We start from the raw sequence: 72089 nt of genomic DNA, 5'->3' as shown, positions 1-72089 counted from the left end.
CATGAGAAAAGGGAAAATTTATTCCATACTATATACAAATTAGGTGACAGAAGTTGCTTGTTGATCATAGATACATGATCGTGCACCAATGTTGCATCTACTAAGTTGGTTGACACAATTAATCTTTCTACTAGGGACCATCCTACTCCTTACAAGATTAATTGGTTACATGATGGAGATGGACTACAAGTTAAAAGGCAAACTTTGGTGAACTTTTCCATGGGTTCATATTCTGATAGTGTGTGGTGTGATATTTTTTACCTATTACTGCTTGTTCTATACTTTTGGGTCGTCATTGGAAATAAGATCGAGGGGTGTTATTTAATGGTGTTACTAATGTTTATTCAATGAAGGTTGGGGACAAGAGAGTCCAATTACATCCTTTACCCCCTAAGGCATCACCTATTCAAGCTCCTGCTAGAGAGTTGTTGATTATGCCTAAACTTAACAAAAAGGAAAGAAGGGCTAATATGCTGTCATTTAGAAACCAAAATCCTTTTGAGATTGGTGACTATGTTTTCTTATCCTTGAATGCTAAAAAAATCTTTAATAATTCTAGAGGTAAGAATGAACCATTAGAGGAAGGACCCTTCAAGATTGTGCATAGGGAGAATTATGATAATTTTCAAGTACTTCTTGAAGCGGGAATTTGAGCTACTATGAGGGGCTAGTGACTTGGTGCCTTGTCTTCCGAACGAAACTTGAGGGCAAGTTTTTTTTAAAAGGGAGGAAATGATGTGAATCGAGTCCCCTTTCTTATAACTATCTTTATTGCTTTACTTAGGCACTCTCTTGGTTTTACCTTACTCTTAAAGTGGGGTTTTACAAGTGAGTTTTTAATAATATTTTTATTATTTTCTCAGTAGTAATTATGGGGTCTTGAGATTTTAAAGTTGTGTTAATTAGTTAGTGGGCTATCTTGGTTCATTAATTAATTATTAGGATAGATTTATTTTTCCTATATATACTAGTTGTATGTCAATTATTTTGGTAGGATATTTTTTAATAAAAAGTTGAGTTTATTGAGCTTTTGCTTGAATAGAACTTTGTTAAGGTTCAAACTAGCTGTTAACTAGGGTTTTGGGATCGTTGCTCCTAAGATCAAACTTAGAAGTCGTTGCCTTCTAAGACTATCCTTCAAATTTTCACCATTAAAATCACTCAATTCCTTCCATCAAATAAAACCATCAATAATACGCATCAATGGCTATGGAATTTTATAGGGATATTTTTCAATAAAATATTATCCATAGGGGTGGCTCTGGATCATTCACGCCAAATAATAGGCTAACACATGTTCAGTTTAACAACTTATCTCTTTATAAACCTAGTTTAGAGGAAGTAAAGTCCTGTTTATTTAGCATGGAGCCCTTGAAATGTCCTGGTCCAGATGGTTTGCAACCTAGATTTTTCTAAGCATTTTGGGACACATTTGGTTCCATTTCACATAGTTTTTGTGAGGACAGTTTTGCTAACAACTTCTTTAATCTTGAGGTAAATAAATCTTACATCTCTTTGATCCTAAAGTTAGATAATCTGGTGAATTTGTCTCAATTTAGACCAATAGGTTTGTGCAATATAATGTATAAATTAATTAATTACTAAGCTCATTTCAACTAAGCTTAATCCTTTTTTGAATCAATTAATAAGTCCCTTACAATTTAGCTTTATACGAGGTATAGAAGATAATATTATCATTGTTAAAGAGATGGCTCAAATTTTTAATAAAGCTAAGAAAGGAAAAAAATATCATGGCAATGACGTTAGATTTATCTAAAGAATATGATAGCTTAGAATGGAATTTTATTGAGGAAACTTTAATTGGTTTTCATTTTCCTTCAAATTTTGTTAACCTGATCATGTATTGTATTACTTCTCCACAAAAGGTGAATGAAAAGCATTAGAAACCAATAAAGGTATCACATTCAATTCATCTCTCCCATATTTTTTATGCTGATGATGTTTTTATGTTTTTATGTTTGAACAGGCTTCTAAATTCAATATAAAAGTCATTATGGATGTTTTAAATGAATTTAGGAATATTTCAGGGTTGAGAGTTAATCAAAATAAATCTACTGTTATTTTCCCAAAGAAAATGTGTCATAATATTAGAAAGGATCTTATTCAGGAATTTAGTTTTTCATCTACTATTTCCTGTAGGAAATATCTTGGTGTTGAAATTAATCCAACAAATTAAAAAAGAGTGATTATTTTGGTTTGTTGGATAAAACTTTTGATAGAATAAGGGGTTAGCAATCTAAATTACTTAATCTGGCTGGAAGATGCACACTTGTAAAATCAGTTTTATCTTCTTTTCCAGTGTACTTAATGCAAAATAGCCTATTACCAAATTCAATTTGTGAAGACATAGAAAAAAAATGTAGGAAGTTCTTTGGAACAAGGTTGGCAGGCTGAAATACACTTCAAGAATTGGATGGAATCATGTTACAAAACCTATGGAGATTGGAGGATTAGGAATTAGAAGACTTAAGTTGTGGAATGTGGAATTTATGGCTAAGTTAGGTTGGACTATGCTCACTAATCCTAAAAGCTTTGGGTTATTAGAATTTTGAATGAAAATTATTTAAGGCATAATGCTCTCTTTGATTGCAATGCTAATGCTTCACAATCTCAAATTTGGAAGGATATTTTGAAAGGAAGACAACTTTTGGCCACGTTTTTAAGGGTTGTTATTGGTAATGGAAGAGCAACATCTCTTTGGTATCATCATTGGGTTGGTAAGGCTCCCTTGTATACTATTATGAATGCTGAGGTCCCTAACTCTAAGGGACATTGGAGTGTTGCTAACATAATCAGAAATGGGTGTTGGTACTTGAGGGATGTTGAACATCTATTACCTTCATATATTCTCACTATGATTAAAGCTACTCCTTTATCTAAAATTTATGACATTGAGGATTTTATTACATGGAATCTGAGCAAATCTGGAATTTTCACAATTAAATCAGCATATCATTTTCTATTAGAGGATTCTTGTATTCCATCAAATAATTTTCATTCATGGAAATCATTGTGGAAAATTCCAGCTCTGTTTAAATATAGGATGTTAGCTTGGAATTGTACTCATTGTATCTTACCTGTGGCAGAAAATATTTCATCTTACATGCCTCTCATATCTTCTGTTTGTTCTAGATGTAATTTATACAATGAATCAAATATTCATTTGTTAGGGACTGTTTTATATCTTCTATTTTGTGGAATGACATTTTTGCCAGAGTTTACACACCAAACAAGTTTGAGTTTCATATTTTTAAAAATGCTGAATGGAAGGTTTGATTGAACTATAACTTGAGTTTGGATAAAAAAAATGGAAGCTGATTTTTCGTACAGCTTTATGGCACATTTGGTTACAAAGAAATGAAATGGTTTTTTTTAGAATAAGACAGTAAACTCTTTCTCTTTTTTCACCAAATATTTATTGGGTTACCCAATTATGCCATTTTGCAGGTGGATGAGAGGAAAAATAAGGGCAAGGAGAAAATAGGAAGCTCATCAGCATGTTTTGGGAGGATCCCAAGGCAGGTCACATTAAAATCAATACTGATGGTGCATGGATGAACTCTAATGTTTCTTCTCGTGGGGGGTGTTCTGAGAAGGCCTGATGGAACTTGGTATGTGAGTTTTTTGTGTAATTATACTGCTGTCTCCCCTTTAGGTGCTGAACTTTATGCACGGAATGATGGATTGTTTATTGCAGATGATCTCAAGATAAAGAAAGTGGAGATTGAGACTGATGCAGAGTCCTTAAGAACTATGCTTCTTACTTCTGGTCCAAACCCTCAACATGAGCTAGCTGCTGTTGTCTGTGATGTGGCGGCTGTGCTTAACCATTTTAAAGAAGCTATCATCTCTCATGTTCCTACGGAGAAGAATATTTTAGCACACAAGTTGGCTGCCTATGGGAAGCAGATGGTAGTGGGTTATAAGACATATTACTTAGTCCCGGAATGTGTTCGCTCAATCTATGAAGCAGATCTGATTCAGGTGAATGTTGCTGATGCAGTTTCTTCTGCTTATAATGAGGTATCTGCTGCTATGTCAATGTGATTTGGTTATTGATTTTGCTATGGATGGAGTTATCTTTTGGGGAAGATCAATGTAAGGTTACTGGTTTTATTAGTGATTATGTACAGCGGCAGAATAGTTTTAGCCTTAGTTATGGGCTGTATTTTGGTTAGCATCAATTTTGCATGTACAAATTATGTGATGCTCTTTGTAATTGCAACTATGGCTTTAGCCTGATTATATAATATTTTTAGTTTATGTTAGGAAAAAAAAGTCATGCAAATTGAATTTCACATGTCAAACCAAATAGACTATCAACATAACTAGACCTAACAAGCAAAATTTGCTTTTAAAGAAAATTAAGGGGGTGGCCAAGGCCAAGGCCAATGCCAGCACCCCACCTCCCCCCTTGATCCGCCCCTAGTAATATTTTAATATCAAATCAAGCTTTTTTATTTAACCTGCATCAATCTCATTCATCTTTGATGAAAAAAACTATGGTTTTAATACTACTTGATTTTGTGATGATCCCATACGCTTGGTGTAATCCCCCATATTTTTAATATTTTTATTTATTATTTATACATATATTTTTTTATTTTATTTTTATAATATGAATTATTTGATATAAAAATAATAAGATTTTATTACTAGTAAGCTAACCCATTAAGTTTTAGTCTAATTTACAACTCCCTTTTTAAGTTTTGGCCCAAAGTTAATTTCTATTCAAGCCCAAACTCTACTCCTAACAAAACTAGGAGAAAACACCAAACCCTCACTTCTCTCCTCTTCTTTCTCGTGAAAAAAAAAAAACCATCATCACACTCTCTTCTCCTCCTTCACGCACAAAAAAAAAAAAGTTTATGCTTGCTTGCTGCCACCAACCCAACGCCCTCCCTGCTGCCGCCTGCCACCTGTCGCGCCTCCCTGCTGCTGCTCGTTCGCCCCTCTCCTTCCTCTCTTCCTTTTTTTTCTTTTTATTGTTTTATTATCTTAATTAAATTGTTTAAAGTTTAAGCCTTTAATTAAAATTTTGTTCTAAATTATATTATTATGGTTTGATAGTATGTTCAGATTATAAAAGATTATAAATTTATGAGTTTTGACATGTTTAATTTATTATATAAATTTTTCAGATTTGTGTATGTATAAAATTTAGGGTTTAAACATTGAAATTTTGTGTTTTAGGGCTTAAAAACGTACTAACTAAGTTATCTAATTATACTATGTTTAAATTACATCAAAGAGTAATTATTTTGACAATATATAAATTTTCAAATTATTAAAGTTTGGATTTTTATGAGCAACTCATGCTAATTTCATGTTTTTTATGCTTCTAGGCCTATAAATAATTATTGTGGGTATTTTATGATTTAAAAAGCTTTGATCTTTAAAGTCTAATATCAAGAATAAATTTTCAGATTTTAAAGTTATTATTTTGAAGCCTCTAATTACATTGAATTGATGTATTCTTGGGTTTTTAACACACTAACTTGCTATATAATGATAATTTCAAGTAAGTATACTTATGGGGTTATTTTATATACTTAAACTAAAATTTCAGATTTATTTACTTACTTTAAAGTTGCTGGAATTTCATGTTATACACTATATTTTTTTTATAATTTTAACATATAAACTTATAGTTGGGATGTTATATTATTATTATTGACTAATGGGAACAATTTAAAAGCTTTATTTTGATTATTAAAGAGGTTTTAAAGTAGTTTAGTATTGCTGTAAATTTATTTGCTTGGGTATTGATTTATTTCTCGTTGTTTGGTTTAGGAGGACTTTGTAGAAGACGACTTCTAGTTCTAAAGTGGCCAACCGAATTGTTTACACAAGGTATGTATGAGTTACGAAACCTTGCTTTTAGGTGCATGTTTAAGGACGGATCGAGAACTTAGTATCATGTATAGGGATGACTAGGTTAAATTGTTTGGTTATACATTGTGAATTTCGTATGACGTGCACTATTCTATATTGCAAGTATTATTTATGCTCTAATTATGCAAGGTGCGCTTAGAGGTAAAGGTATGCGATTGGTGAAATGATTAATTTATTACTCATTCAAGATTATGGAAACAGGATGAGTAAAGGAAGAATTTAAGTCTTATATGGCGAGGTTATGTTTGAAGGGTGCCTTATGCACTCAAGGTGTTTATACACCGAGGTAGTTAAAGGATTAAATAATGAATGTTGTTTGTCACTAATAAATCAAGAATTGAAAATGAAAACTTTCTTTGCTTGATTGAATTGATATTGGATTTATTGTATTGTTATGCATATGAGTCATCACCAAGTCTAAACTTGTAAAACACGTAAAGTGCAAGATGGATGAGCAATAAAACTCTGGATTTGTGCACATCTGGAGTAATGACAATCAGGGGTTGGGGTACACGGGGTATTAGCCGTGTACTTTTTTTGAGGCTGTCTGATCTACAAGTCTCTTATTTCAAATACTTTTCAAAACTAGGAGTTTGATGAGATCTCATACTAGCTACGGTCACGGAGTCGCGCCCGTGGTCGTTGGATGTTTTATTAATGTTTCCTAATGGAGGCATGGGGTTTTCTTTTATTGATGTTTGTAGGGAATATTTCAAGCATTACCCCTAGCTTGAACCCCACTGTGATCATACACTAAAGTATGGTGGCGTCCAAAGGGAAAGAAGATAGAGCAAAAAAGTCGCCAACAAGTTTTAGAAACTTGCAAACCGTTCACAGGGTGTAGGTTACACCCCTTAACGATCTAGGAGATCGTCAACTCCAATAGGTCTTGAACCATGACTAGTAGTTCGGGGATGAAGGTACAAATCCAACCTAAAAGAGATTGAACCTTCCCTAATAATAGGCCTCTACTTTATTCTGATCGTGTTCATGTGCGCTTTCTGACTAACATGCAATCAATAGGATTAACCCTAAACCTGTTTAATCTATGTTGGTTGAATATTAAGGCACAAATAAATCTATTATTGGTGATCACTTGAATTATAATCAAATTAACCCTAAACAAGATTATTAATTGTCTTATTAAGCGTGATTACAAGTACCAATTCCCTTTAAACATGCATAAAAGATGTGATCAAGCAATAACAATAAAAAATCAAGCAACATAATAATAACCATATTAATAATCATCATAATTATAACAATTATAATCATAATTAAAATAATCATGTTAAAGCATAATAATAGCAAGATCCTAGGCATGATACTAAAAAGATTAATAACAAACCCTAGCATGTTACTAAACATCAAAGATCAAATATTTAGCCCTAACATGATACTAACATGCTATTAGGAAAGAATAAGAAGCATCGCATGAATCACAATTGTCATATTTGATATTAGAAATTATAGTTATTACCCTAAACATGATGCTAGGAAGATCAAAACGCCCTAACATGACACTAGGAATCATAACAACAATATAGACATGACTTCTAAATCATAATAACAATGCAAACAATTAAAGCACTTACTTGGATGCCTCGTATCTCTTTCTAATAACAAAATACACGTGTTAGTAACTTCAAGGAAAATAATAAACAACAATTAAATTAAATAATTGAAATAAAGATTTGGGACCAAACCCTTAGAAATATCAAACATTTCACGTCTAGGGCGAAGGCAACTTCGAATTATGCTAGGTGTATCTAGGTCTTGTGAATGCGGAATTTTGTAAAAAGGGTGGTTTAGAAAAAAGAGAGAGAAAGCTTTAGCTTTGAGAGAGAAAAGAATTAGAGACTTAAGGAATTGATGATTCTAGATGAGAATTGATAATTGATGAGAATTCGTGATTGAAAACGGAGTTTTTAGGAGGGTATTTATAGAGAAAATCAGCCAAAAAGATAGAAAATCGAACCAGAGTTCTGACGTGAAAAAACGGAGTTAGCGTCAGCGCTGACATTAGCGCCAGACGCTAATGCTAGCGCTAGGCGCCAAGCTTAGAGCCAGTCGCTAATGCTGGTGTTAGGCGCTAATCAGGATTTTGATGCGTTTTCTAAAATCAGATAGAATTTAACCGTACAGGAGGATAAAATCGTATTTTCCTCAAAAACACTCTTTTATTCTGATTAAAACTCTATAAAGTCAACAAAAGTCAATTTATCAATGCTAATTGAATTAAGAATGAAAAGAACCCTCTAGAAGAATCTAGAAGACTAAAACCATTCCTAATTGCATTAGGAATGATAAATCCATATTAGGCCCTCCCCTAGATCATTGGGCCGCATATAAGGTTCAAACCGAGCCCAGTTTAGTAATTTGGCCATAACTTCCTCAATATTCATCGGAATTGGGCTTATAATATATCGTTGGAAAGCTCTTTTCAAACCCTATCCAACTAAACTACTATTGGTCCCATATCGTAGACCAACCAAACTGGATTTGATGTTTTCTTAAAATAGGTTTTCAAAAACAGAGAGAAAAGAAAAGAATTTAAAACTATCCGTAACACTAGACTTTCCACACTTTCACTTCATTCGATTATGATTCGACGTGAAAGGTACTCATCATCGGGTTTGGTTTTGGGGAGACACAAATGGGTGTCTACAATATTCCAAATGGAGCATGGGTTGGACAACCTTGTCTATTGCTTAATCCAATGAATAAAATGATGAGTTAACTACTTTTAATTAGTGGAGTCTTAGTAAAGTGATAGTTGAGTCATGTGTTGAGTCTACAAACTAATGATGTGTGATGCTTGATTATTAGTAGCATGTTAGGGATTTTGTTTATGTTTCGCAGCTTGTATGTACTCAGCTTTACTGATTGCGCGCTTTGTGTGTATTTTGGTCATGGCCTTCACCTTTCAATGACCCTGTGACGATCCAATTTTTACACTTGTAATATTGGGGAGCAGATTAACCACAGGATCTTACACATGCAGCATCCGTATCTAGGTGGTGGGATCTTGAATGGAGTGTTGGTTGCTTTTCTTTTTTATTGTTATTTAATTTTGAAGTTATTAAACTCAATTTTACTTTCATACTACTTCTATTGGTTTGAGTTTTGAATAAGGGCCTTAATAATTCCAAGTTGTGAGATTTAGTCTGGTTTTGGTTATTGGTTTTGAAACTTATGTATAATTGATTTAGTTTTTTAGCTGCTAATATTTGATAAAGCCTTAACATTTGAACACGTGGCGGTAGCACGCCACTAATTCTCTTGAATATTGTCCAGAGTCCTCACAGGTTTAAAGAGAGAATTATTGAGGTGTTACACTTGGTTTTGTGATGTAAAAACTTTAAGGTTATACAATAGGCTTAGGATAAGTGTAATACTCGTATATTTTGTATCTTATATTATATTAAAATTAGATTTTATTTCATATCTTTTATATTACAAAATATTTATATGATACTGTAGGGAATAATTTCAAGCCTTAAATCCCACTAGCTCGAACCCCACTGTGATCATACACTAAAGTACGGTGGCGTCCAAAAGGGAAAAAGATAGAGCAAAAGAGTCGCCAACAAGTTTTTAAGGAACTTGTAAACCGCTCATAGGATGAAGGTTACACCCCTTAACGATCCAAGAGATCGTCAACTCCATAAGGTCATGAACCAAATAAGGGTCCGGGGATGAAGGTACAAATCCAACCTAAAAGAGATTGAACCTGCTCTAATAATAGGCCCCTACTTTATTCTGATCGTATTCATGTGCGCTTTTTAATTAACATGCAATCAATAGGATTAACCCTAAACCTGTTTATTTATGTTGGTTGAATATAATGCACAAATAAACTATTATTGGCGATCACTTGAATTTATAATCATATTAACCCTAAAAAAGATTATTAATTATCTTATTAAGCATGATTACAAGTACCAATTCCCTTTAAACATGCACCAAAGGTGTGATCAAGCAATAAAGAATAAATAACGTATCAAGCAACATAATTAATAATAATCATGAAGAATAATAATAATCATATCATATTAATAATAATAATAATCATAAATAAAATAATCATCATCAAAATAATAATAAATTATAACAATTATAATCATAATCATGTTCATGTTAATATTAAAGCATAATAAAGATAGCAAGATCCTAGGCATGATACTAACAAGATTAATAATAAACCCTAGCATGTCATTAAGCAATAAAAATAGAATATTTAACCCTAACATGATACTAGCAATCATAAATATTAGGAAGAGCATAGGAAGCATCACAACAATCATATTTAATATTCAATTTACCCTAGACATGATACTAGGAATATCATAATAACAATATAAACATGATTTCTACATCATAATATCAATTAAAACCATTAAACCACTTACTTTGATGCCTCGTACCTCTTTCTAATAAAAAAATACACACGTTAGTAACTTCAAGGAAAATAATAATCAAAACAATTAAATTAAATAATTGAAATAGAGATTTGGGACCAAACCCTCATAAATTAAAACCTTTCACGCCTAGGGCGAAGGCAACTTCGAATATGGCTAGGTGTATCTAGATCTTGCGAATGCGGAATTTTGTATTTAAGAAAAGGCTAGTTTAGAAAAATAGAGAGAGAGAGAATAATCAAGAAAATCTTGATGAGAGTTGGTGAATTGAAATAAGAATTGATGAAATCTTGTTCTCAAAAACGGAGTTTTAATACGTTATTTATAGAGAAAATCAGCCAAAAAGATAAAATTAACAAAACAGATTCTGGCGCACGCAAAACGAGGTTGGCGCCAGGCATTGGACATTGGCGCTAGGCGCCAATGGCTAGCACCAGGCGCCAATGGCTGGCGCCAGGCCTGGTTCCAGGCGCCAATGCCTGGAGTCAGGCGCCAAGCCCATTTTTAATGCGCTTTTGTTTTTATCATATCTTTTGATCCAAAAGTCCAAATAAAGCATATAATATGTCGCTGGAAAGCTCTTTAAGTCTACTTTCCAACCCAATTAAAATCAGATTAAATATTTTGTAGTTAAAAAGATATGGCCAAAATAGTGGAAGGGTGTCAGATTTTAATAAAGTTTCATGTCTCAGTCATATCTTTTTCGTTATAACTCGAATTTAATATTATAATATATCATTGGAAAGATAATTTAAAGATCTATCCAACCATATAAAATTTTGATAAATATTGTGAGGCACGAAAATAAAATCTGAAAATATTCCACTTCGTACAAAACAAGGATTCTTAAAAGGAGTAGTTTTATTCAATTTCAAACTCTTTAAAACATAATTATCAATCCTAACTCCATTAGGATTTAAAAGAACCTTCTAGAGTATTCTAGAAGACTATAATCAATCCTAATAGCTTTAGGAATGATAATTAATAATAGGCCCTCCTCTAGATCATTGGGCCGCATATTAGGCTCAAACCGGGCCCAGTTTGGTAAATTGGCCATAACTTCCTCAATATTCATCGGAATTGGGCTTATAATATATCGTTGGAAAGGTGTTTGCAACCCCCATCCAAATACACTAGTATTGGACCCATATCATGGACCAAACAAACTAGATTGGCTGTTTTCTTAAAATAAGTTTTCAAAAACAGAGAGAAGAGAAAAGAAATTAAAACTATCCGCAATGCTAGACTTTCTACACTTTCACTTCATTCGATTATGATTCGACGCGAAAGGTACTCATCACTGGGTTTGGTTTTGGGGAGACACAAATGGGTGTCTACAGAAGCCCCCACTTTGACTGAGTTTGGAGAAACGCAAGTTTCGATAACAAAAGTCAAAGTATCGATAGGGACGAAGAATGATTCAGAACGTTCTGCGATCCTAAATCACTCTTTTAACGCCGATACCTGCAAACTAGAGTTAGTTAAACAGATAAAAGAGTTAAGAAACGCGTATCTTGCACCGTCGAGCACACGTGTTAATTATTTACTTGAAATTTTTCTCCAATTCTCAAAATTATTCAACAAAGACTTGAACTAAATACTTCTTTCGTTCTTTTTAATTTAATTGTCTTGTTTTATTTATCATGCTTACTAATGCGTAGTTGTAACTATCATATCTTTGATTCTCAACTACTAAAAGACATATAAGAAAACATAAATATAATGAATTGAAGTTATTATAACAAAATCTTAACCGATTGTTTTGACGACCTCCTGCAAGCTAGAGAATGTCATCCCGCTTGAAAACCGCTACGCTCGTAAGTGCTTCCAATTTGGAAGATTGCTTCGCCTGAAACGATCCTCCTCCGCTTTGATAATATTCCACATCCAAGGGAACACCGTCGAAGATTGCTTCTCTTGAAACAATCCTCAGTTGTTTGTGACAACTCTCCACAATCTAGGGAATGCCACCTTGCTGTTTCGATGTTCACTCGTCTCTGAACAAGAGCTTCTTTTTGATATGTTCACGCGTCTCTGAACAAAGAGCTTCTTCTTTTTTGGGATATGTTCACGCGTCTCTGAACGAAGAGTTTAATAATAGGATGCCCACGCGTCTCTGAACAAAAGAGCTTGAAAATAGGAAATGTCCACGCGTCTCTGAACAAAAGAGCTTGAAAATAGGAAATGTCCACGCGTCTTTGAACAAAAGAGCTTGAAAATAGGAAATGTCCACGCGTCTCTGAACAAAAGAGCTTGAATGAAATTTCCACGCGTCTCTGAACAAAAGAGCTTTGATGATATGCCCACGCGTCTCTGGAGCAAAAGAGCTTCTGATGGAAATGTTCACGCGTCTCTGAACAATAGAGCTTCGGTGCTTGAATGTTTGTTGCGATAATGTTCTGAAGAAAAATTTCCGAAGACCAACGTTTGTTGATCTCTAAAGCTCGCCTGAACTTTGCTTTCGCTAAAACCAGTATGTCGGTGTTTCCATAATGAGCCATATCTTAGGCGCTTTAAGCTAAGCGAGACGATCTTTCATCAGGTCGACCACTTATTGTGAATGTAATCAAACTGACTACTTAATCATGTCAAATTTCTTATAGGGGCTAACTGGCGCACCAAGGAACCCAAAATTGTTGTATGAAGTCGAAATCACCTTTCTGGCTTCGAGCTCTGTTGTTGTTGAGATATTTGTGGCGCCAAGAATTGATTCTGTCGCCGAACGCTGTGATAGGGTCTTTCCTGTTCTGCTACACCTGTATTTATTTTTGACTATAGAACTTTGGCAATTTCTTTAATAATCTTAGGGTTGACCTAAGGCTTAATGTAGCTTGACTCATCGACTTGACACGACTCAAGGTATAAACTTGACTCGATATGTTTGACTGACTCGAGGTTGACTCGACTCGAAGTAACATGACACATGTGACTCGTGATCCGTGTGTGCATTGTAATGTGATCGTGCGACTCGAAAATGCAAAAGCAAAAATTTTCCGTCATTTTTGTGGAGGGTACCGACTTTCTCCCGGAAAAAAAAGGAAGCGAATTTGAAGATGCATGTTGAATGAGCTTAGTCAAATGTCATTTGATACCATCTCTCAAGGTGCAAGGATTAATCCATCCTAGGCTATCTCAATGGTTGACTCAATGATGAAAGTATTTGGGTATCTTAGGCACGGAGGCTAAGCACTTCATATTTCGTGATGCAATGACAATTATGGGTGATGTTGATATGATAAGGTATGCTTCAACGTTGTGTTAAGATTTCAGACAAAGGGTTCCTAAAAGGAAGTATATTTGGTCATGTATCTGTGCAGTGTGTGATAGTGACACTAAAGCTAGGCCACAAGAGCTAAGTGTGTGGAAAAACATATTGTTAGAAGAGCCAAATAATGGTGACTCTTAGGCTAGGTAAGCTAATGATGTAAGGACCAAGCCCCCAAGTCTAGCTCTAAGTGAAAAGGGATGAGCATTGGAGATTCCTTGATATGATCATGGTGCAAGTGTGTGAATGTGAATATGAATGCATGTTTATTACGGCCGCACCTCGATGTGAGGTTTCCTACGTATCCGTTAGGAATCAGGCCGAACGTAGCTCTAGCCGAACCTCGCACAAGTGTGTGTACCTCAAAAAGGTCTTTTAAGGGTTGTAACGCGGTTAGGCTAAAGGTTATAGAAGAAGGGGATAAAGGCTCAAGACCCTAGACAAGCCCCCAAGGTGTGCAACCTTGCTTCTGAATCTTTGTATTTTCATGCTTGAGTTTCTACTGTTTTTTTTAGCTATCTTTGCTTTAGCATTTATTTTTATTTTTATAAGTGTGAGCAATCTCGATCATGCGGTCTATCACTCACTTGGAATTCATGTTTCTCAGGCACGGTACCGAGCACTTGATAAGAGACGCAATCTGAGACGTGTTCTTATCGAAGATATTTTCATATCAAAGACATTGGAACACTTGTCCTTTTGTACACTTTTATTAATTTTTTTTTGCTTATTTTAATTTTCTGAATTCACTCATGCTTTTTAGAATTGCATAAGTTGCACACCATCCCATCCCAAGGTTAGGTAAATGTAGGTTGAAAAAAGAAAGGTATATCGTTAGACAAGGCTCAAAGTGGTTTATGAAGAAAGGATTTGTAAATTAGAAAGGCGAAAGGAGATATGATGTGGCTACAAGAGTTGCCTTAAATCATTGGTATACCTTATGTTTAATTCGACATTGTTTTTTTTTAATGCAATATAATGAAATGATCATAGGTAAGGAAATAAATGCTCATTTTATTAAAAAAGGAAAAGAAAAGAAAAACTACAAAAATAATCTAAAGGAAAAGAAAAGATGCCTATGCTAGACTTATTGGGGAAAGGAAAAAATGAAAAAGAAATAGAAAAAGAGGTCATGAAATCTTGTTATTGAAGCCCGCCTCTTGTCTTGTGTTGTTTCCTTTATCAACACTCGTTCTTCTTGTTAACTGGAGGTATGGGAAGCTTGTTATTATCAATCAAATGTTGGATAGCCTCCTTTAGCTTCCAACAGCTCTCAGTAGTATGACCCCTACCTTGGTGGTACTTGCAGTGTTCGTCTGGATTCCAACTAGGCAATCTTTTCTTAAGTGGGGGATCTTTAATATGTCCTATGGGAGTAATGATTCCCTTGGCATGGAGTCGATCGAAAGCATCATCGTAGCTAATTTCGATAGGGGTAAATTCCCTTTTCGGTTGCTTTCGATTACTCATGGCTAGGATCTCACTAAGGTCGAAAGTACCAACACTATTACTGGAGTAGGTGTTTTCGGAAGAAGAAGGATAGCCGTTCTTCTTCCATTTACAGCCACTGATACTATTGTTACTAATCTTCACCTTTTTGTCGCGTGGAGAAACATGAAGGAGATTTGAATCAATGAGATCTTGAACACGATCTTTCAGGGCGAGACATACTTCGGTGGTGTGACCACGACCTCTATGGTATCGACAATCCCAATTGGAAAACCGTTTTTCAGGTGGAGGGTCTTGACTGGGACCAATGGGGTGGATAAGACCTTTATCGTGAAGGTAGTCGAAAGCTTCATTGTAAGTCATTCTTATTGGCGTGTATTCTTCAAAGGTCCGTTTTGCTTGTGGCTTAGGGGCATTGAGTTCTTCATTAAACTCTTGGCGAGAATTTTGTTCAATGGCCATCACCCGATTTACTAATCCTTCTACCACATTCAAAAGCATGGCAATGACGTCTTGCAGTTTTCGAATTTCCTCTTTTAGACTTGACGAGTCTTCCTTGGTATTATCTAAGAAAAGACTTTCATCCTCCTCAATTATGGCCACTTCATTGAGAGAGGTCATATAAGCCTTCTCGACCACGGGCTCTCCTACGGGTGTGATAAGAAGTGATGGATCAAAGGATGCTTGGTCATCTTCGATGGCTAGAATCTCGGAAGTTTCATTGTCATCGATCAGATCTTGAATAGCTTCTTTAAGTTTCCAACACTCCTCGGTGTCGTGACCCTTTCCTTGGTGATATTTGCAATGCTTATTAGGATCCCACTTAGGTGGCATGGCTTTTGGAACCGGATCTTTGATGGGCCCTATGGGCATGACTAGTCCTTTATGATGTAGGTTCTCGAAAGTCGTTTCATAACTTATACCAAGTGGTGTCAACACCCTTTTTGATCTTTGGATTCGTGGTTTAGAGGTGTTTGTAGCATGTACCTCATTAATGGGAGAGGAAGAAGAAGGATGGTCTCTCTTCTTTCCTCTCGCACTATTATCTTTCAGAAGGTCATCTTCAATGTCAATGCCTATATTATAGACAGCTTTGAAAGTATTCAAGTTGTGTTGGTACTTTAAGTGCTTTGAATACTTCCCTTGGAGATTCTTGATAAACATCCTCACATATTCTTTTTCGGTAGGAGCCTTGACCATATTAGCAGAAGTTTCCCTCCATTTAGTGAAGAAAGAAGTGAACCCTTCGTTTTCCTTTTGTTTTAACATCTCAAGTTGTCTGTAGTCTGTTTCGTCTTGGATGTTGCACTTATATCTATCTATGAAAGCGTTTGTTATCGACTCCCAAGAAGAGGTTTTTTCTTTCTCGAGAGAAAAGAACCATTGTTAACAAACGGTCTCGAGAGATAGTGGGAACAGAGAGGGGAAAACCTTCTTATCGATACCCTTAATGCTCATTATAGTTTCAAAAGCTCTTAGATGAAAGTAAGGATTATCCGTTGCCTTGAATTTTGGGATGTCGTTGGCATTGAACTTCTGCGGAAGAAGATCTTTATCCACCGAGACCCCTTGTGATGTAAGCTCTTGAAACTTGTAGTCGCTAGACAACTTGCTTAAACTCTCTTGCATGAGGTCCATTTGTTGTTGCTTCACGGGATCATCAATCCTGAGTGCGTGAAGCTTCAGTGTCTCAGTCACAGTAGCTAGTTGGTTCCTGAGCTCATTGACTTCTTCTTTAGTTGCCATTATCCTTCTAGCCTTCCTCTTTTGACGAATCGGTTTATCGAAAAGTGAAACTTGAATAAAGAGGTTGTCCTTGATTAATCGCCCTTCTCTCCTCGACCAAGTACTGTGGAAAAGGAATTTGGGGATATTCATTATTAATTATTTGACACAAACTTTATTTAACATGCAATGGATGGAGGAAGTGAAGAAAGATTGGAATAGAATGTGAAAGAAGATTTAGATGGAGGGATATGAAGAATTAGAAATAGAATGTACCCCCCAACTCAAATGACGGAAAAGACCAACTTGTGCATGAACCTAAGACATGGTCATGGTGATGCATACTCGAAGTGTGTGCTAAGACTAGTGAGTGTAGGTGACATGTTAAGACTCGTGTCATGACCATGTGGCTAGTCAATGTGACTAGACTCAAGCAAAGACTAAGTTAAGACTTCACGTATATGCATTAAACTGAACAGACTGTGGTATTTTAGTCATAACTTTTCATCTGCAACTCTGATCAGGATGCAACCAACTCCAAATTAAAGATAAAACTCGGGGCTACAGATCCATAGGTTGTACGACTCGTAGTTCTTCCTAGAACTCCGGCTATGACCAAAACAAGTTGACGTTTGTGCAGTATACGGGAAAAAAATCCGGGTTGACTTTTTATGACTCGATTTTATGTTTATTGTTTAGCTCAAATTAATTAATTAATTAATTAAACAAAGTCCTTTAGTCATTAATCAGTTTATTTAGTCTTAACACAAGTCAAACAAACGGTTAGGAAAAATCACATAGAGTATGCACAACAAATAATGCACAATTAGTTAAGTAGGCACAATATGATGCAATGAGTTTGCAACCTAACCATGGCTCTAGTTCTCTAAAGTTCGGGATATGGTTTAGTCAATAGAGGGTCCATGGCTAATTGTTCGGATGCACCGCGCGGAAGCCTAACCGTGAAGGGTTGGCGCGAGTGGATGGGACACCGCGAGTTTTAGAAAAAAACTCGCTTCCATGGTTTGGTGAATTCAACATCTCGGATGTACCCTTTGTTGCACGGAGCGTTCAATCGGGTACATGGAGCATGAATTTCCAGAGGTTTATGTCCATATGTAGAACACATATGAGTTTCAGAAAAATGTGAGAAAAAATTCAATCAGGAAGTAGGATCGAGCAAACAATACGAAAAACCGGCCGAAATTAGAACGCATATTTCTGGCTCGGTATTGGGGGAAATTGGCGCCAGCAAACAGAGACTGGCGCCAGCTTTTAGCTGTAGCGCCTGGCGCCAATGCTGGCGTCTGGCGCTACGACTAAAATGCTGGCGCCAAGCTCTGGCCCCTGACGCTACTTCCCACATGCCTCAGCAGCTTTCTGTGCTCGATAAAATTTTCAAGTTTTGCGCGGCGTTATTTCGGTCCTAGTTGTGAAAGATATTTCTCAAATTTCCTACATGTAAAATCCTATGTTTTTAACTCATTACGGATGGTCTTTCCAATGAGATCTTTTTTATGAATATGACAATAATGTTAATCAAAATTACGCACATGAAATACTTAGAACTTTTCGAGTCTCATCCACTCATTCTAAATCATTGCCGAAAAAAATTCAGGAATTAAAATAGAAATCCTCCCCAGTGGAGTCACCAAAAATTGTGGGGAATATATTTCAAGCTTTAAATCCCACTAGCTTGAACCCCACTGTGATCATACACTAAAGTACGGTGGCGTCCAAAAGGGAAGAAGATAGAGCAAAAGAGTCGCCAACAAGTTTTTAAGGAACTTGTAAACCGCTCATAGGATGAAGGTTACACCCCTTAACGATCCAAGAGATCGTCAACTCCATAAGGTCATGAACCAAATAAGGGTCTGGGGATGAAGGTACAAATCCAACCTAAAAGAGATTGAACCTGCCCTAATAATAGGACTCTACTTTACTCTGATCGTATTCATGTGCGCTTTTTAATTAACATGCAATCAATGGGATTAACCCTAAACCTGTTTATCTATGTTGGTTGAATATAATGCACAAACAAACTATTATTGGCGATCACTTGAATTTATAATCATATTAACCCTAAACAAGATTATTAATTATCTTATTAAGCATGATTACAAGTACCAATTCCCTTTAAACATGCATCAAAGGTGTGATCAAGCAATAAAGAACAAATAATGTATCAAGCAACATAATCAATAATAATCATGAAGAATAATAATAATCATATAATAATAATAATAATAATAATAATAATAATAATAATAATAATAATAATAATAATAATAATAATAATCATAAATAAAATAATCATCATCAAAATAATAATAAATTATAACAATTATAATCATAATCATGTTCATGTTAATATTAAAGCATAATAAAGATAGCAATATCCTAGGCATGATACTAACAAGATTAATAACAAACCCTATCATGTCACTAAGCAATAAAAAACAAATCTTTAACCCTAACATGATACTAGCAATCATAAATACTAGGAAGAGCATAGGAAGCATCACAACAATCATATTTAATATTAAAATTACCCTAGACATGATACTAGGAATATCATAATAACAATATAAACATGATTTCTACATCATAATATCAATTAAAATCATTAAAGCACTTACTTTGATGTCTCGTACCTCTTTCTAATAACAAAATACACACGTTAGTATCTTCAAGGAAAATAATAATCAAAACAATTAAATTAAATAATTGAAATAGAGATTTGGGACTAAACCCTCAGAAATTAAACCTTTCACGCCTAGGGCGAAGGCAACTTCGAATATGGCTAGGTGTATCTAAATCTTGCGAATGCGGAATTTTGTATTTGAGAAAGGGCTAGTTTAGAAAAAGAGAGAGAGAGAGAATAATCAAGAAAATCTTGATGAGAGTTGGTGAATTGAAATAAGAATTGATGAAATCTGGTTCTCGAAAACGGAGTTTTAATACGTTATTTATAGAGAAAATCAGCCAAAAAGATAAAATTAACAAAACAGAGTCTGGCGCACGCAAAACGAGGTTGGCGCCAGGCCTGGTTTTAGGCGCCAATTCCTGGAGTCAGACGCCAAGCCCGTTTTTAATGCGTTTTTGTTTTTATCATATCTTTTGATCCGTAAGTCCAAATAAGGCATATAATATGTCGTTGGAAATCTCTTAGAGTTTACTTTCTAACCCAATTAGAATCAGATTAAAATATTTTGTATATAAAAAGATATGGCCAAAATAGTGGAAGGGTGTCAGTTTGGATAAAGTTTCATGTCTCATTCATATCTTTTTCGTTATAACTCGAATTTAATATTATAATATATCATTGGAAAGATAATTTAAAGATCTATCCAACCATATAAAATTTGGATAAATACTATGAGGCACGAAAATAAAATCTGAATATATTCCAATTCGTACAAAACAAGGATTCTTAAAAGGAGTAGTTTTATTCAATTTCAAACTCTTTAAAACATAATTATCAATCCTAACTCCATTAGGATTTAAAAGAACCTTCTAGAGTATTCTAGAAGACTATAATAAATCCTAATAGCATTAGGAATGATAATTAATAATAGGCCCTCCTCTAGATCATTGGGCCGCATATTAGGCTCAAACCGGGTCCAGTTTGGTAAATTGGCCATAACTTCCTCAATATTCATCGGAATTGGGCTTATAATATATCGTTGGAAAGGTCTTTGCAAACCCCATCCAACTACACTACTATTGGACCCATATCATGGACCAACCAAACTAGATTGACTGTTTTCTTAAAATAAGTTTTCAAAAACAGAGAGAAAAGAAAAGAAATTAAAACTATCCGCAATGCTAGACTTTCCATACTTTCACTTCATTCGATTATGATTCGACGCGAAAGGTAATCATCACTGGTTTTGGTTTTGGGGAGACACAAATGGGTGTCTACAGATACAGTAACATATTTTAATTTATATGGACTCTACTTATTTTTTTTAAATAAACTATGTTAAACCCTAATATTCTCTTTAATTATTCTAATATTTTATTATTAAAAAAAGAAAGAAAGTAGCCGGCTAATTTTTTTATGCGTTTCATTCATATACTAGAACTAACTTTTGTTCTCTTTTAATTTGTTTTTCGTTCAACAATCTCCATCACCATATCTAATGTTTCATATGGTGATTACATCATGTTGAGATCAATAGAGAAGCCTCAAGAATTTATTTTTTTTGTAAAATCAAAGCCTACAGACTTTAGTGTTGTCCTGCCTATTTCTTGCCGTAGTTAAAGCTAATTAGCCAGAACGTAATCACACTATATTTTTGAAATGTTTGTATTATATGTCGTATTGTTATGTATGATATGATTTATTATTTGTACTATTTATATATATGATTAATTATTATGATATTGTATGATTTTATTTTATTTGAATATCGTACTATTTTTATTGTTTATAATTGATTATTTCTAGGGTTTTAATGTTGTTGTAGACTTATAGGGAGTATTAATATCAAGGTTTTAAGGTTACTAGTATAATATTGGGTTGAGAATTGATTATATTTGGGTACTATAATTATATCCCTATAAGGGGTTGAGACGTTTTATGAATCGAATTGTCATATTTTTTTGGGGGACATGTGCCATTATTGAGATATAACTTATTAGTTTGTAAATGATTATTTGATCAATGTATGAGATCAAAAGGTTGAGGATGATTATTTTGTTCTTGGTTTGAGGCTCGGCGTTATATACCTTAGTCCTTGGCATGTTGTTAAGAGATAATGATCATGAGTTAAGAATGAGGTACAATCTTTATTATTTATTTTTATATGGTCCCCTATAGTGGGTGACCCATATGTGGTCTGGTTCAAGGTGTTTTCTGATTATTGAGAGTATACAAGTTTTTATACTTGTTGGTTTATTTTTATGATTTACTCATGTATAAGGCTGGGTATAGAGAAAAGAGCATGACACACTTATTGTTTATGAGTTAATTGAGTGAAGGATTGTATTATTATTCGAGGTTAAGTTGATAAAGGTTATTTTCAGAGTACAATGTGTAATGTAGTTTCGATCTACATTGTTTAAGTGACTTAATAATATTGCTTATTTAATTATTCTCTGTATTCTGATATGTGGTGATTACTCAGCGTTTGCTGACGTGTGTGTTATTTTGTTGTGCTATTTGTGTTTGCGGCCATGTTTTTTTTTCTTATGGTGGCCCTACAACGATCTATTTTGGAATTTGTCCTTAATGGTGAGAAGATCGAGACAAGATTGTTTTAGCAGGTTGATCAAGTGATCGTAGTTATAGGAGCTCAAGTGTTTCGATTAGTATGTTATAGTGAGTTTGTAAAGTTGTATAAATAGTTCACTTAGTTTATTGAGTTGTATAGCTGGGATTTTGTAAGCCTTGACACTTGAAAGGTTGTTGAGTGTGGCAGTAATACCTCCGATTTAGGTGTATGTTTCCGCATTTTTGTTTAAAGGTTGTTTATTTTCTTTTAATTTTTGTTTATTAGTGATTAGTAAATCGGGAGTGTTACAATAAGAGATTATTATTCATTGCACATGTGAATTAGTGAATGTGGTTGAAGATTGAGTTTTGCAATAATTAGGAGCAAGTAAGGGCATGTTCTCATTTACTGAGCTAAACTGAACTAAGTTGAGATGAACTAAACTGAGCTGAATTGTTATGAGAGAAGGAATCAAGAACTGAACTAAATTGAAATTAAGCTGAAGAGAACGTGCCCTAAGGAGCTGCTAACAAAATATTTTGTTGATATTTATAAACCTATTACATGGATCTAACGATTAGGCAACAAAAAATGAAAACCAGAAGGGATATGACTAGTGTACAGGTTTTCCTCGGCTAAGCGAGCTTCCCTTATCAGCATTTAGCCGACTTAACTAGTTGTCAAGCTCAGCAAGGACACTGGTTAATTGAGCATATCTGTCTTGGGTGAGATAGGGAGAAAGGGATATAACTCAACAGGAGTTATCTAATACACCTTGTATTTTTAAAGTCATTATAATCCCTAAAATCCTATTTTTCCTCACCACTGAAAATTAAAGTTACAAAATATTCAAATATTTTATCCCTGAAAAAATTCCAAGTCCCGAACAAACATCCCAAATCCCGATCAAATAATAAAATCGTAGAAAGCCTTATTATTAAAATCTGGTGAAATCTAACAAGGATATGGAAATTTAACTTGCCAAGAGCAAGAAGCCAACCATCAAGGCTTATTTGATCATCATCAGCTTATTTTTATTTAAATTAAATTGCCAAACATTTCAATTATGAAAATTAAATATTGAAGGAATTTATTATAGCCACCAAGGAGGCTAAGGACAAAAGGGTATTATAGAATTGTTTACAGCAGTTACATGGAAATCTTTAATGGTACGTATCAACTTGGTATATATGTGTCTTACAATATGAATTAAACATCGTCTATAATTTAATATATTTGGTGTGCATCAAAGTATGTAGAATTATCGACCTTATAATAGATACCCTTTTATGTACTCTTATGATATTTGTGTATTTTCCTTGATGCATATCTTTTTATCAATACATATATTATTGTCTTCAACTTTTTTTTTTCGTTTCATTGTCATGTGTGATAAGAGATAAAAATATTTTAAAGTAAAATGTTAGTAACAATCAAAACACACGTAATATAAACAAAACAGAAACATTTAAAAATACAAATTCTAACATATTGCCAGAAAATAATGAACATAGTTCAATATGAAAATGAATTAGTAATATCAAAATCTAAATAAACATTTTTCAATACGAGAATGAACAAATATTAAAATTTAATTAAACATTTTTCAATAGTATAACAAACAAGTACTAGTATTAAAATTGAAACAAATGTCTTTTAATGTGAGAATGAATGAATAATTATAAATCTAAATGAACATGTTTAAATATGAGAATAAATATTGAATTAGATTGCAAATGAGCATCTTTTAATATAAGAATGAACATATAATGTAAAGAGAATGAACATGAATAAAATTTAATTGAATATAAATGAACATGAAATCCATCTAAAATGATCAATGTTCCACCTAAAATGAAAATTACAATGGATTGATTTTCCTAATTATATCGATAGAAAATATAGGAAGAAAATGGAGATCGGGACTTTTATCATAATTCTAATGACCGTTTATTAATATGTGTATGAACATATACTAGTATATAAATGAACATTTATCAAATGAAAATAAATATTTATCTACGAAATAAATTTATATTTCCATGGTCCTACTAAATAGATTTAATCCAGAAAATTAGAGCAATAAAACTCTGTTTTAATTTTTTTTTCAGTAAATTAATAAGCTAATAATACACCACAAATTAATTCAACTTAAAGTAGATTGTTATACCAAACATCATTCTAATATAATCACAAGAAAATTGTTGTGGATAAAAATTATAAGAAATCATGGACTAATACTCGAATTTCATATAATTTCATATATCTAGAGAAATTAATTGAAGAATAAGACAAATCAAAAGTTAGGGTTTGATTTATTTATTTTTTTCAAAAATAAACAAAATCAACTTACAATTTAATTGGTAGTCGTACTTTTGTAGAAATTTTCTGCAATTTTGTCTCTTACATACAATACTTTGGCAGAGATCTAAGGTCCCGTTCTTTAGAGCAACTCTGCTTTGCTCTGCTCTGCAGAGCCCTGCTCTGCTTTGCTTAAAAGAAATTTGCTCTGCTTTGCTCTGCTCTGCTCTAATAATAATAATAATAATAATTAATATTCAATAATAATGATAATTAATATTGTATTGATGATAATAATTTATTATTTTGAATAATTATAATAATAATTAATATTAAAAATAATTTTAATAATTATTAATATTAATAATAATTAATATTTATTAATCATAATAATAATTAATAGGAAATTTTGCATAAAACCACCTTTTAAATCTCGTTTTTTTGCAATTAACCACTTTATAAAAAAAATGTTGCAAAAGACCACCATTTTTGAAAATTATGTTGCAATTTAACACCTATTGCCGGAAAGTGACTATATGACCAACTACTCCGGGGTTGACCCATTACTCCGACGTTGACCTGGTCATGTGATCTTAATCACCCTCCATTTTTCTCTCTTCTCCCACAGTTACAACTACTCACTAGAGGCAATAATTGGGGGGGGGGGGGGGGGGCGATAAAAAATGCCTCTTTCACAAGCACCACCGGCATCAACCATTGGCTACCCACAGTCTTCCTGCCTCGCCCTTATCACCACCTTCTCCAACAACAAAAATGATTACAAATGTTCTGGTTCTACAACCAATGCCAAATAATCGAAACTATTAACATTTCGAAGAACCATTCACTTGCATTATCCCGCATTAAGAAAATCATGAAGGCCAACAAAGACAACTGAATACCTATCATCTTCACCATTACAACCCATGAGATGAGTAAAGAGGCTAGAACAATAAAACCTCACGGGATTCAAAAACAAAGCAACTACCAATTAAGGGGATCAAATCCACAAATGGGAAGCGACTCCATCTTACCACAGCCCAAAGGCATAGAGTTTCACATGACAAAAGTGTTCTAACCAACTACCTTCGCCTAAACTCGTCTACATTGATCAACAATAGACTCAAACTGTGTATTCATCACTGGCTTAAGTAGAAATAGATATTCCACACACATTCATTCACGTTTCGAATCCAAATATGAGCATTATTCCAAAAGTTTATGCAATTAGACAAGTTTATCACGATCCAAAAATATAGGAAAAGACTATGAGGCAAATCATATAAACTAGACTACACATTCTCAAACAGAAGCTTTTCCTATATTGCACACATATATAAACAACTAAGTAATCTAAACAAGCTAAATGGCTCATAAAGAGGCATGAAAATCACATAATAATCCCAATCGACAAACAAGTGATCAATTGATATCAACATCAATGATCCCAGGTTCTTTAGAACCGATCAAACATCCTCGAACCATTCAACTTCTTCCTAAACTAAACTATCCTAAGCACACAAAAACAAAAAACTAAAGGAGGAAAAAGGGAAAGATTTCACCAGATGCTTCTTGAAAACACACTAAGACAACATGAGATGCGGCGAAGCTCCTAATGCTACCTCCATGAGTCTTCATATCTGCACAGGTTAGATAGAAACAAACCAAAACGAAACCAAAAGAAACTCGTTTTTTTTATTTTTTTATAGGAATATGAAGAAAAACAAGGGAAAATCAACAAGGAAACCATTCACCCCCCCCCCCAAGCTAGCATAGACATTGTCCTCAATGTCAAGCATCGAGAGACTACCTAGAAGGCAAAAAGGGAAAGAGAAAAGTACCTCATTGACTGGGTCTCGGGTTGCCTCCCGGAAGCGCTTCTTTAACGTCATTATCTTGACGCAACACATGGATTACAGGTTACCCATAATCAATACTTGCCATTGCAGTGGAGATAAGCTCACCATTTTTATTCTTGACAATAGTCACCGCCCCTTTCTTAGGTACTACAAACACAGGGGAAACCCTTCCTTGATGTGTTGGAAGGGGTTTAAGCTTTACCTTTGGTGCTTCATTAGCCTCCTTTGCAGTGGCCACATCTAATGCATCTAGAAATTGCTCCTCCATGTCCCTGTTTTCCTTGTTCTCATTCAACTCAAAATCATGATTAGTATAGAATAATTCGTTACGCATATCAGAGACAATGGAATCAACAGTGTCAACCATCATGCAATTATCAGAATTAGAACAAGGATATTTCATAGTTTTATTTAAATCAAAATCTAAAACCTCCTTTCCTACTTTCAATGAAATCTTAGCACCCTTTACATCAATAAGGGCCCCCGAAGTAGCTAGGAAAGGACGTCCTAGAATTATAGGTATATGAACATCCTCATCCATATCTAGGACCACAAAGTCAACAGGTATGACAAACTTCCCCACCCTTAGGGGAACATCTTCCACTTTACCCTTTGGAAATTTGATCGATCGATCGGCTAATTGAAGGGATATGTTAGTGGGAAGAAGTTCTCCTATATTTAATCGTTGATAAACAGAATATGGAATGAGACTAACACTAGCTCCAAGATCACACAAAGAATTATCAATATTCATTTTGTTTATAGCACAAGGGATTGAAAAGCTACCCGGATCTCCTAACTTAGGAGGCATTTTGTTCATTATTATAGCACTACAGTGTTCAGTGAGGTTAACAGTTTCTACCCCTTCACAGTTTCTTCTACCACTCAATATATCTTTTAAAAACCTAGCATAGTTAGGCATTTGCTTGATAGCATCAGTGAATGGTATAGAAAGGTGGACTTCTCTCAAGGTCTCTAAAAACTTCCCGAATTGGGCATCTAGCTTATGTCTCACATATTTTTGGGGGTTCATTGGTTTGTGCTCCCACCTGTTCCTTTGGGACCTCATTAATTTTATCTTTTTCTCTGGTCCTCTCATCCTCACTTCCTACAACATTATCAGTGATAGGTGGAGTCACAGGTTGACTCCTAGGGGGTACTACTTCATCGCTCCCCCTCAATGTCTTTCCACTCCTAGTGGTGATAGCATTTACAGAGTTTTAGGGTCAATACCTTGAGGCGGTAGTTTTGAAACTCCAACCCCATCTTTTATAGCACTAGCCAACTGAGAAATCTGGGTTTCAAGCATCTTATTATGTGTCATCACTTGACTAAACTTTTTATCAGTGGTGGACATAAAAGTGTTGAACATTTTGGCCTGGGACTCCATCATTTCCTCCAAGCTAGATCTCTGTGGTGGTCCTTGAGCATAATAATTATCATTTGTAGCTCGGGAACCACGCACATTAGATTGTTGGGGATTTTGATTAGAGTATCCCTTATTATTATTCCAGTTTCCCCTGTTATTAATGTCGTTTCCCCCTTGATTGAATTGCCCTTGGGAATTATGATTCATTTGATTACCCTGTTGGTATTGGTTTTGATTTCCAAAACCACCATGTTGATTATAGGGTCCTTGGGAATTTTGGTCCCTTTGGCCCCTATTTCCCCAATGGTTTTGATAATCAAAATCATTACCTCCCTGATTATAATTGTTCCCTCTTTGATTAGGTGGCAAATATCTATTATTGTCATTCCTAGGTCCGTTATCATAAGACATAGCATTGACCTGTTCATTATTATATCTATTACCATCATTATTATTAGGATCATATGAGGGATAAAAATTACAAGCATTAGTATAATGATCATAAGACCCACAGTTTTCACAGAAAATACATCCTACAGGCATATTAGAAACGGAAGGATTAGGATTCATACCTCTCCCCTTAGATTGGGAGGGAAGATATTGCAATGGCACGGAATCGAGCTTGGCTTTAATCACTGACATCTCCTTCCCGAGGTTCGTAATTTGTGATGTCAGGTTGCTAATGGCATTGAGGTGGTCCACTGAATAGACCGCTCCTCCACTCTTGTTCACAGCATCTCGCTCGCCGTCTTTCCAATCCATGTGGTGTCGTACCACATCTTCTATGATATCAATGACTTCTTCTTCGGTTTTGTTCATAATGGGGCCACCTGATCCCGCATCCAAACTGGTCTTCCCTTGAGGACTCAATCCTCCATAGAAAATCTGTAAAACTTGATATGTTGGGATTCCGTGGTGTGGGCACTCTCTTTGGTACTCCTTGTACCTTTCCCATGCTTCGTAGATTGACTCCCCACTCCTTTGCCAAAATCCCTGGATCAAAGCTCTAGCATCGGCTGTCTTCTTTTGGGAATAAAATCTTCCCAAGAATGCTGTCGTGACATCATCCCAAGTGTGTAGAGAGTTCGGCTTCACCTCCTTCTCTAACCATTCGAGAGCTCTCCCAATAAGTGAAAAGGGGAAAAGCTTCAATCTCACGAACTCTTGATTCACCCCATTAACTTTGATAGTGTTGCATTACTTCTCAAATTCATTCAGATGAGCCAAAGGGCTCTCATGCTTGGCACCACTAAACTGCCTTCGCTCGATGAGGGTGATCATGGTCGGCCGGATCTCGAAGTCATTAGCTTCAGTAGTGGGTGGAGCAATCCCACTTGAAGCTCTATACGCCCCAGGAGTTCCCAACTCCTTAAGGGGTCGTGGTGCTGGCCGATTAGGTTGGCGCGGTATGTCTGTCATTGGAACCTGTTGTGTGTTGTGTTCCTTTCCTTGAGATTTTGATGACGTCAATCGAGATTTATGACTGCTCTTCAAAGTTCTTTCGATTTCTGGATCGAAGGGTATTACTTCTCTCTGTTTAGACCTGCGCATACACACTAACCAAACAAATTAAATAGCAGGGCTACAAGTGTAGCCAAAAGGGAAAAATCTTTTTGTGCTTTTTTTTTATGATGAACTAGACTCAAGAAATCAAAAAGCAATTAACAAACACCGCTCCCCGGCAACGGCGCCATTTTGACGAGGGTTAAATCGATCGCTACAATCTAACTCTCAATCAAACAATACTTATACGAACACCCTATAACCAAGTACAATGGCAAATAAAGGTTCGGTCCACGAGGAACGAGAGTAATTGCAAATCAATCTTAAACCTAAGCTAGTTCGTAATCAATGGAAAATGGTGTTCTAAAATACTACTAATAAGATGGGATAAACCAGATAAACTAAGACACTAGGGAAGACGGGAATTCACCAAACCATTGGTAACTACGCAACAAGGAACCACAGAGACAAACGGGATATGCAAAGACTATATGTCTGATCAATATAATGAGGTAGGAAGACAACGGGCAATATTAAGCTTGGATTTCTCATGCACTTAAAATTACTCGATACATAATCAAACCACATTCAACAATGAAATACTCAATTCACAATCTCTTGTTCAAATTAAGAATATCATGCAATCAAATTCAAGATTCTAGGTTAGCTACTCCTATTATAATGAATTAACATGCAATCGCATATAATCAATTTAATCACAATCCGTTTATCAAAATCAATCCTCAATTACATAGATTACCTAGGTCGGGTTTCATCCCGAAACCCTAGCTAGGAGACTACTCAAACATATTCATAATCAAAGCAATAATGAATTCCAAAAGCATAATAGATATAAACATGAATTCTGATTAAGGAATAATAAAGCTTGATTAATAAACAAGAATGAATAATACCAATTGTATTGATGCGAATCAATGGAAAAGTTTAGAACTTTGACATCCGTCGTCAATGGATAATACAAAGAATCTTCACAAATCTTGCTTCAAATCAATCCAAGAAAACTAAAATCGCTAGAATAATCTCTAAGAAAACTAATGAATCTCTAATACTAAGAACGTTCTCCAATAACTCTCTACAAAGGCTCTCAAAAACTATCGCTAAAACTCTCTCTAAATCTCCCCCTTAACCCTCACAATAGGGTTATATATATATATATGTTTTAATTTAGAAAGCAATTGCGCAGGCTGCCCTTCGTAAATCAGCACGGCCGTGCAAGCATGGCAGTAGCTGATCCGCAATTTATTCAATTTTGGCACGGCCGTGCTGAATTTGGCACGGCCGTGCTAATGCCTGGCACGGCCGTGCAAGCATAGGCAGGAAGGTTGCAGGCACTTTAGTCTTCTTAAAATAGTCACAACTTATTATCTAGAGCTCCGTTTGAGGCGTGCAATATATCGTTAGAAAGCTCTTCAAGTCTACTTTTCAATGCAATTAGAATCACTCCATTATCATTTGTATATCGAAAGTTATGAGCAAAATAGTGAAAAGGTGTCATATTTGTGAACTGTTCTGCCTTGCCTGCTACTTAACTTGCCTTTCAAGGCCTTGAGAACCGCAGCAAAGCCTTAGCTTGGTGGACTAGGATCGATAATAGCCTGATTACGCACCCATGGTTCGGGATTCGACATAACTTGGTCAACTATACCTGTTAACACACCAAAAACAGACCGAAACCCGTGAAGCACATAATATGAAGGAAACGAGTGTAACAAGGCAATAAACGACCAAAACGGGCCTAAATACATCCAAAATCACCCATTTATATGCCTTAAAGCGCGCCCTAATGTGCGCTTGTCACCCTGCCTCCAACCTCGGTGTCGCCCAGACCTTCTCCTCCCGCGCTGACGCCGCGCCACCCTACCCTCCGAACCACCAACCCTCCACCCTCTCGAAATCCTTTAAAACTAACGGCCCACTATCGAGTCATCCATTCCTTCGCTTCCCTCCCAAGCGCCGCCCAACATCGGTTTCTTCTATGGCAGCTTGTTCTCCACCTTGGCTCTTCCGATCGCGACGATGATTCTGCTTTAGCCACTGTTCTTGGACGCCGCCGTGGTTATGGCCTGGTGGTTGTGGTAGGATTGGCTATTGGGTCGGGGGAGGTAGGACTAGGGTGGTGGGGGTGAATGGGTTAGTGTTGGTTACCCAGGGGAGGTAGTGTGGAGGTGGTTGGGTCGTTTGTCGTTAACAAGTTGGTGTTGGTGGAATGGTGGCTGGCGTGGTTTGTAATTATTTAGTGTGGAGGTATTTTTTTTTTTTTTTTGCAATTATTTAGTTTTTAAATTAATTAATTAAGTAGTATTTTTTTTAGAGTTTATTAAGTGTTAAATTTTTTTTTTTGAATAAATAATTAAGGGTTGATTTTTTTTTTTTTGAGGGATAATTAAGGGTTGATTAATAACAAATAATCATATTTTTTTAAAACATTAAAATTATTATAAAAAAATTGACCAATCATGACACATGTAAATTAAATCTAAAAAAAAAAAATACCTATTCAACAGGTTATTGGTCACCTGAGACCATTAAAAGCAAATTCATATCAAAGTTTGGATTATTAAAAAATAATTAAAAGTTGGGATTATTTTGGGCGAATCGAACAAAGTTGGGATTATTCCCATATTAGAATTTAAATGAAATATGTATATATAAGGAGAAAAAAAATATACTACCTCCGGTCCAATTTAGTTGCAACTATTTACTTTTTGGGCCGGTCCACATTACTTGCAACTTTCCCATTTCTTTCCTTTTTTTGTAACTATTTAGTGATAAGATTACCATTTTACCCTTTTTTTAAAAACACCCTAATTACAAAACTAATTTTATCTAATTAGCTTTAACCCTAACATTAATTAACTTATTTTCACCAAAATCAACCCTTAGCCACCGAAACCAATTCCAGCCACCTTCATCTTCCTCCTCAACCCTCATCACCATAATTCATCAAATTTCTACATCTTCTTCCTCATCCCCATTTTTTTTCTCTGTCCTCCTTCGACCATTCCTATTATGTTTCCAGATCTGTGGGTTTGTGGGTTCGTGGATCTTTGGGTTCTTGGGTGTGTGGGTTCATGGGTTTGGTGGTACGTAGGTGGGAGGTTACTGCGGCTCGTCGGTGAGTTTCGGTGTTGGTTGTTTCGGCGGTTGGTGGGTTCGGCTGTGGTGGTTTCGGTGTTGGTTGTTTCGGGGTTGATGGTTTCAGTGTTGGTTGTTTCGGGGTTGGTGGTTTCGGTGTTGGTGGTTTCGTGTTGGTTGTTTCGGGGTTGGTGGTTTTGGTTTTGGTGGTTTCGGTGTTGGTTGTTTCGGCGGTGCTGGGTTCGGCTGTGGTGGTTTGGTGGTTGTTGGGTTCGTCGGTGCTTAGGTGGCTGGGTTCGGTGGTAGGCGGTGGTGGTGGCCTGGTGGGTGGTTTCTGTACAGCTAGGTGGTGTCGATGGTGGTGGATTTCTTTTGTAAAATTGGGTTGAATTTGTTAGTGTTTTTTTTTAATTACTTGATTAATTCTTAAGTGTATTCCCTTATCTTTCAATAAACATGATTAGGAAATTTTGCCTCGGCCTCCGCAATCACCCCTAAAGTCGTAACTAAATTGGACCGGAGACCGTATTTAAAACGGACAATCGTGAACAAATCCATGTTACCGTTAAATGTAGGTTTCTTAGCGAATGAGGCTGAAATTCTACCATATAACAACTTATTCCACCCTATTTCCTGTACAAATAATGTGCCCTTTCTTTTTTGCCCAATTGACACTATTGAACCAATCTGATTGTTATGTGTAGGTATATATTGACCCTCTGCCTCTATTTAACAGCTTTTCATGTCTACACCTATTATTGATCAATGGAAACAAAAGGCAAGCATAGGCAGAAACAATCAGCAAAAGCACATTCTTTAGCTGGCTATCGATGAATGTTAATTAGTAGAAATGCACTTCTAACCGGGGGGAATAATTAACATTAACATATACCTTCTGATATCTACTAATAGAATATACATTTGAGCCGGGATGTGAAAAAAAAAAAAAAAAAAAAAAAAAAAAAAGATAAAAAATCTCAGCAGAGGTCAGCTGGCAGTTGCTATATGCTAATTGCATTTACACAGCTAATTTCTCCAGGCAATCCAGCTGCTAAGCCATGCTTCTACTGACTGCCAAGACACAGGATGCATACCATGCTTGCAATCAGGCTAGGTCGTAGCTTGCAATCAGGCTACGTCCACGAGTCTTTCCGTACTCAGGCTTAAGGAACAAACTTTCTCCAAGATTACAGGGGGCTTGCTATTGCTTCTTTTATGCTCAGCTCCTTATGATTGGCCAGATTTTACATTGATGATGTATATGCTGCAGAGTGCTGGTTTCTTAACATGTACAGGTTTCATTGAACTCAATCCATAATCATTAATTAATACAGAAAGGCAGAATGTGGAAGCAGCTTCTGCGACCAAAAACGGCACCTTTTCTCATCGAAATAAATGTTAAATGATGCCCGACTCTGGACATGATGTTATATGCCATATCAAGTCAAATGCAAATGATAATTCTCAAAGAACAGAAGAAATAGCATCCTCCGAGTCGGTTTTCAACTAAACAAACACAGCAAAAAAAAATATTAATACACACTAGAAAAGCAACTAGACCAGTAAAATCAGTAGGAATGATATAATAAGCATACCAGTATGAGATGGCTCCGTAAGGCTCCATGCAAAAGAACTTTTAATTTTTCACACTGATCAGTCATGTGACCTACACGTATTGACTCTTCAAGGTGACACCACAGGCGTTCAATTGCTGTGTAAGGGAACCAAGTTGCCAAGGGTCTTTTCCTATATACTAAGCCAGCTGGTCGCTGCAGAAAAATAGAATTCTTCAGTATGAGTATAAACCTTTAAGTATATACAACAGACCAGATGTTAGGGAATATGAGCAGAAATGGAGGGAAATCTATGAACTAGTCAAAGTAGCACAAAGAAGGGCATGAAATATCATCTATCAGAGGCTCAAAGATTGTAAGTAGTTGGCATAAGCTGCATAAAAATGGAGTATTTGTTCGACATTCTAATTTGATATTCAAGCCCTTGCAAGCAAAACATTACACATAACACCAGACATTTTAACCAGACTCAATGGTTATTTAAAATACGTGAATTTACCAATTACTAAAATAAGTTTGGACTATGATTAATATAATTCTCTATCCAATAAAAATATTACAATAGAGCATTTTATTATTTTACAAGCACCACAGTAAGAGAGAGAATCACCCTACTGTATCCCCTCGGACCCCACCATTAATCCCAAACCCGAACATTAATTAAGAAGGCAAAGCAAGAAAATGACACACAGACTCCTATTTACTTAATCTAATAGCAAAAGCCAAGACCTTTACACTCCATTGCCTTGTCCTAAAAATTCCGAGTTTGGTCCAAGCATTACAGCCATTACTAGACCCTTACCCATTGTCATTCCTATAGATGAGTCAACAATCCCATATCCCATTTACAGGATGTAAGTGGTGTAATCTGAATAGACCATTGTCCCTTATTCGTAGTTGCCTTTGGTATGTCACTTATTCATTAGAACCATTAACAGTTCATAAGTTTTCATAGCTAATTGGTGACTCCTTACGATCCCTGAAGTTTGCCCCTTTGATCAAAGTTAAATCAAATACCATACGGCATATGCCATTCACAATCACATGTGTCACATTCTGTATAAATAATCCAACCCCAACACTTAACTATCTCAGTCAGGCACCATCTTTCCTATCACCAACACCAATACCCCTAATAGCCTCATTTTAATTCTCATGGAAGCATTGTTATGCCACTGTAGGTACCAGATTGCTCACACCACACACCAAGCAGTTAGGATATGTTTATATTATCTAGAAAAAATGCAACAATGGATTATCATGCCTGAAGCTTATAATTTAGTCAACGCAATTATAAAGCAATAAGGCCAGTAACCAGTAATATTCAGCTTCGAAAAACTCTTTGACAAAATGCAATTGTTTTCAAACAGGACGTATATAGTACTCCCTAAGATCCTATATATTCTTCCTATTTTGACTATGTACCTTTGACAATGCATTACTTAGATAAAACTAAGTGATCAACTATATATTTAAGCTAAACTTCATGGTAAATGTTGGATTCCACCACAAAACACTTATTATCACTAAATTTCACAAATTTTAGTTGTGATGATGAGAAGTATCTCAGAAGACGGTCATGTCCGTCATGTGTATCCCTATATTTACGAAATACTTTAAATGGATAATAGAAAAGTAATCAATCAAAATCAACCTAATGTCCCAACTGAAATCCTGCTTAGGGAAAGGGAAGGCCAAATACTCAAATGCTCAGTCAAACTTCCTATCAGAGAGTTTATTTCCATTACTATTTATCTAAATGAATACAATTAGCTACTATGCCAATGCAAAACATGTTTCTTTCCTAATGTGCACATAATTTAGAAATTTGCAGTTTAACGTTGGTTTTAGAATTTAAAAATAAAATAATACCATATGCTATCACCTATGTTACTCGGGTATTGTCATCAGACCGACTCAACAAGCTAACTAAATAGCATTGATAATTTCATTGACAAAAACTTATAAAACAGAAATTGGTCAACTAGCAAGTTGAATCAGATTGAGCTTCAAGTTAAGCTCTCCTCTTATAGATATACTTCTTCTGTTTCTTTTTATTTACAACACTTCACATTTCACATTTGGCAATGCATTATTTCAATCGCACGTGTCTTTCATAACTAATATGTAAAAATTATAAAAATTGTGTATAATGAAAGCATAAACTGAGACGGATCTAACAATATCCCATGTCTGTTTTTCTTTAGGTAAGAACAACACAATAATACTTCCTCCGTTTTTTTATTATTGCACCATAGGGGTTGGGTACAAATATTTTGGTAGTGGAAAAAAGTAAGAGAGAGAAAGGTAAAAATACAAAATTGCCCATGTGACATTGATAAATTAAAAAGTGTGAAAAAGCAAGGGTATGTTGGGTATTTGTAGTGTGAACACAAATATTTTTTTTTCCTAAAGAGGAAATGGTGCAATATTTGTGAAACTTCCTAAAATGGCAAGTGGTGCAATAATAAAAGAACGGAGGAAGTATAAATGTTTGGAAATAGACAACTGAATAGACGCATAGAAAGCACATGATGACACAAAAACTTCAAATGCAATCAGGATCTAAATCTAAGTACGTAAACATAATGCCTAAGAAGAAGAAAACCTACCACTGAAGCATAGGCCTCTATGTATTCAATCAAAAGTTCTATGGCCTCCGGATATCGTCCATAATCAACATATAACCTGAAAAGAGTTGCAGGATTTGATTCTTGGCCAGTCATGCCCCTACTTTCTCTACGTGCACCCTGCATGAATTCAATGATAATTACACATCAGGGTACTATCTTCCACTTGGAATTTAGAAGCTCATCTCTTCATAACCAGCAACTTGACTTACATCTCGACATAACATGGGGAAACACCCACCAAATCTTTTCATATTCAGAATCAACATTTTTAATATAATTTAGCAGCTTGTACTGGCCCTCAATATTTCTCTGTAGCTGATTTTGTCAGCTTGAAAGAAAACTCTGCATATAGGTAATTTTCCAGTCCCCATTTCCCTCAAAAGACAAGGGAAGAATTGTTTAAGAAGAGATCCTCTTTACATCAAGAGACAGGGAAAGGATAACCCCGGGTATTGGTTGGTGGTGGTGGGAGGAGGAAGACTAGAATCCAGAAAACTTTAGCTTATAAGCAATATAAAGCATCCTCTTAATGATTCAGTGGTATAGCAAGACATATAGGGTAATATAAAGGACCAGCAGTTAACTATTTTCCTGCTCCCTGAAGGTAGGGGAGTGGATGTAGAAAAAGTGCATAGCCAAACTTCTAATGAAAAATTAATCAAATGATGAAAGAAATATAAGACTTTCAGATTATAACTTATCAAAAGTCTAAAAGTCAAACTGTATAGTGTATTCAGTGGCCTGTAAGATTACCTTGAACATGTTAACTAACCAAAGAGGCAGTTCAATCTGAGAATCAGAGCAGAGGATAGTTTCTGCAACTACTACAGGTAGTCTTCCATGAAATTCTTTGTATTTCTCCTGTAAAACCCCACCAAAAAAGAAGAATAAGAAATGTATTGTAAGTGATATTGTAAGGCTTTCTGAGCAAGAAAGAAGTAAGCGTCACTATTTCCATAAGCTAAGGTTTTGTCCCAAATACTTAACTGAATGTGAGAAGAATGTAAGAAGTATGATAATAATTTAGAGATATCCTAGTGTATAATAACAACATACACCAATATTTTTTCATACAAAAAATAAGTATGATTTTAAGTGCAAAACAAAAGAGTATCTACAATCACTTATCGTACTATACATTGATCGACCACATCAAACCCAATTAAGGAGTATTTTATCGTTACCTGAACCAATTGTTTAATCTACAGCTGCAACCGTTTAAATGTATGTAGTTACTACCTCCGATCTTGTTTGTTTGTTACGTTTTCTACTCTAGTATGTTCTTTTTAAATAGTTAATTGGTTACGCTCTTTCTTTTTTCGTACTCTAATCCCATTTACAATGCTCCCTTTATAGCTTATTCTTATCTAAAACTAGTAACAAACCCTCTCTCCTGTTTTTACTTACAAATGCCCTGCTTTCTACACTCTTTTTCACTCTCACTGGTTTATGTTGCTACTCTTACCATCATTACGAACAAAGGTCATACAGTATACTAGAGAGGTTGGATTTGAAGTATACTAATTAGCATTTCTGATTATCATCTACTTAAACTTAACCACCATGCAGGACATTGATTGATAATTACCAGGAAGCAATAATCAACACAGAGTGACAGGAGAAGTGCTGCGTTATTGACTTATGCATAACGCAGAAAAGTTGAGTATTAACAAGTTAACAACATTTTGCAAGGGAATAAAAACTCTAGTTGGCAATATAGTCATCTGACTAAAATTACTCAATTGGCATACTCATGTACTGTGAATTTTAGTTATTTTCCCTTGGTATCTTTACCTCTATTATTTGCTGGGAAAAAAATCTAGCCCCAACAAAAAAATCAAAATCTTATTAGCCCATTGACGGCTATATCTTCATTAAAAACAGGGCCTTCATTCACAGAATAGACAAAGTCAAAACAAAAGTTACACATATAACTCATAGCTATCGCATACATCATACACATGAGAAGCATCCAATAGCTAACCTTAGTTTTAAAGGGCACAAGGCGCACCAAGGCGCAAAAGTCTTTGGAGCCTAGGTCACTAGGTGCATAGCACAAGGTGCGCGCCTTTGGTAGGTAAGGCAAACTATATTTGTATAGAAGAAAAAATGTATTGAATAAGTCTAAATAATGGAATTCTGAGAAAAGATGAAAAGACCATGTGATCAATAGCCAGGGTTCTTCAAGTTCAATTGGGAGATATGGGATTTCTCTCTAGAATGTCCATCACAAAGTCTCATGAAGCTTTACAAAATAAGGTGCAATAAGCATCCTAGAAAAAAGCAAATAGGCAAATGCCTTTTGTAAGTCTTTGAGCCTCGCAGAGCTAAGGCGAAAGCTCTCGCAGCTCATTGTTCCTTGCGCCTAAAACTATATAGCTAACAATTCTGTCCTTGTTCCAGGTGAAGCAAAGTTTGAAATTTCCACCAATATACATCTCCCTGCAGGATGTTAACCATGCTAGAGCTGTGTTTCTACTACGTTTAGCCAAAAAAAAAAAAAATCACTCTCACTTGCATGTACTTCTTCATTCATGTATAAGGAGTGAAAAGGTGTTACCGTGTTAGATGAATCAAGAACTTATTTACAATAAAAATTCAAACTCTGGCAAATACTTAATAATTAGGCTGCTTTTCCCTAATATTTGATCACCGCCATAATTCAACTTACACAAACAGAGATATCAACTTTAATGTCTTCAAAGGAATGCCAATTGTCTCGTTACATCAAATGAAGAGAAAATACTCACAAGATACTGCTCAAGCGCTTCCCACTGATTTCTCTTTGTTAGGACCGATTGAGAGCCCACATTAAATAGTTCTTCCATCACCAATTCATCCTTTGTATATGTTAACAACAGCCCAGGTGATCTACATACAAGAGTAAAGTATAATTATACAAAATAGTAACAAATAAAGCGAGAAGACTTGGAACGAACAAAAATGTACGGGGTAACAGATCTTGTTTTGAAGTTCTTTTTTTTTGTAAAAAAAAGGTTAATGGTGCAAACATGAGAGACATCTTACCCAACCATTGGAGAACTGGCTTTATTTGGACAGCATTTCAGGGCCATAGCAGAGAACACTCTTTCAAGTTCCCTGAACCAGTGCAAAAGAAAGCATAAAGACCTAATCAAAAAGAACAGCCCCACTAAAAAAGCCCAAACAATATTTGAGAGAATCGGAGGAGATATACCTCTTCAATCCAGAATCCTTCCAAAACCGTGTCACTACTGTGAATGCCATATCATACAAATTTGACTCAACTAAAAGGTCCGTGAGATCTGATGGATACTTTTCATTTCCTAGATAAAAAATTTATATTGTAATTATTTTAAAAATTAAAAAATAAAAAAAAATCAAAGAAAGCACATTAAATTTGCAACGAAATGAAAGGATAACACGGACACAAGAAAGACACAAATAGAACAAAATTTGAAATTTTATTTGCAAGAAATGATACGCCATCAAAATTATCAATTAGCACTGTTAAAATCCAAGAGTAGTCCCTCTGTAAAAGAGATAAAGACTCGGGGTAACTGACCAGGTGTTACCAAAGAGCATTATGTGTCATATGACTAAAACATAGGTCAACATTTGCTGATAAAAAATTCATGTGACAATTGTAATATTTGTCCCTCCTTAACAATCACAGTATAAGCCACCTTTAAGATATCTTCAAGGATCAAGCTAAAGTTAATTTTGACTCATACACCTGCCGACTCTAGAATTTTTTTATTAATATCAGTTCCATTCAGTAATCAGTAGCTTAAAGGCAAAAAAAAATGAAGAAGCTTCAAAGAATCAATTTCTTGAATCATCATAGAAGAAGACATGAAATGAACAGAGTAAAGTGGCTTAATAATCAGCCAACTTCCTTCCACACCTGAGGTTTAGGGAATAAAGCCCCCCCCCCCCCCCCCCCCCCCACACACACACACACAAAAAAAAAAGAAAAAAAAGATAAGAGTAAGTGTAGACCTATAATACTAAATAAAAAACTGAAACCAGTGACACATCTCCTTGGCAAAAAAGATTCTTCCCAAACATCTCAATTCCCCTGACTCCAAAAATTGTAAAATTCCCCTTCCACAGCTCTCTGCTTCTAAGCAAATTGCTCAACCTCAGATTTACGAAAACAGACTTCACAAGTTCGCAGCAACCTAGCAAACTACAGAAGTATAGATGAAAGTAAAGAGACAAATAAGTTAGACTAAGGTTACAAAAATAATAATTTGATCAGAAACTGCATGAATATAAACCTACCCCCACCCTGGTAAGATAGGTAACAGAACACATGGACATACAGACAAGCACAGATATTCACACCAGCACACATATTTCAGAGATAAACAACAAGGCTCTTACTTGCATGCGTCCATTTAACATTTGCAAGGGAAAGCAAATATTCTGCAGATGTCACCACAAACTCGTCTTCAAGTTTTTCAATACTAATATACAACTCCTGTCTTTGAGCCGATTCATCAACTCCACCTGCTATATCAAAGTGAAAGAAGTAAATATCGCCATTTTCTTACACTTCCATAATTGTCAAATTAATTACATTCATAATATACCCCAACCTTTCCAATGTAAGAGTCCTAGTTCACTTTCCACTAAAAAAATAAGAAAAGTTAAAAACCAGAAACAGGAAAGGAACAGAACTATGCATCACTGAGTAGATGGTCCATTAAAAACATCAACAAGACAAAGAAACTAGAAAACAATTGAAATTAGGAGAGAAAACAAAATGCAAGATCAACATTAGACTAATAAGAGTAAAAGACATTCTTTAATATGTGAGCCAGTGGCTAAGAATTATAGATCAGAAGGGCAAATGTGATGATTACATTGTTCTTCCATAGTTCTAGCCTTTTTAGTTGGATGAGACACACTGTGCAAATGACATCCACCCATCCGAGAGTCAATCCAGGCATACATAGGGTGAACAAGGTGAAGGCAATTGATAGCAGCAGAAATTCCGTTCAGCCTTTCTTGAAGAGCAAGATTAGTATTCTGGTGACTTCTCAGAGTTATTTCATTTTTCAACTGAACTGAATACATATATATGTATGTTGCTGCTTTTCGCCAATTTTGCTGATGCATCTCAAAGGCATACAATAATTTGTAAGGGTTTGGCCTTGCTGAAATATCTGAACATGCTGCCTGCATAAATGATAATATTTACAGTCAAAGACATGCCATAAACCAGATTTCAGCTCTCAAAGTTCTGACATTCTGCAGTATAAAAATACCTTCCAAGCTAACTCCTGTTCAGCCTTGTCATTTAATCCAATAAAGGGAAGATGGCTGTCACAGAGAATCTGCCAAAAACGTTCACGTACACATCAAATTTCTTTCTATTTGATGAAAGTGGCCTCAATATAAATTCTATAATAAGCTAGAATCACACATTATATATAGGCATAGAGATACTGATAAATGCCAAAGGATAATTAACTTGGAAATTGTCTGCCTTAAATGCGAAAGCAAATTAATGAATGTGGATCTGACTGCTATTTTAATTGCTACTAGCTCACAGTCTACAAGATAGAATAAAATAAAAAATAAAAAAAAAAAAAAAAAAAAAAACTGTTATTCGAGGAAAAATTATGGGCCTTGGCCCTTAAATGGGGCTATTTAATGTAGATAAACAATTATTCTTGACAAAAATAAAAATAAATAAATTAAAAAACTCAACTTGACGCAAACAAAATTTAGACTACCAACCTTTGTTGCACCACGTTCATAAAGAACTATTATGAATCGTCTTAAGCAAATAAATCTGTTCTCATCATCTGGATTTGAAACTAGTGCACAATATGCATCATAGTATTGATCAAGGTCCAAAGCAAACTTGAAAACATTTGCCCAGAGCCTCCCCTTAATAGAAGTTACTGATTCATCAGAGAAAGAGACCTTAGAAGTATTATCATCAGCCGCAACAGCTTCATCTACCTGCTCAAGGGCGGCCAAAGCAAACTGAGAAGCAACATCACTGATGTTATATTGCTCAAATTTCTGCATGACCCATTGATAATAACGAAGCTTCCATGCAGCAGCAGAGGCACATTTGGCTGTATTTAAGAAAATGCATTAATGATCAGCAAAAAAAAAAAAAAAAAAAAAAAAAAAGATCCATCACTAAGGCTGGAAAGAATCTTAGTTACATACAAATTTCCAAATGTGACAGTCCAGCCTCAGCAGACAATTTCTGCAGTGCTTGGGCAGCCCCTTCTCCGGATGAAGCCCTGAAAGTAGAGCAACATCAGCAAATGTCTATCAGACGATGGATAAAGAGGTCTTACCAGATATTTCATCCTTCAAAGTGCCAAACATTGCCTTTTATATATATAGGGATCCGGTGAGAATAGATCCCTATGTGAGAACACTACATATATACGAGAACAAATCTAGGCCATATGATCAAACAATATCAACGCCTCACATCAAATACACCCCATTAATGGCAAGATTGTAAAAAAGCAAAACTTTTTCCTTTTATTAGGACACCAGATATACTATCATCTTGTTCAATGCTGACAGATTAAAAATTAATAAAAAAAAAAAATCACCACTTTCTCTCTCCTCTGGTTCAATACAAGCACAAATTTCTCCCAAATTTGTTCAAAATTCAGTTGAGAACTAGAGATCTACTAGCTTCTCACTAATTTCTTCATATAATCTTCTATCTTTCAAATTTGTGTTCAATAAAAAAGGTTCAATTACAAAATATAAAACCAAGGTTTTTGAGGTTTGCAAACATGATCAACAAACTTCAATGATAATCAATGAACAATTCAGCAGTAGTATTTTTTCGAATTTATGGTTATTAATTTTGGATTTTCCGGCAATTATTTTTTCGAAGATGTTCTTAATTTCGAATTTGCTTTTTTGAACATTAATAATTGATATGATTTCAAAATTTGTAGTGATTTAAATTAGTATATTTTTTAGCTCATCTGAATTTGTGTAAATTGGCTGATCTAATTTAAGATTTTGAACATGTGATTCAGATTTAGAGTGAGTTAAAAACTAGAACATGTGAGTAAAAATTTAGAACGTGTGAATAAAAAATTAAATAATTTCAAATCAAAAACATATGATTGAAAATTTAGAAAATATGAGTAAAAATTCAGAACATGTGGTTAAAAATTTACACTCATATGAGTAAAAATTTTAGAATGTATGAATAAATTTTTAGGGCATATGAGTACAATTTTGAACATTTGCGTTAACAATTCAGAACACCTAAGTAATAATTTGACCAAATGAGTAAAAAAAATTAGAACATATGAAAAAAAAAAAAAAAAAAAAAAAAAAAAAAAAAAAAAAAAAGAGAGAGAGAGGGAGGGTATCAACACATATGATTAAAAATTTAAAACATTTGAGTAAACAGCTTAAAATATATGAGTAAAGCTTTAAAACATATGAGTAACAATTTAGAACATACGATTAAATAATATAATTGAGTAAACCATTTTAAACATACGAGTAAAACTTTAGAGCACATAGATAAAAACTTAGAAAAATGAGGGGTTCTCGCACATATTGGGTTCTCACATAGAAGGGGTTCTCACAAGGTCCCTACCCCCCCCCTTCCAACACACACGCGCGCGCGCACAGTCACACACCTAACTTTCAACAAAATTATTGTCTAGGAACCCCAAATAGAGACAAATAACAACACGGCATACACACATACAAGCAACTCCATAGTCTTCCAATTTGAAGTTATTTTTTATTAAAAGCCAACAAAAAACTTCACCTTCTACAGAAGATTGAATGGTAATACCGTAATAGTAAGTTAAGGTAGGGAAAAATGAATCTCAAAGAAATTTTGCAAGTTTTTAGGAGTCATAAGAATAGCCACTTAACTATAAATCCATGAAACCTTCCCAATACCACTCAACTGATGGAAAAAACAATAATGAATATAGATAAATACAGGTAAAACTCATATACTTAACAATATCTTACCTAAAGAAGCATCTCATGGCTTCACTAACTTTTTTCTCCTTTGAAGGTCCACATGGTACCCTTTGAGCCTGAGCAAGAAGTGAGCATCCTCGAAGATGATGAAGTACACACCACTGACCATCACTATTTTGAATGCTTCCAGACAACTTCTCATTTCTCAGATGTGCGTCCACAATCTTAAGCAAATTCTATTACCAGAAGGATGCAGGTAATAAATGGATTTAGCCAAATAATTAAAATAGACTGCCTGACTATAATGAACAAATAACAAAAAAAAAATATGAACCTGAACAGCATTATACTGGCCATGTCTCAGTAGGCTAAGAGCAATCTCAGTTGAATGCCCAAAAATATATAAAGGAGGTTCGCTAGACATGCCCCAAACTAGCCAACCACTGAAATGTTTAACTAAATTAATGAAGCTTCCTGGATTAGGAAGACAACTTAAAGACTGATAACTCCACCCTTCGGATGAACCCTGTCCATCCAATACCAGAATAAAAGCCAAGGTGAAGTCAATTGAACCAAGCTTTGCAATCCATGATCCTTTACCATTGTCACTATCTGAAAAGAAATAAACAAAAGGACCCAGAATAAATAAAAATAATATTATGAAATAGTATACGAAAGCCTCCACTAAACCCCAACAAGTATACATGGTTGTACAAATCTTCTTCAGACAGCACCATATATTTAATAATTTAATATCCATCATCTGTTAACATCGTACATGTCAGCATATATATGAACAGACAATGCATTTCTAATTTTATCCGCTGCAATGCCTCTACTTCCACATAAGAGCCAAAGCATTAAGATTGACAATGATGATCATAAAGCAATAAGCTGACAACAATATATAGGAAATACACCAAGGGGGTGTCACACTTATAAAAAAGGAAAGCTATAGACAATTAAAGCCCATGCTCTTGACTAACAATCTTTAGAAAAGCAATCTATCTACAGCATAAATATATAAAACACTGATAAGGAAATACCGGACTACAGATATACAAAATTCTCAAAATTTAAACTTGAAGCGTAGACAAGAAAGAAGCTACAACCTTAAAAACACTAAACAATTAAACTCTTTCTTTTGCATTAGGCTTCCAGATAACCATCTTCCATGCTTTAACAAGCCAACTTTGAATCTCCTTAAATTTCCAAACAGCAAATTCATCCTTCACAGGAAGTTGCAAAAGCCATAAGCGATACCAAAGTAAGAGCCACTCTTGCCAATTTTCCATGCTACTAAAACATCTAATCATTCCTCTCCAAAAGACCTCAAGACCAATTTATCTACAAATTCATTTGGAAGTCTCAAAAAGGTAACATTCTTACACTTCTGGTTACCATTCCATGATAAACTTCGAAGAGCTCCATAAATAAATAAAACCCAAACCTGCTCCTCTGTCCTCCATTTTCCCCTTACCACATCTCGCCTTCCTCAAAGTCTCAAACCCTCCTCCTTCCTCTTTTTCCCTTCCTAAGCCAAGACATCCACCATGCTCATTGTAAAGAGCTCAATACCACTAACCCCACAGCTATTACATACAACATATTCCCTTCCTCCGCCTAAGAAGGAAGATCACTGCAACTTTAGAAAAAGATAAGCAAACATCACTAGTCATCGAAATATTTAAAAACGTATTTGGTTGTTAAATGTAGCGGACTTTCCTCAAGTTTCTTTTCGTCACCACATGGCAGTCGTTGGTAGAGAATCGGTCATATTTCAGAGATGATTTTTTCAGGAGACAGAAAGACACAGGAACTTAAGGGCTGCTATGGTAGTGAGAGCCAGAGGATTATGATGTCTGTGTTGGTGGTTTTTAATTTGAAGGGGGAGGGGGCAGTGGTTATGCTGTAGGCAATGGTGGGGAATGGGGATGGAGGTGGGGTGGTACTAGACTGTAAGTTAACCTTCTTTTATTTTTTATTTGATTATAGGGGTGGGGGTGTGACAGAAGCATATCTCCCCTAGTCCCCCCCCCCCCAAATACCTCAAGGGTTTTCATAGCTGGACCCCACTGGTATCAAATTTACAAGTTGTATAAACCTAATAAATTATTTGGGTTTAATTGTTCAAGTACTTTCAAACCCACACCATCAACTAAACGCACCTTGGCATACTATTTTACAAATTAAAAGGCCGATGTAGCGATACACAGTCATACAAAATTACCATACCTATATTTAATGAGGATAACTGAGAGCTGAAATCTTCTGCTGAATGAGATTCTGATGGCATAGTAGCCAGAAAATGGATGATAAGCCACTCAGCTATCATTTCATGAATCATAGGAATAAGTTCAAGCTGGATTCTAGAAATATCATCAGGTTTCATATGAACCTAAAAGAAGCAGAATCAGGATTTATCAGAATACTTCAGAAGTTGCCAATAGAAGCTTCTTGTTAAAAAAAAATTCCTCGCATAAGCTAAAAGCTAAACAAGAGGAAGAAACTTTCAAACTCAGAAGATGAATCTTTTAACATTTTTTAAAACTTAAATGATTAAGCAGGAGTAATTTCTTTGCAACACATATAGTCATATACCCCTTAAAAGACAGAAATTAGTTTTGTGCATTTAATTCTCAAACAAGTGGCTATAGGCTGAATTTCCAATCAATTGGTACTAATTTCTGTCTATCAAATAAGAGATCTGGCAAAAGGCTAGAGGCTGATCCAATAACCCAAATACTAAGGAAAATCAGCACCCTAAAGATCATGTTTTGCACATTAAGAATTTAGCACAATGTAGCAAGCTTGCAACATTTCATTGTATTAATATCAAACCTTTTAACTTTCTTTGGAGAAATATAACTCAAGGGAGTGGGGGAGAGGAAGGAGGGGAAAGCAGGTAGAACATCATTTTATGAGAGGATAGTTAGCCAAATTGGTTGAAAAAATAACAACCTCCAACCAGACTGGTAAACAAAAATGCAACATATGACTTTTACACCTAAATTGCTTAGATTTACGGTCTTTTGCCAATGCATGATTTCAAAATTCAAATTTTTATATCTTCAATTACCAACAAGAAAAAAATAGTAACTAACAAGAAACCACGAGACTATTTTTTTTCTTGAGTATAAATCACAAAAGGTCAAACTAACTTATGTGAATAGAGCCTAAAGTCAAAACAAGTCAACTATTATAAATGAAGTAAGATGTTGTGATCTGAAATCATCTCTGCTAATATAAATTCAAATAATGATAAAAAATTAAATTATTGCAGACAAAATTACATCAAATCTATCTTACAAACAAATGGAAGTGCAATGGTACTAAGAATTTATGTTCATAACAGCCTGAGTTAAACAGCGCAGATTACCTACAATAACAAATGAACAATGATAATCCCGTTTCATAAGCAGAAACCTACACCTTAATTTTACAGATCAAAAAATATATACAAAGAATCAATAAATAAAAAGGTACAATACAGCACTTAAAAGATTAACAATCTCCGGAAAGAAAATATTATAAGTATAGGTCATGTTCAAATTTTGGCAGCACCAATACAGGTCTACCTCTTATTATGCAATTGAGATTTGGTCGCAAGATAGAGTTATATTCTATCTCCTACTTTTCTATCATTTATAATGATGCAAACATATTGGACAAAAGAGTACATAGGATGCACAATATAAAGCAACCCTATGAAACAATTTCATGAGTTACAACTCTTACAAGACTAGTATAATTATTAATGAAATAAAATTCATATGCATCAGATCATATAGGTATTTGTGATTGAACAATTGGAGTAATAAATATGTATAGCTTATTTTACCTGGGCACTGATGTCCAAAATATAACTTAAAAATAAAAGCACATTCAATGCAGACTCGAACATCATTTCAGCAACTTGTGAGGTGGCCTGAATCATGATGGATATGTTGGCACTCAACATCATATCTGAATTCAGACTTTCTGTGGGCTTTCGAGGTACTAGAAGATTCAAATAGCTCTCAATGACATTCAATACTCCAACCCATCCATTAGCTTTCTTGCACAAACCGTGAATGGATATTAAAGTATCCATGGTGAATTTCCTCAAAGTTTTATGCTCCAAAAGTTCCTCTTTCCAAATAAAATCAGCTCCAAGATCTGATACTGATGCCACAACAGATGCGCTATAACCACATTTCACAGTATTCAGCAAGCGAGTCATTACGTCCTCATAAGAGGACATTGATTCGCCGACAACTGATTCATAAACAATAGGTGAAATGATTGGGCCTAATCTTCGGCCTATACGCCTAGAGCTGCGAAGCACTTCAAATAGTATCTCACGTTCAAGACCATAGTTAGACGAATCAACCCCAAACTTAGGAAAATCTTCAAGCTCTTCAAAAGTGCCTAGCAAAACAGAAACATTTAAAGTACATACAAGAATGTAAGAAAAATGTTATATAATGTAGAAATTGCACAGCAAATAAATTCAACAGATATGCCAGGAAAAATTAACTAGGAAATGAGGGCAGAATACCAACCATATACAAGCAACTCAATATCCTCTAAGGAACGAAATAGAGATACAGTGTTTTCTCTTATCAATCCAACAGCTCCACTTATTGAATCAATAAGCAAATTGAACGGTGTATTGCTTTTGCACCATCGATCAAAGTACCGTAAACAAAATTCTTTCCAGCATTTAAAGGCTGAAAATGAACTTCCATTGATGGCCTAGTACATAACAAAATTCATTAGAAAAACTACAAATTTGACCACCTCCAACCTCAGAAATTAAATGAGATAGACAATGGTGAATACTTTCTCCAACTTAATATTCCTTTTGAGAAATTAAATAATTAGACATATAGTTAGTATACGAACCTCATGTTCAATAAGCAACAGGATTTCCCTGCTCAATTCATCAATGGTCAATGCCTGAAATTCATAATCTGTCCAGCGCTTGTCATAATCTTCTAATGTTAAACGCAAAACATAACTACTATACACTCCTGGATGTAGCAGCCTGCGTAATATTATAGATGAAACAAATCCAATGATTTGTGTCTGCATATAATACAAAAGGAAATCAGTGAACAGAAAATCGTAAAGCAAAAAAAAATAAAAAAATAAAAAATAAAAAAAAAACTCAAATTTGAAAAGTGAAAACAAACTTGCTTTACTACATCCAATAGTTCGCAAGCATTGCTGTGACAGTGTGACTATATACATTACCAAATGCATTCATGATTCTAGCTATTATCTAGCTGTCTTCCGCAGAGAATTACAATTCTTTTATTATTTTTCTTTTTGTTCAGGGATCTGGCACGAGGATGTCAAAATGGTTTACTCCGTATACAAAATAACCAGTCTTTAGAAGTACAAAGTAGTACCCACATACCTGTAACTTACAACGGTGTCCTAGAATTATATATATTGTAAGAAAAAACACTCTGAACTTTGACCATAAATCCACACATATCAATACCAACCTGAGTCCAGCTAGCATAGTTTCAATGTAAAATGTCAACGTGAGATAACACTTATTAAAACATGACTCTTAACGCAACTAAAAAATTCTTCACGTAACACGACTTTGATGGTTTCACATAATCTTATTCCACATCATGTGTTAGCATGTTTAAATTCTGTTTGTTTCATATTATAACGTTTGACCTAATATTAACTTATGTGAGCTTAAATTACTCATTTACCCCATCCACTTATGACTAATAGTCCTATTTGGAATTTATATAGATTCCAATTAAAATGAAATCTAATACTCTTGATAAATGTAAATTATTAATACCTTTGACGATGAAAAGATTGAGCAAGTGGTTTGGTAAAGATCGTCTAGAGAACGCTCACAACTCTGGAACAATTGCTCTGCAATGAAAGCTTCCTGCAGGGAGTAACATTGTCCTTTTTCCCTGCCAGAAGATATACATATAAGAGAATGTAATGTTCATGAGATCTATATACACACCATAACACAATAACGCATCTCATAGTAGTTGTCACCCCTCCAGAACACCTAAGTTAACCTTAACAAAACATAGGTTCAGGGCTACAGTACACATCAAATCATGAAAATTTCCCCATTTAAAGTAAAAATAATTAATTTAAGATTACTACCAATCCTTTTGGAGCTTTTGGGTGTGCATTCTGCAGATACTATAAATGCTCCTTCCGATACTAATTATGTATCGCTTTAAGGTTTTGCACATTAACTAAGGAGGCAGATGAAGTGTAAATATAGCACCTTAGTTTAGAATTACTAGAAAGATAAAATTTTGAGAGTGAGATTAGGGGAGAAAAAACATTCAGCATCAACATTACCTCAATGTCTGCATACATGACTAAGGGATAGATTTACATTTAGTGGGTAAATTATAAATGTTGCAATCAGTCTTACTTTGTTTTCACATTATTGATGAACAAAAGTTCAAGAAGTGCATGCCAGCTAATTTACGTTAGCAATTTGAGTAAAAAAAAAATTAGCTACCACTGATCACTGACAGATAGGTGATCATATTAACTTTGTTCTCACATTCTCAAATGTAAACTATGATTTTACATTAGAGCACCTATCTATTATAAAGAGATTTAAATTTGAGTGTTCCATTAATTATATGTTCTACTCTATGCTGCTTCAACATAAATCAGAAGCAATACTCGAGTCCAAAAAAATTGTCATTAGTAATTTTTTTTTTTTTTAATAAGAAGATTAAAAGAAATTCATCTAACTCTATCACAATAGTTCCAAGAAAGGAAGCCCGGAAAAGAAAAAAAAAAAAAACAAACAAACAAACAAACAAAAAAACTTAGATTTTTTTACTGCTTCAGCCATTTCCCTGTTTTATGGTACTTCTCTAATTTGATAATTCAAAGTTGTGCATGAAAGCGAAGATAGGGCAGTTTGTACTTATAAAGCATACATGTGCAAAGAAATAGCTATAAGAAATCAGAAATGAAGGATAAAGGAAAGAAATTTAAAGAACAAGTTTTCTCAGATAAAATGAGAAATTATACTCAAGTACAACTTACGTATCAACATTTAGAGAAACAAAGTCATGTTGCAGCAGTGCATCTTCCATTAGAACCCATATCTTGCTCAGTGAAAATTTTACATCAAACACCTTCCCCTAAACATGAAAAGTTTTCATTAGACAAAGAGAGCATTTCATAAAAGAAACCTGAAAAGAAAGAGATCTTATAGCAGAAGATACCAAGAATTTTCTTTTGGGGAAAGGAAAGGGATAAGTAAAAAAAAGCAACAAATTAGAAAGGCACTAAGAAAATGCAGCCCTTTACATAAGGAGGACCAAGAACAGCACAAGATATTAAAACTTTCAAGAAACTCAAAGATCAGCACTGGATTGATAGTCAAGAAAAGATGATATTTATTACCTGAGCCAAAGGGATATACTGTATTGATGAACCAATGGACAAAATGTACGTTTCTCCAGGGGGAAAATGGAGATTACAGATACCAAGTCCCTGTGTGCTCACTCCCTTCACAGTAGAGATGCCAATATATTATAAGAAAGTAACTAAATGAATAATGATAATGATAATGATAATGATAATGATAATGATAATAATAATAATAATAATAATAATAATAATAAAAATAATAATAATAATAATAATAATAATAATTATAAACATAATAATAATAAACATAATAATAATAATAATAATAATAATAATAATAATAATAATAATAATAATAATAACAATAATAATAATAATATAATAAAATAAAATAAAAATAAAAACTGGGGACCCATTAATTATAGAAGACATAGGAAAACTCATTATCCCCCTCAAAAAAAAAAAAAAAAAAAAAAAAGGGGGGGGGGGGGGAAATTAACTATCTACTGGTAATATTATGGCTTGACAGTTGACATGACTAAAGCACATACCATGGATTGTGTGTACATGATTGCGAGAGGAATTGCATTTGCATCAACATCTACAGGCCCAACCCATAGCCGAGAGAAAACAGTTCCTGTAAACACCACAAACTATGATAGCATGCCACAACAATACAGAAAACCTACTGCAGTCCTCACAAACATAATCACCTAAAATAAAAGATTTGGGGGGGGGGGGGGGGGTGTTGTTTTCTCTACATGATAGAAATAATTCTTTTAAAAAAAACATGAGTAATCTAACACCTATAAAGAATAATATACATTACACAATGTAGCTTTTCTGCTAAGAAGAAAACAGATATTGTAAGTGTTGATCAGCTAATGGCAGCTGTCAGAATGATAAATTACACCTAACCTAAGATTATTTTTAGATGTCTACTGCAGTCTTGCCGTGATATTCAACGTGAACATCAGCCTTTGACACTTCGTCTATTAGGATGATACCTTTCAAGAAGACTGTGTTGCCTTAGTGGTGAATTTTGGACTGGTAGTCAGAAGCAATTAAAGATGATATTATGAATAACACTAATGTTAAAAGGAGGTGCCAATATAAATATTGTTTGCATGATAGCAGCACATATTCCAGTCAAGAGCCTTAAAGATCAAACTATCTGCACTTCTTTGTCAGCCTACATGAAGGTTTTCAGGCCTATAACTCTGACTTATGTAACTTTAGGTGCGAGTATGAGAGGTCTAGGCAAAATGTGGAACAAAATATCAACTGTGACATCGACTCTCAAAGAAGATATAAGCAAAGTAACATTGCTGGTTGATTAAAGGAAAATTGTGTAAATGCAATCTCTACCAGATAATAAAGCACCTACTCATTGGTAATAGAATACGTATTTTTGACTAGAAGGGGATACCTAGAAGCAGAGTGATTAAATATGTAACAAAGAATTATTGTTGATCACCCTATTTGAGTGTATTTGAAGTGGAACTATAGTTGGGAAGCTGTGTCATAAAGAAGATAGCTTTTGTGGGGATACAGTGTCAAAGCTGGTCTATTATCTAGGAAGCAGAGAGCATCATATTTTGTAATCTACCAAGAGATTGCTAGTTAATTAATCAGTAACCTAGAAAAACATCCGTACGTAAAAAATTTCTACACACAAAAGTTTAGCACAACAACGTGACAAAGAATCCTTTATCTGTTCATGGCAGATCACCCTAGTGTGCAACTTTGTGAATTTCTAGGTTGTTGGCTTCACATCAAAATATCAAATCAATCATAGATATTAGCCAAGGACACAGTATTCACTTGAAAGAAAGGAAAGGGGCAGAACTATCAAAGAGGGGTGGCAAACACACAAATGAAAAGACAGTGTCACAAATTTTAGTACATAACAACTTATTTTGTTATCTACTTGGAGCAAAATGTTTCACTATACGCTAGTCATCTTTTAGAACCTTAATGATAGCAAGATAATAAAATAACATTAACGGGTTACCAGCTTTTTTTTTTGTCCATAATTCTGTAATATTATATGACCCCCTTAGGGTGCTCCACTTATTATCTTGTACTACTTGCATTGTCAAGAGAGGGTGGCATTCACGTAAAATCTTACTCCCTTTAGTATAGAATAACTATACATGTTCGACTTTTGAGCTTTCAATTGAGCTTCTATCATATGTTTTTTCTTAACCGAACGACAAAAAATTAGAAAGGTACCAAATAAATCTCTGACTGAGATGTACTACATATCTACTAAATTTTTTTTGCATAAATCTAAATTTTTTTGAAGCAATAAAGACCGAACTTAGAATCTTAGCCAGATAAAGTAAAATGTGGAAAATAATTGAGGAGGAAAAAGTTTAAAGTGCTATGATTTATACTTAAAAACATTAGCATGAGAAGGATCTTAAACACCAAAGAGATCAATGGCACTAATTTATCAGATTTCATTAACATAAATAGAATAAAAGTTCAGCTATTGAATGCATACACATCAGCCATTTTGCTCCTAATGTTCTACAAAAGCATCAAAAGCAAAATACCACAATGTAAAGTTTGTAAACTACAAAAGCCTCAGAAGTTGTGAGAAAATTACTCTACCCACTATGAAATTTTGCTAAAATATCAACTTTGACACATTTTACTCTCCAGCCATAATGATTCCATACATAATGTGCAAGTTGCAGAGATCAAAAGTAACCATCACTTAATATTTATGACAGATTTAGTATTTTTTTTTTTTCACAACTCACTATTCTTCCTAATTTCAAAGGAGGAACCATTAGGAAGGGGAGAGGGAGGGAGGGGGGGCGTTCAACTGATTACAAAATTATAAAGTTTAATAGCATACCTGGACTACTTAAAGATTGACTAAAAAGCTTGCTATGACGGAGAAGATCCCAAACTTGTAGACTTCCATCAGAATGGAGCACAAAGACAACCTTTCTGCCATGAATATCTGAGACCACCAAATCCTTCACAGACCCAGCTAATCTGCTTCTGCAACATCGTTCAGACTTCAGAAAAGCCGCATGAATTCCATTTTTCACAGTCCATACAAGCCATAGAAGGAAAATCTAATATAACTATCATTGGATCATCGTTAAGGATTTTACTATTAGGCTTAAGGGGGTAGCTTGAAAAGTAATTCTTAGGTACTCCGTCAGTTCGATAGGGCAACTTTCAATAATAATCAGATGAGTAGAATATGCAGAAAGACAACCTGGACATTAAACCCCACAAGCGGCTTAAAGCTGCCTCATCACGCAACTCATACATGAAACCTGGGAATCAAAACATGCACATTATGAGTGGGTAAAAAAGAAGATTTATGTTTGACAAAGTTGTATCAAAACATAGCATGGAATAAAAAAGGACATCTACCAGGAGCTTTTTCATCAAGTACACCAAGTTTGAAACAAATGACTGAACCATCATCTCTCCCAATAATAAAACAACCAGTTGTAGCAGTGGCAGAAGTTATGGGTGAGCAATCAGGGGAGAAATTTGTATCAAAGTGTAGAATCTCATTGGATGAGAAAACAAAAGCAGCAGCATAAGCAGAGACACTTTTGAGTTGGAGAGAGTAAGCAATGCCCGAGACAGATAACACATACAGAAGATAAACATTGCCATTAGCTGAATTTATCTGTTCACATGCATTTGAAAACCCCATCAGCAACATTTAACTTACAAATATAAGAACTTCTTGGCATTTTTTTGGTACATACTATCACAAACACACAGTTGGACACAAAAAACCAGATAAAAAGAAAGTGATGAACCTCATTCTCGCAAATATAAGCAAATGGAGACAATGCCTCAGGGAACAAGATGCGCAACCCAGCCCTTGGGATGTCTTTATCAGCATTAAGCTCTAATATTTCAATAGCATGTGGCAATCTTCGACAAATACGCCTAACCAAAAGAGTGAGCACATGTTAAGAACCATGCAAAATTCAATGACATTCATCCACGTAAAGTCAACTAACATCATCATTCCAAACCTCATCAGACTGGCATTGAAACTCTAAACTTATGTTGCTTTTGTTGTCACAATTTAAAACCCCTTATTCTACCAGATAAGGAATACTTGAAAGAAAATGTTATTTAAAGCTGCCATTTTAGTAAATCTTAATTTCTGACAGTCTCACTTTCAGTAATTGCTCATCACAGCTATGCACATGTTCCTATAATACTTGCACTAGAATACTTTGTCTTTTTAAATTGCAAATTTTACACTATGCACATACACTACTTTGATCATCTTATTTGATTTATAGATTTGGAAAAATATATTCATGTGGAATGTGGGATCTTGTTTGCTTTGTCTTAATGTATACTTTCAAAAATCAGCTTTTATACTTTTTACTAAAATATAACAAAAGGCATCAATTGTACATAATGTGCATTGGCAATCGTAAAATCTTCATTGCAATTTAAAAAGAACGGAGGAAGTATTAGATATGAATAACTTGATAATGGTGAAACACAATCACTTGGTTATGTGAACCACAATGCCAATAACTTAAGATGTTTGTACACTACTATGCTTTACAATGCCTAGATTTTCACCTATTAAACTAGGAGCAAAAACGAGCATGAAAAAAGACTTGCCATACCAACTAGAATCCATGTTCGTAACATGTAAAAAATAGATACTAGCACATCAAATTGGTAGTTTAAAAATATGTTAATTAACACTTCCCTACAATGTACTTGTAGGGAACTCGGAGCACAATGAAGAGGGGATAGAGACAATACCAAACGAGGTAAGTTGGAGGACTCCCAATAACAGAACATGAAGCACAATCTTTGGTAGGCGGAGCAATAGACCGAGAACTCGAAGAAGAAGCATGACTATCGGGGACAGACGACTCAATCCACTTGATTGAATCACTGTTAATAAAAGGAACCTCCATTCCAACTTTCGAATAAGCTCGTCCCTGAGCCATTTTAGCAAAATCCTGCAGCATATTTGCAACCAAATTCAACTTAATCATCAAATTAGGCTCCAAAAATCACACAAAAATTCTTCTTGCTTAAAAGTATTAACAAAATTGCTCGTTATAATTATTCATAAGTTCAGCAATCATAAACAATAGTTCAATAATCCACCTTAGAAGAACCCTAAATTGACTATACTGGCAATTAATGATAAACCCTACATTGTGAAATAGATAATCGATGATTGAAAAATATGAAGGAATATATCTTACTTACGAAGCTGCTTCAATGGAGGAGAGAAAGCTTAGAAGTCGCTTCAATGGAGCACTCCGAATACGCTTCAATGGAGGAGTGATAGAGAGTGAGGTGCAGCGGAATAGAAGTGAAAAGGCTCCGATGGGCCAAAAATATGAAGATTTGTGAGAATATGGTAATTGGCGGAAAATCGGCTTACTTTCTCCCTCCTACTTAAGGCGTAGAGGTATCAATTTGGGTGATTGAGTTGATATTGGTTGAGTTGAGTTGAGTCAAAATTAATTCAACTTTGAGTAATATTTTGCACTCCCTCCGTCCCTAAATTAAATTTTTCTTTGGAAATTTACACGGAAATTAAGGAGGAAAGAATAAGACAAATAACAATAATTAGATAATGCAATGGGAAGTACAAAACATTAAATAATGTTTTTGAGTAAAACAAAGATAGATGAGTGATTACTCATGACATGTCATCAATCCTTTGCAAAAAAGAAGGACCAATCACATGCTCCTAATTGAAAATTTTTAACCAATCATATTTATTGTAATTTGGCACAAGGATTTTGAAAAATTAAAGGGTGAAAAAGTACATTAGCCAACCAAACATTAAAATTGGAATGTAAATACATTAATTATACATTAAAAGTACAACTGAAAAAGAGAGTGTATTTGGGATATTTAGAAAAAAAAAACTTACTAAAAATAGAAAGGTGGAATGTAATTTTGAAATACCCAAAATAGAAAGGAGGAATGTAATTTAGGGACGGAGGGAGTATTAAGTTATCCTGCTCATGCGAATTGAAATTTAGATCACATTACTTTCACGTTAAATTGAGTCACTTTTTTATATATTTGCAAGAGCATATGAGATTGACAACAAAAATGCCATTTAAAGGACACTTTGGTGATATTTTTGAAAAGAGAAGGGTGATAAGGTAAATTTTGAGCATGAATAGACTTAACACCATTTGCTCACCGTTAGTTTAAATGTTTAAATAAACAACATTTGCCTAAGGTCATTTAATTATTGTTAACCTTTTTTAAAAAGGTAAGAAAAATTAAACATTAGAAAGCCCTAATTTCATTATTGTTAACCGGTTCCAAACTTCCAATTAATAAACAAAAAGTTAGAAAGAGAAAACAAAACTCAATGTAACAACCAAGCTTGATTCATCAAAAGCAATGAAGTTGAATTTCTTCAAATTGTAGCACCATCTTCGCATGATACCAATTCCTTTGAAGATTTATGATTTTCTAAATCAGCAATGCCTGGTTGCAAATGGAGCAATACAACATCTTGGGAAAAAAACTGCATCTTCCATTGAGGACCAAACAACCGTGGATTCAATCACATGAACATGATTAATTAAGTGATTTAAGATAGGAGAATAACATGGACATATTTAATCCATTCTTAACAGCCAAATCTAACTAGCATTACCTCTAATCCTCACAGTTTTTATCATTGGAATCATCCATGCATAAGCAATTATGCATAATCAGATGAACTCAAAAACTTTGCAAGATATTAGAATTTATGGTAGACAACTACTGTATTTTATTAAAAAAAATAATAATAATAATAAATAAAATAAAATAAAAAAACAAAGGGTCTTTTAATGCGTGAAACTTAAAATAACTACGGCTACTTATTAATGTAGTAATCCTCAGTATTCCTCTCTTGACATGTAATAACCTCTTACTCGAGGGTATATCTTACATTAACTAGTATATATAAGGAATAACCTGCAGGAATGTCTTACAAAGTTACAAGGGACATATGGATTGAATTTGCACATCTGCAGAAAACAAAGTGTACTCTTCTGAGAAATTTATGCTTGCTTTTGTACAATGGCATCAATTAGGGCCTATTCCGATTTACTGAAAACAACTAAACTACACTGAACTGAATTAAATTGAACTAATTGGGGCTAAACTGAACTGAAATGAATAGAGCTGAAATAAATTGTTTATGAGAGATGAAAATTAGGAACTGAACTGAAGTTAAGCTAAACATATCAGGCCCTTAATCTTTGTTACTAGCTCAATAACAATGTAGACTTCAAAAGAATACACATAAGAGAAAACAAAATGAAGAGAAAGGAAACTAACACTACTTTCGCAAACCATGGTGGAGATCATGGCCCTGGCTATATCTCCTAATAACACAAAATTAAATCATTTAGTAACATTATATTGTTACCTCCAATTGGGGTTATAAGCATATACGCTGGCCTCGCGCGATATATAAGGTATATAATGAGTTTAAGATTTATGTGTTGTATGCATAACTTTCTCATCCTTTATATGTACGTTGCCCTGCGGTAGTGTATCTTCTCCTCGTGCCCGAGCCTTTTGAAGTTGGAGGCTTGAATCGAGGATTAGAATTCCTCACAATTTGGGAGACTAGATAAAGAGGAAACAATTATATATTTAATAGTACAACATAAAGAGCCGCCTAAGGATCTAAAGAAAAACTCATAAATCTCATTCGTACCTCCCTCCATGGTATGCACAAGGGTTTATATATGATGCATGGGTTTTCCCTCTAATCCCGCCCATCATAAGTTCTAATATGGACTCGGGAACCAGGGTACATACGAAAAAGCCAATCATACGAAGTGGTCGATTCGGTCCTAAAACGTCCTCTACTAGCTCTTCTCGTTCACAATTTTATCACTAGGCAAATGCATATACAGTGCGAGACCTAATTACTATTGGATTAAATTTATTCAAGAAGAAACCATGAAATTAATCATGTCTTTATTCTAATTTAATTAATTCGAGCATGCGAAAAACAATTAAAACTGGTTATAACAGAAACTCGTGCGTGACTACAGTGGTCACTGCCAAACACGACCTAAGTTGCTCGTAGACGTTTAGCCTTTTTTAGGTGATCTAACTGATTAGTTTGAAATGAATTAATTGATAAATCTAATTTAGGATGTGATTAAACAACATCAAAATCAATTTTTAAATATTTAAAGCATGCGAATATGATTGATTTAATTCCTCAAAGAACGTAACACTTCTCTTTAGCCAAAGTCTTGCCTTGTGCCTATGGACACTTCGTACTCCGTGATTCCAATGATTTGGTAACAAAATTTTGATTAAAGGCTAAAAGTTTGAGGAGGACAAGGAATAAAGGAAATCTAATGCAACACATCCAAGTGAACATGAGCCCACTAGTAGATTTTGCCCTCTACTTTGAGCCCTATGACATGCTAAAGTCGTATCACTCAATCAAAAGTATTACCTAAGTCCTCTAACTAATGTAGATAGGGAAGTAGGGTCGAATCCACAGGGAAACAAGTCTTTCTATTCCTAATTGGTTATTAAAATCTAAACTATCTGTAACACCCTAGAAATTTCTTTCCTTTGAAATACCTGTTTGCTCTTTTTAAAACTCATATTAGGAAAATCTAATACATTACCGCCACCATGAAAACGGCTAAGACAATTATCAAAGACACACGGCGGAAGACTAATCAAAACCATTCAAAACAAGTCAACTTAAAAAGTCAACCAAACGAAAGTAAAGTTAATACCAAAGTCAAACGAAGTAAAATAAAATCAACCTACAACTTGGAACCACTGTAGGCCCTTATTAAAACCAAACCAACTTCAAAACTTTGTGTTAGTCTCATGAATAATAATATCATAAATAATTAAAGCATTTAACACATCATAAACTTATATATAGAAACTAGCATGATTTGCTCTTCACTCATGCCCCATCATGAATATGCCTCAATCACCTGAAAAGCTTCTCTTTACTTGTTTCCACTAGTCTCCATTAAAAATGGGTCATCATACGGCCAAGGTGAAGACAAGGCCAATGAAGACACAAACACACAATCAGCAAAGCTGAGTACATAAGCGTATTTAAACACACTAACATGCTTTCACCTATCAACAAACACTTATCTCAATGCACCCATTTACAAGCACACAACAATCAACAAAACTTTCTCAACTAGACAACTAAATAATTTATTTAGTATTGATTTCGTATCGAACGGGTTTCCCACCTAACCTCTCCCAATAATGGGGTTACTGACACGGGAGCTAACCGTGCCAGCATCAATAACCACTCGTAAGTGGCGAAATTCTTGCGCATAATAATAATAAAAGGAATGTACAGCGTTCTGTACTCCAGTAGAAGTTATGGTTAAATATAAAACCCCATAACTCCCCCCATATGTTCATACTCAAGGTATATACATTCCAAGAGTTTTGGTGCGTAATCTCTTTCACTTTATGTTATTTACATATTATTAAACTTGGTGATGACTCTCAAACCATAATCATTCAATCAACATTAATTATTCAATCAATCAAATATGCCAATTTAATTCTTGAAATAATTAGTGACCACATAATATTTAATGTTGAACCCTTTTTAAATCTACATCGGTGTCAAAAACACCTTAAACGCATAAAGCGCCACAAATCCTATCCCTCGGTGTTAAAAACACCTTAAGTGCACGAAGGCACCAAAATATAATTTAACCCTCGTGTACAAAGACACTTAAATAGCTTTTTCCTCATGCTTAAAGCATCAATAAAAATTATATGAACCATAATAAAATTTCTTTTCAATATTCTAAACCAAATTAAACATTTAGTTTAATTAAACATGCATTCTAACATGCCATAAATAAAAGTGTGATTCATATAAAACATGCTAAAATATAATTTCCAATCCATAAATCATCACAAATAAATCATGCTTCATAATTCAATCACCAACATTAATAATCCACAATTCCAAACATAAAACTTAGCGTGATACTACTTGTAATTCAATTAACCAAACCTAGCATGCTACTACATCACCCGTAAATATGCCAAGTACGCGAACGTACGTTAATTAAGCCCTTAAGTAGCCGATTACACTACAACAATTCCCGAATCAAGTCTCCTACATAAAGAGACAATAACACTATATTACTTCTCTTTGTATACACAATTTCTAGCAACGTAAATTAACTTTAGACTACTTAAATTAATCTGAAAATTATTTTAAAACCCCTAATTAAACTCTTCTTTAATGTTCTTTAATGGGTAATTAAACCCTTTTCATAAAACCACAATTATACTACGATAAATAAAATTCCAGCATTTTAAACTAATCAAAAATCCTTTAAAAACTTCATCAAAATACATCTTTATACTTAGATTATCCATAAAAACATTGATTTATAAAAGCCCTAAATTAATTTAAACAAGAACCCTAAAAATCAAGTCTTGAATAAATTAAAACCCTAACTTTTAATACTTTACAAAATCCAAAATTAAACCTCTTTATAATCTGAAAATATAAATTAAAACCTTTACATTAAGGTTTTGATACTAATTAAACCAATCTTGAACAATAAAAACCAAGATCAAACTTAATAACAAAGCAAGAAAACAAAGAGGAGAGAGAAGAGAGGAAGAAGGGCGGTACGATGGTGGTGGTCTGGGCGACCACCAGCAAGCCGCCGACGAGGAGGTGGCCGGCCGGTGCATGTGGGCCGTGGTAGCAGCCGGTGGCAACCAAACAGCCAATTTGGCTTTGTTCTTCACATAAACAAGAAAGGGAAAAGGAAAAGTAGGGAAATAAGAAAAAGGAGAAAAGAAAAAGAAAGAAAAAGGAAAAAAATAAAGGAGAAAACTAACCCTTTTGACTTTGTTGACTTATGTGAGGGAATATTTTGGGGATAAATGGAGTATTTATAGTGTAGTGTAAGTTAGGGTAGGTTTGAGCTTTATAAAAATAATAGACTTTATGGATAAAACTGTTGGCCCATATGTAAAAGAAAATAAGATGATTGGGTTCACAATGGGGATGGGTTACATTCGGATTAATTATTGTTGACCCAAAAATTAAACCTTGTATTATTTAATCCTCTAATTAAAATAATTGACCCAAAAATATATTTTACAAATAAATAAATAATTTATAAAATACATTAAAAATACGGGGTATTACACTATCGAGTAACCAAAATTGTTTTTATTAAAAGGGAATTAAACTACGAAGATTAAGAATAGGGAGAAATCAATAATAAGAAAGCCTAGGGTCGAGGGTTCACCAATAATTAATAATCCGAGATAAAACATAACAATCAATAATTAACATTGCACATATAACATGATTAACGGGCTCTCGCAATTTATTAATCAACATAGATCTAACAGGCTCTCGCAATTTACTAGCTCTAAGTTCCTATTGAAAATAGCCTTTAATATCAAATTAACATCTGCTCGATTCATCAATTCAATATTGCTATACTTTTACAATCAAATCACATCTGCTCGATTCATAATCTAATTGTAAAGAATTAAAACAATGCAATAAGAAATTATCATGCAATATCATTAATCAACAATAACAAATCATCCCTTCATATTAATTATGGATCCCCCAAAACCCTAGAATTAAACTACTCACACATAATTAAATCTAAATTAAACAAAGCAATAAAAGAAGACATGATTAAAATTAAAGAAAGAAAATAAAAAATAAAGAGAGAAGAAAGAATACCGAAAAAAGGAAAATTGGAATTGCCCTCAAAAGGTAGAATCTTGAGTTAAAGAACACAAACCAACTAAAAAGCTCTCTAGATTTGAGTATGAGAGAAATAATAATGAAAAAAGTAACTAAGAAAGATTACAAAAAAGTATTAAAAATTAAACTCGATGATTAGCCAAAACGAAACTCCTAAACCGCCTACAAATATGCGCGCCTGATCGGGCGGACCCGATCGAGCTAATGGTTGTCCGATCGGGCTCTGCTTGCCTTGGTCGTGGCTTGAGCTTCGCTTCACCAATTATTTGGGCTCCAAAATCAAGGCCCAACACTTCTTTTATTGGTCCATTGCTCGGACCAATTCCACGAATCGAGCCCTTAATCACCGATATGATCGATCTTGGGCTATGATCAACGGTCATGATGTGCTTCAAGCTCCAATATCTCGTAGTGGCCGGAAAACCATAGAAAATTCCGACAAATTCGGGGAAATCCTACAAAACAAATGCCAACTCTACAAAACACTAGAAAACACACATTAGTACCAAAAATAGCTCCGAAGAGCTTAAATATGCATGTAAATGACCTTGGGTTGGGGGATAAAATAACATATAAAACATGAATATCAAACTCCCCCAAGCCAAACCCTTGCTTGTCCCTAAGCAAGGCAATGAATCAAAACAAATCATAACTTCACCCTGAGTCACATCTAAAGTCCATAACATAACTCAAGGCAAATCCAACAAACAAGTATCATAATATAATCAATCAAATCCATCCGACTTCATGTCTTCCCTAACAATTGTCAAGTAGAGCAAACCACAAGAGCATATAGAATTCAAGACTAGTGCTCACACACTTGACTCTCATTTATGTGGCGAGTAAAGAATGTACCCGATTGCTCTCCAACCACCCCTTTATTGTGAACAATTCCCTCCCAAACTTACAACACTCGTGTGTTTAAAGAGATAAGCACTCAACCTAGATAGTTGACTCGGAATACATCAAGTCATCCTTCGCATTGATAACAACACTTTCACATCCACACAATTCTATGCACAAAAGTCGGAAGGTCTTTAAAGCTTGTAATGTAAGGCTAGGGTGAAAGGTAGGATAAATTTGGGAAAATAGAGAGTAAGCCATGCTTAAAGGGAGCCAAATTCTAGCAAAACCAAGGTTAAAAATTATGACCAAAACATCTCCAACACAACTCAACTCCATAAAAATTCACCAAACAATCAAATTGATGTCTTACAAAATCACCATCACTTACAATTTCACTCTGTAGATACCAAATTTATCCTACTTTTGTAATTGTCACTATTAATTATTTTTTATAGTTATCGTTTTTTGCAAATAATTATTATTATTTTGCTAAATATTTTTATAAACTTAATGATGTTTGTTTTATTATTTAAAACGAAGAAAACAAGTAATAATAATGATTTTTATTTATAATTTCCAAAATACATGTTACAATTTGTACTTCTAAACTACTAAATTACAAAATATTGAAGTAAAGCTAACATTACATGTATTTTTACCCTGCTCCACCAAAATAATTTTCGGGCTTTACTTGTGGATTAACAAGTAAATTAATACAACCATTAAGAGGACCACTAGCCCCACAATGTACATGAAGTACACCCTTATCATCTTCATGTCTTCCTCAAAGGTGAAGACAGGCTGATCTTCCTGGTTTTCTTGAAACATGGTGGGCGAGTTTAATGGTGATTTTTGTTTGGTTTTTTTGGGTAAGGAGGAAGATGGAAGAAGATAAGAATTAAGTGGTGAGTGAAGGTTTTGGATAAGGGTAATTTCTTTTTATAGTAAAAGTAGGTATTTTAGACCATATTTTTATACATATATGTATAATAATTGTATAGTATAAAGTACATTATTTTTTTGTCTTGGCAGGGGAGTATGTCATTTTCTTTATAAACAAGCATTGTTTACTCCTTTAGAGTAAAATAAGTATATTCGTATGTTCATTTAGATTGTTAGAGTAATTTTTTATTTTTTTTCTTTATTTTACCTAGTGATTTTTGCGATTTGTGCAATACCCTATTATATGACCAGCTTACCTATAAAATCCACTACTCTAAAGACTCATGCCCAACCCATATAGGGAAATGACAAACATTTTCACACCTAAATGAGTACTACATGTTGTAGTGCTAAAGGGATCTCTTTTTATGTACACTTAGTAAAATATCTTTGTCAATCTGTCACGCAGTTCATATTGGATCCGATAAGTATTAATTCGGATCCGTTGAATCAATAATCATTTATTGATGGGAAACGTATATGTGGATAATGACCGAAATATATAAGGAAGCAAAATATATTATTGTTAGTTGTTGGAGTATAATATGAACTGCAAAGCATATGAACTCATGGAGTGACAGGGATCATACGTATAGCGAGGATAGGAATGCAAAGGACTGCAGTAATAATGTGAGTTGAGATAAGGAATGCAAGAAGCCTGTATCAATTCGTGGAATGAGAATGAATATGGAGCAAAAGTAGTGGTTTTAACAATCAATTACATTCCACTATTGTGAAGCTATTTTTAGGGATCGTATCCCCTTGGATTGTTTTGTTTGTTTTTTTTTTCTTTTTCTTTTCCAATCGGTTTGTTTTGCTTATTCAAACTAGTTTGTGTATTCTTTCGTCAATTTTGATAAACAATTGTCAATAGTGAATTAATGTTACCTTTTTTTTATCCCCCTCGGTTAATATTGTATCCAATAAATTTCAATTTGGATAAATTGTATCAATATTTATCTAACGCTAATTAGGACAGCTGGATTTCATACGCGTCATATATTGCATTTCACTATTCAAAATACTATTTGACACTATTCCAAATAGTAATTTCCGTTACGTTGATTTGAAAGGAATGATGTCCTTCAAACAAGTGTATTATTCAGATAGCTAATTCAGAATTATTAGAAAGCTAATATATTCAATAAGGTCAAGTGATCGGAATGCCTGGGTGGAGGCCGCTTCCGATCAGTAATATTAATATAATTAATATTACAGCTTAATCATGACTGAACCCTTCGGGTCACACCCAAGCAAAATATACGAACCGACTCGACGAATTAATTCAGAAGAAATTAATTCGTCGCCCGAGTGTTAAATATTTAGACGTCGGTAATTCGAGCTTGGAGCGTTGAAACCGATCATCGGAAGTCGAGTCAAAAATAATAAAAGACGAGACGCGCAAAATAATAATAAATCGACCATATTCCCAAAATACCCCTAGCATCGGAATGCCCCTAGCATCCGAATGCTAGGGGCAAAAATGTCCAAGCATAGGTGGCTAGCAAGCGCACCAAGCCGAGCCTAGCATGGCTGGCTAGGTGCGTGCTAGCAGCCACGCACAGCAGCAGCTAGCAGCCGCGTGCACGTGGTGCGTGCAGCAGCTAGCTGCCGCAAGCTAAGCGTGCTAGCAGCGCACGCACTAGCAGCAAGCCCGCACCAAGTGTGTGGCTTGCGCGCACAACAGCAGCCCGCATCTTGGTGCGAGGCTGGGCACGTGGCTGGGCCATAGGGCCGATCACTATAGGGAAGCTTGAGGAATATGGGAGCAAGTGGGTAAGGACATGTGGCACAAGGAGAGTATTGAGTGGGGAGCAAGTATGGTCCCCTACTCTCCATGCGGTCCTCACCAACCCATTTCACATGGTAATGCCACTTGTATTTTTGTTATTAGTTTGCAATTTTAATTTAATTTAGCTTTAAATTAATTTGTGGAATTTCATGATCCCACATTGATGGGATAGAAATTCCCACTCATACTTTCCTCTATAAATACCAACCTTGGGATTTGGAGTAAAGTGCTTGAGTGGGAGTTAGAAAGAGCATTCCATATTTTGGGAAAAACTCTTAAACTCCATTAACACTTGGGTTTTGGTCGGACCTTGCTAACTCCAAGGTAGCGGACCTAAAAAGTCGTGTTCGTCCTTTGTGGGTGGATACCGTTGGAGGCACGACATTTGCGGTGCTCAAGGATTTCAAGTAAGAGCCCGTTTTGAGAGGGCGGAGCTCGCTTCAAGGGTATGATTCGTTCTTCCTTTTCTCGTGTTTATTTATTTATGCTTTATGGTTTTATTAATTACGAGTGGTTCCTTGGGTCGGGGTTGTTTCCGCGGTGAGTCGGACTCACCAAACCCCAACAGCGGTATCGAAGCCCCGCTCGTTTATTTTTATAATCATGTTTTTCAAGGTTTATTTTAGCTTATTTTTCTGGTTTAAGTTTCTAATTAGATTAGTAGCTCGGTTTTATTTATTTTAATCCCGTTTTTAATGTCGAATTTGGCCCATAACCCAGATTTTCGCCCAAAAATAGTGAATTTTGGGTGGAAAAGGTGTTCTGGAAAGGTTTTTATCCCTTTAGGTCTGTGATTTTAGCCAAATTCTGACCAGAAATGCCTTTTTCGAGGGATTTTTCGTTTTTGACGAAAACTTTTAAGTCTTTTCTAACCTTGAAATTAATGGCATAACTTGTTGATTATGTGGTTGATTATTTGCATTATTTTCTGCATTTTTAAGTCCCCTTAAAGCACACTTACTTGGTAGTATTTGATGCTTAAAGGTTGATTTATTTTCACATAATTGCAAACTAATTGTTTTTTAGTGTGAAATTTTTTGTTTTGAGGCTTACTAAGTGTTAAAGATTCAATCTTTATTTGTGATAAGTGATTGAAACTTTAAAAACCACTAAATTCCTTGTTATTTTGTGTTAAACTTTGTTGTTTTAATCATTTAGAGTTGATTGGAAACATAAAGTTTCAATTTTTGTGATAGAAATTTGGTTATCTTCATGTTGGAAGATATAATTTTCAAGGATTCACAAAATTTAGATGTTGGAATTTTCATTTGAACATTAAAGTTCATATTTTTCCAACTTCCCCTTACTTTGTCAAATTCTCAAGTTTAATTTAAATTGATTAAATTAAAAGTGAGAAATTGCCTCAACTTTGTTATTGCACCAAGCTAAACCAACTTTAAATTCTTAAGAATGGTTCTTGGAGTTATTTTGGTTATTTACACTTTGAAATTTTATTAAGTTAGACTTGTTTAAAATTTTTATTTTTTGCTCATTAAGTTAGTTCTAAAATTAATTTAGAATTAATTAATTATGTCTTGCGAAATGGGATCAAATCCCGAGGCCATGGCACGCAAAACGAGGCAAAAAACCACCCTTGACTAGCCGAGCTGCATAGCAGCCCGCATGTGGCTGCCAAGGTGGCTGCCCCGCCTTGCGTGCGGCCATATGCGCGGCAGCAGCACACGGCCACAACAGCCACGCAGCAGCAGCCATGGCTGTGCGTGCGCGTGCGTGCGACAGTGGCAGCAGCTCAAGGCTGTTTGCCGCGGGCCGTGTGTGTGGAGCTTTTGTGTGTGTATGTGCTTGGTGCGGTGAGGCGAATGGCCGTAGTGTGCTTGGTTTGCACGAGCCGCAATTATTCGAGTTTCTTTGGCAAAACGCTTAAAGCGAAAGCCACTTGAAATGCAGTTGGCTTAATATTTGCTTACTTTGCCGTTTTATTTATTTTAATTAATTTTGTTTATTTTAATTAAAATTTTGGGAGGCTAGGCCTCGGTTTTGAGCGGCATTGACAAAATTTTATTTTGACAAGTTTGGGTGCTACCGACTTAATTAATTGGATTAACTAAGGGAAATGCGGAATTTAGTGGGAGCTTCAATTATTAATGACGTCAATTACATAATCGGTTAAACAACTTTGACTAGTTTTAATTAGGCGTGTTAATCTGATTAACCACCTAGATTAGTTACTAGTGCGCGCGTTGTTTAAATGCTTTTTACTTGTTTGATATTGTAAATTGCATGGGCCATTCACAAATAGTGAATGGATGAATGGAATGTATATTCTCTCTCACAAGTTTCATGAAATGGTAACTAGTGGGACCCGATTAGGATAGAAAATACGGACTACGTGCCGTTATGTATTTTTGTAAATCTAAATACGGTCTACGCACCGTTAAGTATTTTTGTACCTTAATATTTAGATTATTCCTAGTCGTAGACACTAGTATTTGCATAGTTTGGTTAAGTCTTGAAGATGGTGTATCTTGGAAGACAAAGCCTTGAATTGCAAATGAAGACCTTTTGAAGACTTGAAGAATTCAAGGGGTCATGCTAGTTTCCAATATGCATCTATTATTTCGCTTTATATTTTATGCTTATATACATGTGAATTATTCGTTAGATGCATGTTTAGGTTTTCTTTATGTTGCGATGATTAGTTAAGTTCACTTAAATCAACCAACATAGAAATCCTAGGTCCCTAATAAAATTGAGTCAAATTTGCCTTTCCAAAACAACACTTACCAACCGAACGAGGGTGATGGTAGGCTACGCCAAAGCGAGGTGCCATCACTACTCCAAGGTTCATAAGGCACACCGGGTGTGCATGTTGGTTTTGGTTGAACTCATCGGTATGAGTGAGGAGTCCTCACATACCGTGGCAAAAGAGATACATCGTCAAAGATGCATTAGATGCGACGATTATCTAACCAAGAGTGGCTTAGAGCCATTAGCAAGGCAATGCTTACCTTAGAAGATTGAGAGTTAAGACAAGCCAAAGCATGCTTAACCACTCTTTGTTTCTTCGGATCTTGGAATCGCCTTATTTTCGCAAAATAGGGACAATTTTTATGCGTAAATAAGACGTTTAATAAGATTGAAGTTTGCATGAATGCTATTAAATTTCAAACTTATTATGTTCTTGATAAATGGTTATACTTTGCACTTATATTTATAATATTCTAAATCAAATAATATTGTTTCCATGATTGGTAAAGGAAATCCTTGAGAATAGTTCTCAAAGACAGGAAAAGCATTTCTAAAATACAATTCTCATAAATGAATTTTATAACTAAGTCCGAAAGGACGGTTGGACATCATGTATTCAAAATACTAGGTAGTTTTGATAAAGCATGAGGTATTGAGTTGCAAACTCAAGATTGTCAATGTTTGACAACCAATGTATCTTTTCGCATCATACATAATTGAGTAGGACTCATTTATGTAGTAATTCGAGTAAGAATTAATGGAAAAGATGGAACTTTGTTTTACGGCGCACTAGGTGCTTGATTATGCCTAAAAAAGTATAAGAGTCAAGGTACTTAAAGAAATAATTCTTAAAGTAAGATTATGAGATATTGTATGATAAGAAATATAGGAAAGAAGGAACAAAGAAAAGGAATTAGATTATATTTCAACTCATGAGTTCATGTTATTGTAGTTAACTTAGCAATTCGTTATCTTCACAAGTATCGGATACTGCTTGAGTGTTCCACTATGATAGTGACCTCAAACTATTGAAGTTAAGCTAAGTTATCGACTTACAAACTTAGAATGAAGCAAGAAGAGCTACATCAGTTGTAAGGTCGTATGTTTTGTTTAAAGACCTTTTAAGCCAAAGGCTGGAACAAATAATGGTTATTATGTTCCATAATCAGCAATTGATCCGTTTACACACCGAAAGACTCACATTCAAAGTAATGATCAATAGTTGCGAGATTTATTTTAATGGCATGGTTATCCAACGTTGAGTCAAGAATGCTTGATTATAAACAAACATTTCCCTAACATGATTGACTCACTAAGTTCAAATCATGGGCTTGATTTGCGTTCCAAACATCTTTAGCAATGTCATATCGACAAGAACGTACTCAAGATTCTATTAGATAGGCTCTTGATAGTTTCTCGATTTGGAATCATTCTAAGACAAGCAAGTCTTAGTTGTTGAAACCGACAGAGCAGAGAGTTATTGTTCTTGGTATAGACAATTGACTCCGAAGGCTAAAGAGGAATCAATTACTTCAATGTTTTACAAAGAATTTGAAAGGATATGGCTATATTCATCAAATGTGAACAAACTTGACCTGAGTAGCTCAAGAGTCCAGTGAAGTACAGAATCGACTTGGCGAGATATCAAAACTTCTAGATTAGATCGAGCAATGTTTGCTTGAGCCAAGCGTGACCATCTCAAAGTTATGAATGGAAATTTTCATAAAGAACTCCACAAAGAACATAGTGTGTCCTCATGGAGACCTCGATGTCATTGGAAAATGACTCAGACGATGATGGTTCACAACCCTTCCTATAAAGTTCTTAAAGATTTTCACAAATGACTAATGTTACACTAAACAATATGTCGAAGCTAAGAAAGGACGCCATATTCAGTTATGGATAGAAATAACTTCTAAAAGTCTTTTCAAGTATATGTCTAAGGCTCTTAGTCTCAGTGGGAGTTCACTAGCTCAGTGGGAGCTAAGTGGCTCAGTGGGAGCTAGGTGGCTCAGTGGGAGCTGAATGGCTCAATAAAGACTAAAGATAGCTCAAGTGGGAGCTAACTGTTTGTTTCACAACGAACTTTTACGCAAAGACAATATACATGTCTCTTTGTAAGCATTCAAGTGAGACAACGGGCATTACCTCCACATCCTAATTGAGAACATAATGTTTGTTGCTCTAAGTGGTGTCTTTCTGGAAAGTAACACGTTTCCAAAACGAAAAGTGGGAGGAAAATGAACTCGATGACCATCGAGCTTAGCAACAAACTAGAACTGAGAATCTCGGAAGACCTTAAAGGACTTCATGAGAATGCTTGATCAAGAATACTCAAAAGGACTTTACAAGTGCCTTAAAAGAGAATTCATTACTCACAAA

At 34.8% G+C, this 72089-nt stretch overlaps 1 protein-coding gene across 4 annotated transcripts; it reads right to left on the bottom strand.

Annotated features, from left to right (window-relative positions):
* Positions 1-32910: 32910 nt before the first annotated feature.
* Positions 32911-57074, bottom strand: LOC110724458 (nuclear pore complex protein NUP160-like). 4 transcript variants are annotated; one of them, XM_021903874.1, is made up of 28 exons: positions 56880-57074; positions 56425-56627; positions 55446-55578; positions 55045-55309; positions 54884-54944; positions 54512-54660; positions 52194-52279; positions 51676-51780; positions 51313-51410; positions 50075-50195; positions 49150-49332; positions 48807-48999; positions 48104-48672; positions 46498-46660; positions 44597-44874; positions 44311-44498; positions 42505-42581; positions 42061-42407; positions 41586-41654; positions 41181-41496; positions 40699-40827; positions 39527-39635; positions 39358-39429; positions 39081-39201; positions 37084-37191; positions 36310-36447; positions 33719-33892; positions 32911-33629 (listed from the first exon to the last, which is right to left on the bottom strand). In XM_021903874.1, exons 2-28 carry the CDS (start codon positions 56613-56615, stop codon positions 33588-33590), a joined length of 4485 nt encoding a protein of 1494 aa, XP_021759566.1. In that variant the 5' UTR covers positions 56616-56627; positions 56880-57074; the 3' UTR covers positions 32911-33587. The 4 variants fall into 4 exon arrangements, with proteins under 4 accessions (XP_021759566.1, XP_021759568.1, XP_021759570.1 ...); XM_021903876.1 differs by having other exon boundaries at positions 40699-40824; XM_021903878.1 differs by having other exon boundaries at positions 54512-54654.
* Positions 57075-72089: the final 15015 nt, after the last annotated feature.

This window comes from Chenopodium quinoa, unplaced genomic scaffold (assembly GCF_001683475.1).
Source record: "Chenopodium quinoa cultivar QQ74 unplaced genomic scaffold, ASM168347v1, whole genome shotgun sequence".
NCBI classification, from domain to species: Eukaryota; Viridiplantae; Streptophyta; class Magnoliopsida; order Caryophyllales; family Amaranthaceae; genus Chenopodium; species Chenopodium quinoa.
Note: the sequence above shows the minus strand (reverse complement) of the source record. Positions and strands in the feature narration are given on the sequence as shown.

Excerpts from the sequence above, each read along its gene's own strand:
- LOC110724458 (XM_021903874.1), bottom strand. The coding sequence starts at position 56,615 with ATGGCTCAGGGACGAGCTTATTCGAAAGTTGGAATGGAGGTTCCTTTT. Across the intron at positions 48,673-48,806 it reads TATTGAGTTGCTTGTATATG|GCACTTTTGAAGAGCTTGAA; the intron begins GTTGGTATTCTG and ends CTGTTTTGCTAG. Across the intron at positions 39,202-39,357 it reads GCCAGTTCTCCAATGGTTGG|ATCACCTGGGCTGTTGTTAA; the intron begins GTAAGATGTCTC and ends TCTTGTATGTAG.